This window comes from Tenrec ecaudatus, chromosome 8, assembly GCF_050624435.1.
Source record: "Tenrec ecaudatus isolate mTenEca1 chromosome 8, mTenEca1.hap1, whole genome shotgun sequence".
In the NCBI taxonomy this organism is placed as follows: Eukaryota; Metazoa; Chordata; class Mammalia; order Afrosoricida; family Tenrecidae; genus Tenrec; species Tenrec ecaudatus.
The window spans coordinates 83,437,778-83,509,866 of NC_134537.1; the positions used below are offsets into that span (position 1 = coordinate 83,437,778).

The 72,089-nt window shown below is 44.7% G+C and overlaps 1 protein-coding gene across 3 annotated transcripts; it reads left to right on the forward strand.

The window, feature by feature from the left end:
* Positions 1 to 629: 629 nt before the first annotated feature.
* Positions 630 to 42,679, forward strand: CCDC25 (coiled-coil domain containing 25). 3 transcript variants are annotated; one of them, XM_075556474.1, is made up of 9 exons: positions 630 to 757; positions 11,003 to 11,050; positions 15,762 to 15,801; positions 21,982 to 22,033; positions 28,908 to 28,983; positions 34,494 to 34,597; positions 34,826 to 35,028; positions 38,814 to 38,859; positions 42,515 to 42,679. In XM_075556474.1, exons 1-9 carry the CDS (start codon positions 730 to 732, stop codon positions 42,542 to 42,544), a joined length of 627 nt encoding a protein of 208 aa, XP_075412589.1. In that variant the 5' UTR covers positions 630 to 729; the 3' UTR covers positions 42,545 to 42,679. The 3 variants fall into 3 exon arrangements, with proteins under 3 accessions (XP_075412589.1, XP_075412590.1, XP_075412591.1); XM_075556476.1 differs by having other exon boundaries at positions 647 to 757; positions 11,007 to 11,050; XM_075556475.1 differs by lacking the exon at positions 11,003 to 11,050 and having other exon boundaries at positions 636 to 757.
* Positions 42,680 to 72,089: the final 29,410 nt, after the last annotated feature.

A 72,089-nucleotide genomic window follows, 5' to 3' on the forward strand; every position in this document is an offset into this window, starting at 1 on the left:
ACTTAGTGTCCGTCCATATATTGTGCTGGACACAGTGAATGAATGGCTGTGAAGGAGGCGTTTCTGCTCTTAGGAGCAGAGAATTATCTGGTTAGCGAGAAAACAAAAAGGGGGAGAGGGGTTCACTGTTATCCAGCCAATGCTGACTCATAGGGACCCTACAGCGCAGGCTAGACTGCCCCTGTGAGTTTTCGGAACTCTAATTCATTACCCAAATAGAAAGTCCTGTCTATCGCCCGCGGGGCAAGAGGAAGAAAATAAATAAAGCTGGCAACCGTTAGAACCTCACCGGCTCCTGGGTTGCTTTGTTAGGTGACCCCAAATCGATTCCCACTCACAGGTTATGTGCAACAGGACACACGGCAGCATCGTCACAATGGCCGGTACGTTTGAACCCATTCTGGGGGTCCCTGGGCACAGATTATTTAAGTAAAGTCTGCCATTTTTCCCTTTCGACTTCTAAGAAGAGAAAGTTTTCCAAGCACCATTTGTCCTAGATGCACCTTACTCACTCCCTAGTCTATTTGTGACATCGCGACACCAATCCGCCCGCCCCGCCAGGAGGAAAAGTGGCGCCGACGGGCCGGCCTTATGACGTCAGCCCGCGGCCACCGGAAGTGGAAGGAGCAGTTCCGGAGGGCGGGCCGTCGCCGGGCGGGAGGCTGGTATCCGGAGCTACCCCGGCCAACGCTGCCACTCTGCGCGAGTCGCCGCGTCGCCAGCGGGACCATGGTGTTCTACTTCACCAGCTGCAGCGGTGAGTGGCGCTGGCACTTGCTGGGTTCCCCGGCGCGCCGGGGCTCCGAAACCCTCCCTCCCGGCCTCTGCGGAGCCTGGATCCCGCCCCGAGGCGCTGGGGCTTTCCCACCCTCCGCGCCCCCGGCCGTGTCCGTCTCTGGGGGCCATCCTCGGCCCCCAGGGTCACCTTCGCGACGGTTCTGGGGGCGTGGATGGGGGGTCCTCGCTCCTCCTCTCTGCATCGGGAGCTGTTCTCGTCCCCGGGTTTCCCAAAGACCCGTCGCTCCCTGGAACCGGGCATTTTGGGGCTTTTGCATGCCCAAGTTAGTTAATTTACAGTCGCTCTTCTGGGTGCCATCTGGTAAGTGTTCAGTTGGAGACGAGAGATGCCTTCCAATAACTGCTTCACCCAGCTGAGAAAGGGCTTTGGGGTTTGGGATATAACAAAGTATTAAAAAGACCCAGGAATGGCCACAAAAAGACCCAGGAATGCTCCAGACCTTAAAAAAGCGGTATGGGTATGTGCTAGTACTTTTGATTTATCTTAGGCTGAGGAAGATGGAATGCTCTTGTTAACAAACACACACACACACACGCTGAGGAAGATTGAATGCTTTTATATATATATGTATATATATGTATATATTTTTTCTCTCTCTCTCTCTCTCTCTCTCTCTCCCCCTTTCCCCCTCTCCCTCTCTCTCTCCCTTTTCTCCTCTCCCCCGAAATGCTGTTTCTCATCTTGGTCATTGCTCAGGTGCATCCTGTTCTTAATAGCTCAGTTCCCAGTTAACTATGTACTACATGATAGGCCTTGCTTTCCGCCCAAGATGCCTTTCCTACGTTAATACCACCCTGGGATTGTTTAAGTTTACCTCAGGGATCCCCTTAACATCCCAGGTATATGTTGATTTATTTATTTTAACAGTTTTATTAGACCTTCGTCCACATGGCATACAATTCAATAATTCCAACATCTCAAGAAGAGTTGTACAACTTCACCGAGTATACGTGTAGCACCGCATTTATCACATGATAGTAAATGAGTATAAACCCCTTGAGAGCCAGGATTTTCCATCCTGTTTCTCTGTCATAGTGCTTGGTGCATTTTAACCACCCCGACCAAACTAAACGAAACTCACTGCTGTAAAGTTGACGCAGATGCATAGTGATCTATCTATATAGGGTTTCTGAGCTTGTAAACCATCACAGGATAACCAACCTCATCTTTCTCCCAAGGAGCAGTAGCTGACGAATGCTTACCCAACAGCACCACCAGGGCAGCTGGTTTATATTAAAGCAGTTCGTGCTGTGGAAAAGCCAAAACTTACCTTTCATTTGTCTAACAAACATTTATTGAATATAATGAATGTCTAATCGTCTTGAGAACACAACCATTTGTGTCGCTCCTTTGCTCGTGGAACCATCCAGGAACACAGATTTTCACGTAAGCCGTACAGTGGGATGGTGAATAGAGGAATGTCACAGAGGTACTCCATCTGGTTTTGGCTGGCTGTTTATTCCTGCTAAACCAAACCAAACTCAACTGCCATTGAATAGACTTTAACTCAGAGACCCTGTAAGACAGAGTAGAATAGCCTCTTTAGGTTTCCAAGGTTTTCTATTTTCTCGGGAGCAGGAAGCCTCGTCTTTCTCCTGAGGAGCTGTTACTGGGTTCAGACTGCTGACCAACACGAAAAGCATCACGCCAAAGATGTCGTAAATTCTTTGAAGTCCTAGTTCCACACACGAAGTACACACAACGAAGTTGCCGTTGAGTCCATTTGTACTTATGGCTACCTCTTAATTAGAACTGTGTGCCCGAGGGCTTTGTACATAGATCTTCAGGCTTTTCTTCTTGGGCACCTGTGAATGGATTTGAACTGCTAGTGTTTTGTTAAGTAGGTGAGTACACAACCATTTATACCAGCCGGGGACTCTCATACCCACACAGATTTCCTGTTAAGAACGAGTGTCGTTCAGCACTTACGGATCCTGTTTTTCTCATTGATTTTCACTGCTTCCTACTGGGAAACCATTTGTCCTTAAATCTAATAAAACTAGTGTGTACAAATCTTTTAAATTGCCAAATGAAAATGATTACTCTTTCAGAAAAATAATAATAAAAACGAACATGTTCAAAGTCACCAGTCTTTGAAACCCACAGGGGAAATTCTGCTCTGTCCTGTAGTGTTGCTGTGAGTGAGGATTGATTTGATGGCAGTGGGGGTTTTTCTTTCTTTTTTTTTGTATATTAGCATTACAGTAACTTGAATATACAGAATTTTCAGGGAATTATTTCATGTGGATAGCCCAGGTTTTTAGTTAATTGGCTGCATGCTGCATAAAAATGGTTTTGAAAAATAGCAAAAATCCCTAGGAAGTTTGTTGCCTTTTGTTTTAAAATAAGAAGCCACTAACAAAAACATCTAGCGCCCCAGTGGCAGAGTGGGTTCCGCTTTGGGCTGCTAAGCTCAGGGTCAGCAGTTGGATCCCACGAGCTTTTCCAAGGGGAGAGATGAAGCTTTGTGCACCTGTAAAGAGTGACAGCCTCGCATACCCACAGCGGCAGCTCTACCCTGCTCCGGAGGGGGTTGCTGTGAGTTAGAATTGACTAGATAGCAGTGAATTGGTTTAACTCTAAAATCTAATTTATCTTCATGCTTTGATGTTGCCTTACAATAGACTAATACAGTATTTTTCAACCTGTGGGTCTCCGTCTCCAGGCAGTCTGCCCGCATGCGGATACACTCACATACGAGCACCCGGCGTGAAGACTGCTACACCATGCTTCACGACAATACTTCACTTATTTGTCATTACAAATAAAGATTTCACAATATATAATTGCATATTGTTTTGTGATGAATCACTATGCTTTCATTTTATTCAATTTGTAACAATGAAAATATATCCTAGGTAAATAAGGGGTCATCTAGCTCAGAAGCAACAAAATCCCACATGGAAGAAGCACAACAGCCTGTGCAATCACGAGGTGTCGAAGGGATCAGGTATCAGGCATCATCAGTCAAAAAAAAAATCATCTCATTGTGAATGAGCGGGAGTACGGAGTGGAAACCCATAGCCCATCTGTAGGCAACTGGGCATCCCCTTAAAAAAGGATCATGGGTCCCCCCCCAACTACCATGATCCGAATTCTGCCTTGCAAGTCTGGATAGAGCAGAGGTTGTACACTGGTGCAGATAGGAGCTGGAGGCACAGGGAATCCAGGGTAGATGATACCTTCAGGACCAGGGGTGTGAGGGGTGATACTGGGAGAGTATAGGGTGAGTGGTTTGGAAAGGGGGAACTGATTTCAAGGATCTACATGTGACCTCTTCCCTGGGGGACAGACAACAGAGAAGGGGGTGAAGGGAGACGCCGGATAGGGCAAGATATGACAAAATAATAATCTATAAATTATCAAGGGCTCATGAGAGGGGGTATCGGGGAGGGAGGGGGAAAAAAAAGAGGACCTGATGCAAACGGCTTAGGTGAGAGCAAATGCTTTGAAAATGATGAGGGCAAAGAATGTATGGATGTGCTTTATACAATTGATGTATGTATATGTATGGATTGTGATAAGAGTTGTATGAGCCCCTAATAAAATGTTTAAAAAAGAAAAGGATCACGGGGAGGAGAGAAGCCAATTAATGTACAGTGTAGCAACAATGAAACATACAACTTTCCTCTAGTTCCTAAATGCTTCCTCCCCACCCACTATCATGAACCCAGTTCTACCTTACAAATCTGGTTAGACCAAATGTACACTGGTATAGATAGGAATTGGAAACGGAATCCAGGATGGATGGTCTCTTCAGGACAGTGGTGAGAGTGGCGATACAGGGAGAGTGGAGGGAGGGTGAGGTGGAAACGGGGAACTGATTACAAGGATCTACATATAACCTCCCTGGGGAATGGACAATAGAAAGTGGGTGATGGGAGATGTTGGACAGTGTAAAATATGACAAAATAATTTATAAATTATGAGGGAGGGGGAAGTAAGGAGGGAGGGGAGAAAATGAGCTGATGCTAGGGGCTTAAGTGGAGAGCAAATGTTTTGAGAATGATGAGGACAATGAATGTACAAATGTGCTTTACACGATTGATGTATGTATGGATTATGATAAGAGTTGTATGAGCCCCTAATAAATGATTTTAAAAAAAGAAAATACATCCTGCTTATCAGATATTTACATGACGATTCATTACCGTTGCAAAATGACAGTGATGAAGTAGCAATGAAAATAATTTTATGGTTGGGGGATACAACATGAGGAACTGTGTGAAAAGGTCTCAGCATTAGGAAGGTGAGAACCACTGTTTTCAAAGAACATTAGCTGTACTGTGTTTCCTGGATCAGGTTTAATTCCATCTATGTCACAAAATTTCTACATTTAGTTTGTTACATGACATGTACTATTACTAATTTACTCTGCTAATTAGGGATTTTTCATAGCATCTCTGCAATTGGATTGATGTTTCATATACTTGAGTTAGGATTTTATCAAAATTATCAGTACCTAGTCAACTGTTATTTCATGAGAATATCAAATGTACCAGAGTAATTCAGTTTACTTTTTCTTCATTCCTTTTTTTGTTTTGACATTTCAGACTTCCAAATGTTCCCCCAAATAGTGAAAGGTTAAGAGAGAGAGAGAGAGAGAGAGAGTGTGTGTGTGTGTGTGTGTGTGTGTGTGTGTGTGTGTGTGTGTGTGTGTAGAAAATAGCAAATTAGAATGTCATTGAACAATGACTACCCATATAATTCAGTGACATTGATGATATTTTTTGTCGTGTGTCAACATTTTTATTATTTCCATTCTGCTTGTTCTGTTTTCATCAAGCTCTCCTTGTCCTCCCTTACCCACCCTCTCAGGTTTGGTCAAGGATGCTGTTACTTATTTTATACTCTGTCTTTGGGCTGGGAGGTGGCCACATCGAGTGTTTGGAGTTCCAAGTTTAAAGCGCATCCCAGGGCCATGGTCTGGAAGTGCTTGTTAGAGTAGTAAGTTTGACCTTTATCAAGGATGAATTTTGTTTGCATATTTATTCTGGGACTTTGTAATGTGTCACTGGTCAGAATGGTCAGTATGGTAGCTCTGCGGGTCTCATGGTAGGTGAGGCTATGGTTTGTGTAGACCATTAACTCACTCATTGCCATCAAGTCGATTTTGACTCCTAGTGATCCGATAGGGCAGAGTAGAACTTCCCCTGTGGGTTTCCAAAACTGTGTAGGAGTAAAAAGCCTCATCTTCCTTTATGGAGTGACTGCTGGTTTCAAACTGCTGACCCTCTGGTTAGCAGCCCAGTGCATACATAACCTACTAATTGCACTACGGCTCCCTTTTCAGAAAAATTGGGGAAGTAAGAGCGTTATCAAACATACTACTCCTAAAGATTTCCCTCCCCTTCCCAATCTAAGGTTCTCTTTTCACTCTTTTGATAGAGTGTTTTAATGAGCGTGTTTAATTTGGGGGAGGCCTGGTTGCTCACATGTTCATAGTTGTGGGTGGTAATCTGTTAGTGAAGACAATTAGGGCCACGGTTTTGTCTGGTACCTTCCAGGAACTTCTAGCTTTATCTTTACCACTTGGATCCATTTGAGTTAGTTGTGTGTTCAGTGTTAGGGTTTTCATTTTTCTGCAGACCAAAGTCCAGTTTGGCCAGCACTCTTAGTTAAACTGCTGCTTCTCCATGGACTGGACTTTGATCCTTGTTGAATATCAGTAGCCCTTGCATGGGTGGATTTATTGCTGTGTTCTCAGTTCCACTCCCCTGGTCTAGGTGTCTGCCATTAGACTAGTACTAGGCTGCTTAACTACTGTGGCTGCGTATTATGTTTTTAGACCAAATAGCGTGCAGCCTCCTACGTTGCTCTCCAATACTGCTCTGGATACGTGTCGTCTCTTTCCTTTTCATATGCCCTTAGTGGTATGTGTTTTCCCATTTTGGTAAAGGATGGCGTTGGATTGGGATTGTAGTTTCCTTGGGTAGTATTGACATTCTCACAATGATAAGCCTTCCAGTCCATACGCATGGAATGGTTTTTCATTCATGCAAGTCACTTCTAGTTTCTTGAAGTAGTGTTGTATAGTTTTCATTGTGTAGTTCTTTTACAACCTTGACTAGGTGTATTCCTAGACATTTTATCTTTTTTGGAGCCTGTTGTAAATAGCATACCAACTCTTTGTCGCCTATCTCGCTGTCCTACATTTTACGATTACCGTAATGGTAAAACATCTATTTGACTGTTTTGTGCATTAATGTTTTAAGTTAGTAATGATTTAAGTCCCATGCCAAGGTCTGAGACTAAAATAATGTTGACTGTGAAGGTGTAGGTTATGTATCAACTTGGTTGGACAGTAATTCTTGGTGGTTTGGCAGTTATATAATGGTGTCATTTGGCAGTTATGTAATGCTATAATCACCCTCCATTTTGCTTAATGCTGATTTTTGTATAATGTTCTGGTCTTTGGAACTTAACAAGTCAATTATGAGGAGCAGGTGTATATTTCCTGGTTTTCTCCTCTATGTTAGTGTAGTGGGACCGAACTGAGTTTTGTGTTGATTTTGTATCCTGCCATTTGGCTGACTCCTGTTAGATCCATTAGCTTTCTTGTGGAATCTCTGTGGATAGAGATTTACTTCTTTTCAATTTTAATGCCCTTGCCATTACTGCCTTGGCTAGGATTCCCTGTACAAAAAATGGTGATAGTAAAAGACTTTTTGTATATACTTCTAGATTCTCTAAAAACTAACATTTCATCACATATGCCTATCTCTTTCTCCTCCCCTTCTCTCTCTCCTTCATGTTTACACACTCTATCACAGGCTTTTTTCCTGAACTATTTGTTAGGAAAGTTGTAGTGTATCAAGATATACATCATGCGAAATTCCAGAAAGCAAGGGAATTCTCTTACTAAAATATGTTTAGAAATTAACAAAATTGGGAAATTCATGTTAAAATTAGGAAATTAATATATCAACAGGCTATGCTCCGATTTAATCAGTGTCCTAATAAGTATATAAAGCAGAAGAAAATTATGAACCATATATTTCATTCCAGGCATCATTACTCTTGAGCCTCCTTTCATACTGAACAGTGGCAACATTGTGTCTCATAATATTATTACAGTTTTTGAAGAATTATATTGTAGGACACCTTCATTTTGGGCTTCTCGACATGATGGTCTCACCTCATTTTATAGGCCAGCGATCAACGCTCTTTTCTCATTCTCGGTTGTAATTTTAGGTAAGCTTTTCCTTTATAGTGACTTTATTTTTTCTTCAATTCTTAATAGTGGTTTTGCTCTGATGGTAGTTCTGAGCAATTACCCAAGATAACGATTGCTAACAGGTGTTACATCCTATATCCTGCCAGTCGTATAAAGACAATGAACCTGTGTCTAAAACAGGTACATAGTACTGGTATTCCTTCAAGGGAGCTTCGAAAAGTTTGTGGAAAAATGGAATTTAAAATAATGAAAAATTTCCATGAACTCTTTGAAGCCCCCTAGGATAGTTTAGTCATTTTTAACTTTTATTATTTTTAATCATTTTATTAGGGACTCGTATAATTCTTACCACAACCCATACATCCATCTATTGTGTCAGGCACATTTGTATATTTGTTTCCATCATCATTCTCAAAACATTTTCTTTCTACTTGAGCCTTTGGTATCAGCTCCTCAATTTTCCCCTCCCTTCCCTGCCTCCCTCCCTCACGAACCCTTGATAATTTAATTTTTAAAAATTCATGTCTTACACTGTCCAACATCTCCCTTCACCCACTTTTCTGTTTTCTGTCCCCCAGGGAGGAGGGTTATATGTAGATCCTTGTGATCGGTCCCCCTTTTTACCCCACCTTTCCCCCTACCCTCCTGGTATCTCTCTACTCATTGGTTCTGAGGGGTTTATCTGTCCTGGATGCCCTGTGTTTCCAGCTCTGATCTGTACCAGTGTACATACTCTGGTTTAGCCGGATTTGTAAGGTAGAATTGGGATCATGATAAGCGGGAGTGGGGAGGGGTGAGGAAGCATTAAAGAACTAGAGGAAAGTTGTATGTTTCATCAGTGCTACACTGCACCCTGACTGGATCATCTCCCTGCGACCACTCTGTAAGGGGATGTCTAATTGCCTATAGATGGGCTTTGGGTCCCCACTCTGCAGTCTCCCTTATTCACAATGATATGATTTTTTTGTTCTTTGATGCCTGATACCTTTAACACCTTTTGATCACACAGGCTGGTATGCTTCTTCCGTGTAGGCTTTGTTGCTTCTCAGCTAGATGGTCACTTGTTTATCTTCAAGCCTTCAAGACCCCAGACACTATCTTTTGATAGCTGGGCACTATCAGCTTTCTTCACCACATTTGCTTATGCACCCATTTGTCTTCGGCAATCATGTCGGGAAGGTGAGCATCATGGAATGCCCGTTTAATAGAACAAAGTGTTCTTGTATGGAGGGAGTACTTGAGTGGAGGCCCAATGTCCATCTGCTACATAAATAAGTCATTTATTTTTTATAGGTTGATCCTACTGAACACAGATAAACAAAAATACTACTTTGCTACTCATTGTTTTCAGTGTGCATTGTTTTGTTTTTAATGGGTCTTGTTTATGGGTGGGTGGTGTAGAACTGCCCACATGGTTTCAAAGGGAAGCGGAGAGCGGAGCAGCTGGGGGGATTTTGAACCATTGGTCTTTCCTGTAGAAATTGAGTGCCCCTGTGCCTCTAGGTGTCCCTGTGAGCAAGCTTAAGTTTCTGCTGTTAGTAAGTATTTCTGCCAGCTAGTCAGTAGAGATAGTCATGTTGTTTCCAAATAACAAATGATTGTAGTCACTGTAACTGGGGTCACTGAAAGAAATGGGTACACTTCATGTCTAAGAGAGGCACCTGGGCTCTCAGTCCTGAAAGAGTTCCTCTCTTAAGAATGATGAGCTTTGGGTGTGAACAGCTGGCTTCCTGGCTGCCAGCACTCCACTTCGTGTGAGTCATGTGCTCAGGAGCCACTGCCGACAGGCTGCCCTGCCCAGCAACTGTGAACCCAATTTAGGCCAGACGATCTTGAAAACCCAGCAACCAGCTATAGTTTCCACTGGAAACAGCCTTTGTGTGATTCCTGGTTGAAGATACTCAAGTGAAAATATACCACCTCAGTAAAGCAAATAGCATTCCTGAGACAGGAAGGCAAGAACTACAGCCGGAAGAAATAATGATTTGTGTAGTATGGTGGTTCCTAACCTTGACTTCACATTTCAGTCACTTAGAGAACTTTTGAAAAGCACCAGTGCTCACCCCATCCTTTCAGAGATGTGGATTTAGTTGGTCCAAGATGAAGCTGAGACACAGGTGAGTTAATTTATAATCACAGAGGGTGGCAGTACAGTGGCTAACGTTCCTGACTGCAAACTGAGAGGTCAGTGGTTTGAGCTTCCCAACAATTCCGTGATCTGCTCCCATAAATAGTGTGACCTGTGGGCCAGGTCTGCTCTGCCCTACAGGGCAGCTAGGGGTCAGAATCAGCTAGAATGCACGCCAGCACCAGCACCACGTATAGTTCTCTGCAAGGTGTAGGAAGCCCATTGTATAGGCTAGCTGACCTAGGATATGACTGATACAGACTAAATTAAGCAAGCTAACATTTGGTTAAGTATAGGAACCTGTTTTTAAGTGCTGAGGGTGTGCAGGTGTTTTGTTTTTTCTCTTCCGTCTCTTGAGAAAGGCAAAAGTATAGGGCTGGAAATTGTGTTCAACGGTGTAAGTGGTTGGGGAGTCGTGGTGGCACAGTGGTTATGCGTTGTGCTTCTAACCTCAGGATCAGCAGTGTGGAACTACCAGCCACTCCAAGAGAAAAAAACGAGACTTTCTATTACCATTAGGAGTTACAGTCCCTGCATTCCGCAGAGGCAGTTCTACCGTGTCCTAAGGCTGCTATGAGTCTGAAACGACTCGGTTGCAGTGGGTGATGTGAGTAGCCATCTATGTGTCAGCTGACTGTTTGTATAGGGGCCAGATAGGCACCTTGTAAACCTTGTTAGCCCCATACAGCCTCCCTAACTCGCACTTCTCCCCACCAGCAACTTTTAAAGGTGTCAAAGCAGTTGAGTGGATGTTCAGGTACAAGGAGCAGGTTGGATTTGGCCCAAGGGCCATAATTGCTAACACTTGATCTAAGCATTTAGCACTTGTTTTTTTCTTATGAAATTGCTTTGTTGGTGACAATTAATTTATCTAATTATGTTTTTATTTTTGTTTTAGCCAGCTCATCTGCTTACACTATTTACATGGGAAAGGATAAATATGAAAGTAAGTTTTCAAAACCATTTGTTTTTGAAATTTCCAGCAGATAAATGTTAATTGTGTTTTCCACCATGGTCTGATGGATACGAGTGTTCAGTAAAATACTTTGGTAAATCCGCCTTTGAGAAATAGGTCACAGCTCGTGGGAACCCTATGTTACTGTTTTGATGTTTGTCGTTAGGTAACATAGAGCCCGTGTTGACCCATAGCGACCCCATTGGCTTGGCCAAAACTTTGCCTTCTGTAGAATCCAGTTAATACCAGATAGTGTTTGAGTTCACTCAGCCATCTGATTAGAAATTTTACAAAGAGGTGATATCTTTTGATTTAAGATGATATAAGTCAAAGATTAACCTGTGTTCATTTAGATTTAAAAAATCCTTTCTGGTTTGGTCTTTGAAAAACCATTTTGATGCATTTTTGCCACGTTTAAGTCTAGTGGAAACCTTTTGTTTTTTAAATGGCTGGAGGTATCTCTTTCTGAGTCATGAAATGTTACAGTTCAATCTTTTTCAAACTTTTGAGACTACAGTTCTCAGTGTGATGTACATTTTCAGATAAGTAAAGTTTACAAAATACTGTGTGTTGTGCCCTGACTTCCTAGTGTGTTTTAATTTTGACTCACTAATGACTTACACTCGGTGCGGTCCAGTGATTTTGATTTGTGGTCAGTGTAGGACAGAGTCGCACTGCCCTGGGGCTTTCGAACGGCCTGTCTGTCTGTTAACAGCCCAGCTTAGCCCACTGCACCCCCACGTCCTCTCCCTAGTGGAAGGGGAGTCGAAACCTGCAGCTCTCTGGTCAGTCTCAGCTCCTAGTGGGTGACCCCTATGTGTCAGAGTAGAACTGCACTCCACAGGGCTTTCAGTGACAATTCGCTTCCAGAAATAGATTACCAGTCCCCCCTCCCCCCCCAAATTAACAAACAAACGCAGCATTAAGCGATAGCCATTTTGCCTACTTAAGTGAGAGGAGTGGAGAGAGACGGGCTCCCTGCTCTGTAAAGAGCTCCTCTTGGGGGCTTGCCGAGCCCGCTCTACCATGTCCCATAGGCTCGCCGTGAGTCGGCATCCACTCGATGGCAATGAGCGAGACAGTGACAAGATCTGAGAGCAAAGTGCAGCTTAGCCTTTTGATGATCTGGGGAGTGGCGAGATTACAGCCCCAATTCCCAGACTGCAACGTCGCGGCGTGTAGCAAAGAACTGCCGCCGGTGAGCTAGGAGACAGTGACCAAATCGTTCTTCTTCAAGTTTGGAAACGCAGCTGCTCTGCTCACGGGACTTGGGCAATGTTTTGGGGAAGGCCTGAGTTGAGGATCAGTCCATCACCACAGTAACCTGTCTCAGGACATCATGTGGACTTTTCTACCGCGCCATTCCCGGACCTTGGAGGTATGCAAGGTCTCCCTGTACTTTCCTCCGCTTCCCTGCGACGCCCTCAGAACAGGGTTGTCACCGTTTTCCGACTTCAGCTTCCACCACCCAGGCTGACCCACACGACAGTTCTCACCTGAAGCCATGGCCTGCCTACAAGGTCGGCTATCACTCCCCAGTTCATAACACTCCCTATCAAAGGCCCTCCCCACCGGAAGCGAAGCACACAGACCCTGTGAGGTATTCAGGGAGGAAGTTTCATTTGTGATTTTACAGTGTGCACTATGCACACACAAAAGTAAGCTTGGCAGCGCCAGGTCCTAGTACCAGCATGTGCTACCGAAGCCGAAGGGGGTGCGGAGGGTAAGTGTGACTGGAGCAGGAGTTGGGAAGACTGGAGTGCATAAGGAGGGGCCTAGGTCATCAGTTCTCAACCTGTGGGTCGCGACCCCTGTAGGAGTTGAACAATAACAGTAGCAAAATCAGTTGCTAAGTAGCAATGAAAATAATTTTATGGTTGGGGGTCACCACAACATAAAGGGTTTTGATATGAGGAAGGTTGAGAATCACTGGCCTAGATTGTAGGCTCCTTTAAATGTCTTGTAGGAATTTATAGAGAGAGATTTCTAGAACCCCAAGGAATCGAATTTGGCTGTCATTAAATTATACAAATTCAGAAATACAAGTAAAGCTAAAATGCTTCTTGCTTTGGGCATTCGACATGTACCATTTAGTGGCATGGATGACATTCTTTTAACTACGCCACCTTTCTCCCCTCCTCTGTGTCATTCTCTGCCAGGCCGCCCCTTTACAGCAGCCTCTTCCCCAGCACCCTCGCTCGTGACGCTGTTTCTAGGAGCCCGATGACACTGACTCAGGAGTAGATCCAACAGCCTCTGGGTCTGTTCTTTTTATTGGCCTGCAGGTGCCATCAGGGAGGCCCGACTGAAGAAAAGAGATTTCTGTTTCCCTCCACTTTTCCGGATGATCCTTGAGCTGTTGGCTCTGTTGTTTCTTTTTTTGTTTTATCTATCTATTTATTTTATTAATCATTTTATTAGGGGCTCATACAACTCGGATCACAGTCCATACATACATCAATTTGTAAAGCACATCTGTACTCGTATTTCTTTTTGGTAGTGGGACTACTGGCTTTGTTGTTTCTATTGAAGCTGGTGGGAAGCTCTTCCAAAACTCATGGTGTCTGTAATTGCTGAGAGTACCCTTATCCAGGAATTCACATCTTTTTACTTAGCTAGACCATCAATAACACATTCAAGTTATGTAGATTGTATATTCTCGGGTACATTTAAAATCATTTATTTGCCTTAATCTTTTAAAATTAGTATTTAAGTGATACATTGGATAACATTTTTCTCTCAGACACAATTAGTTTTTATTAATATAGCTGTTAGAACTATATGCTCGTGTTACTATTCTGAAGTGATGTACAAGGATAAGTCAAAAAGAATTGCTGCAAAAATCTTAGAAACTTATTAAACAAAAATAGCAAGATGTCAAGCTGTTGCTTCCTGACATTACCGTCAAAAACAATGCAACAAACAAACCCAGCAGCAACCAACCTCACTACCAGAGTAGATTCTGAGTCACGCAACCGTAGAGGACAGATGGAATTGCACCTTGAGGTTTCTGAGGCTGCATGTCTCTATGGGAGCAGATGCCCTCATCTTCCTTGCAGGCAGCATCTGGTAGGCACCCAGCTGCTGAGCTTGTGCTGAGCTTGAGCCTGGCACATAACCCACTGCGGCCCCAGGGCTCCTGGCAGTCTCCATCCAGGTCTCTACACTTCTGAAGCCAGTTTTCCACCTCTAATCCTTTCTTGGGGAATTCTGTGTTCTTCAGTTTACGCCATGTCCACGTGGCAGCTTGGGCATCCCTGAGAGACTCAAATTGTGTACTGGAGTATCCGCTGACTTCTCTGCCTTGAGTTAACCTAGCCTGGCAGATGCCCTGTTTCGATTGGACTATGCTCTCATTGGACTGGGGATCATATTGGTAAATCCATGACTCATCCATGGTTATCATTTGTTCCAATCCTGTCTATTGATTTAATCTTGTTTAAAAGGCTGGAGGAAAGATCAGCTCCCTGAGCCAGCTGGTCTTCACGCAGGACTGGCTAAGGCCACTATGTTCACTTAAAATTGAAAATGCCAATCCATGTGAGAGGCCACCTTCAGTGACTGTCACATCAGTAGTAATCCCACAGTTGTCTTCTGCCAGTTCCTGAACTTCAGCTGTACTTTCTTCACTTGTTGCGGTTGACGGTTTTCCTTCGATTATCTTTGAGGGCTTCCCCGAGTCCCTTAAAACACTTTATTTAAAAATGGTTCTGTGTGAGACAGCATTCCTGTAAATGTTGGAAAAACATCACTGATCGGGGCAAGATGTCTACTTGAGTTTCATTAAAATTTTATTTTAACCTAGACTTAAATCACTTTGATCCATGGTACAAAAAGTAACTTTTATTGGAAGGTACTCTAACTAGGCTAAGAAAAGGGTATTACTGAGAGACCGTCTCTGCAGCCACCCCCTGGTCACAGAAACATGTTACTTTAAACGCACTTCGTTTGGGAGAAATCCTGTGTTGTGAGAATATGCCTGCAGGAATAAGGACAGCTTTATTTTTTAACGTTATTAACGTATTTATAATTGTAAACAACCCAAGCGTCAGCAGTAGAGACATTCACTGCATTATGGAATTAAGTAGTCATTATTTCCAAAGAGCTTGAAAATATTTGTTTTTAAGTATATAATTAAAAGTGCCAAATACTATGAGAATGTTATTATTAAAAATATCAGTTCCCTACCCTCTCAGAGAAAACTACTTTGACCTCTTTTAGCTGTTGGCATATGAATTTTTTCCCAAAGGTGACAGAATTTTTGTTGATTATAATTTTATTTTTTAAAATATTTGTCATTTGTTTTGTTCCATAATGGTCTATAATTTTATAATCTAGGATTTCATTAAAAAATTTTTAGTGTAAAGTGCAAGTCATGTTTTTAAAGTTTTAGGAAAACCCTTTTAATTTTTAACATGTAAGTATTCTTAGAATCCTTTTTTTTCCTTCAGTTTTTCATGTAATTTTTCAGATTCTCTGGGTATGTTTGCTTGAAATAGCTTTGAAGTTTAGATTTAGATTAGAAATATTAAGCATGTATTGACCAGTTGTAAAATTTTTCATTTTTCCTGAATTCTCAAGCACTTACACCCTCGTTAGCATACTCCTTTCTCTGGTGAACAGAGCTGGGAACAAGCTGGGAATATCGTTTCATTTGATATTTTTGCTTACTTTTTCTTTGTTGTCTTTGTTCTCACTGTAGATGAAGATCTGATAAAGTATGGCTGGCCAGAAGATATTTGGTAAGTCAGCATTTTATTTCTGCTTTTTCTGGATGCTCATTTCCTTTCTGAGACTTATCCTATAATCAAGACTGAAAGTGAGGTTTGGTTTTGTTCATTTTGTTTGAGTGTTCAGCAGTTAACAGTAGACTGCCGGCACAAACCCAAGAACCAAGCTCATGCTATCCAGTGGATGCTGACTTATGGCAAACCTATGGGATGGGGTAGAACTGCCCCTGTGAGTTTCTGAAACTGTAATTCTGTACAGGAGAAGAAATCCCTCTTTTTCCCATTGAGCAGCTGGTGGCTTTGAACTGCTGCTGAACTTGCAGTTTGCAGCCCAACACATAACCCACTATGCCAAAAGACCTGATGTGATTGTAATAGTGAACATTATTGAGCACTTAACTTTATGCCAAATACTATTAATGTTTGCCTGTATTCCCTTCTTAATCTCTACATCTGCTGAAATGGGTACTGGCACTGCGCTTGTTTTCAGATGAGGAAATTAAGCCCAAGAGAAATAGAGGAGGTACTCTTGGCTGTCAGGGCACCCTGACCAGCTGGAGTGCTAGACGATAGCTTCTCTCTTTGCCAGGCTGCCACCCGCTTGACTGAAGGCCCCTGTGCTGCATCTCTTCCAAATGGGGCCCAGACCCTCTCCGTAACGCTGCACTGGCTGCTGCTTTCCAGAAGAGTTTGGAGAACCCCAATACTCAACATGTAGCAGTATTTCTAGCAATATATTACCACAGAAAATAATAAGTGCCACTTGATGGGCCTGAAGGGAGCTCCTTGTTCCAGCCCATTCTGTTTAAAGGGACGAGTTCATTCACGCCATTGGAAATGCTCTCCTATCTATACTTCAGTAACCAAGAGGCTTCAGAAACCTGGAGAATTTTAAAGGCTTTAAACACAATCTGCCCCCATTCCAGCCCAATGGTCTATCTTCTGAAGTCAAATATATCATCAAGGTAGATGCTGTAGTTGTCCCCACCCCAAATGGTCAGTTGGCAGTGCTGAGAGTTTTTGTATAGGGAGGCCCCACCCTCCCTGGGCCCGAGATGGTTTAGCTCCATGAGGACAGTGATCCAGTTGCTTGCTTTACCTGGAAAAGCCAGAACCTGTATAAGGCAGAAGCCTGTCAGAGAAGGAAAACGACAATTTTCCCACTATGTAAGGAACATGGAAAAAATAGTGACTGCGTCCTGCCAAAGATAGAAAGCTTGCAAGACCCAGAAAGACAAGGTAGTCCCACCAAGTTCTGTCTAGGTTTCGCCGTCTATTTGCTCTATCTATCTATCTATCTATCTATCTTTCTATCTATCTAATCAGTGGTTCTCAACCTTCCTAATGCCACGACCTTTCATACAATTCCTCATGTTGTGGTGACCCCCAACCATAAAATGATTTTTATTGCTACTTCATAACTGTAATTTTGCTACTGTATCAATCGGGCGACCCCTGTGAAAGGGTTGTTCTACCCCCAAAGGGGTCGTGACCCACAGGTTGTGTGTGTGTGTGTGTGAGAGAGAGAGTCCCTGGGTAGTACAAACAGTTAAGCACTCGAATACTAACTGGAGTTTGAACCCATCCTGAGGTACCTCAGAAGAAAGGCCTGGAGATCTGTTTCCAAAAGGTCAAATCTTGAAAACCCCATTAAACAGTTCTCCTGTGTAACATGGGGTTGCTGTGAGTCAGAATTGACTGTTGATAACTGGTTTGCTTTACGGTTTTATATTCTCAGAAGGCCTGGCCCATAGCTATTCAGTAAATGTTTGTAATCTTACTAATGGACTAGGTTTCTCTTTGCATTGAATTGGTCCTCACTGGGCATTTCCCCACAGTAACAGCATCCTGCTTAGCTCCACTTTCAGAAGTGGGAGCCCCTAGTTGAAGTGTTTTCAGTTAAAGCTAGAAATCCAAAGTGCTCCCAGAATGGTATTTATTAAATCAGTGTCTGCCTATTCCTAGGTAGGCATGTGACTTTCTAAAATAAAGCAAAGGACCCTTGATCGCATAGTGGTCATGCACTTGGCTGCTAATCAAAGGTTGGCAGTTTGAACCCACCAGCCGTTCCAAAGTACAAAGATGTTGCAGTCTGCCTCCATTGCTGGGACATCATACTTGGGAAAGTAGCGTTCACAGGACAGTTCTGCTCTGGGCTGTCATTATGAGTCAGAACTGATTTGATGGCCTTGGGCTTTTTAAATATACAGCCTTGAGATCAACGGATATTGTCAAAAGTGGTTAGATTTTACTTTCAGATATAATTCTAGATCTTTGTTGTTACGAGAAAATTCTTCAAAAAATTATGTTAAAATAGTTTTATTGGCATATACTTCGTGTCATACAATGTATTCTTTCCTTCATACTAAGAAGACTTGTGTGATTATTACCCCAGTCCATTCCATCTAGATATGCTTTAAGCTAGAGAGGAACCACATGGCAGTTAAGGATGGGCTCAGATCATTAAGACCAGTTCCCTGCCACAGACTGTCAATCCTGAATCAGGTGTTGACTCACATGGTAGGCAGACTTCCAGTCTGGTGCACACTGATTCAGACTGAGGAACTTGACCTCTGAAATTTCAGAGGTCATGCAATTAAGTTGAGAACTTTCCCTAGAAAATCACCTGAGGCTCCTTTAAGCCAGGTATTTTCCTAGGACCAAATGAGACTGAAACTAAAAGCAAAACAAAACAAAAAAGTACAACTCACCATCGTCCAGTGAATTCTGGCTCCTAGGGACATAGTGACTCGTGTGGGTCAGTGTACAACTGCCCCTGTTGGTTTCTGAGATGTAGCTCGGTGGGAGCGGCAAGCCTCGTCTTTCCTCGGAACCAACCGGTGATTTTGAACTGCACTTAGCAACCCAACATGTAACCCACTGTGCCACCAGGGGCCCTATCCTTAAATGGAGGCACACACAAGTAGCGTGCCTTCACTACCTGAAAGCTGCCGTTGAGGAGTATTTCTACAGACCCATTTTAAGGCGGGTAATGACCCAGTTTCTTGGGACTGCATCTCTGCAGCCTCAGATAATTGATGCTCATTTGAAGCCCCTTGTGTTCCTGCTTGAGTTTTGATATTCTTGTTACTTATGTTTGTATTCATTAAAGATCTGTTTAAGTAATTGGATATTTGTGTGGCTGTGTACAGTTTTTTTGGTATCTATATTTGTTGTGTGTATGTATTTGTACACAGACAACAATAATAACTTTAGAGACTATGAGGGGGCTTCAAAACGCGCATGGAAAAATGGAATTTTAAGCTAATGGAATTTTTCAGTGCGCCTCGGAAGCTCCTTGCTACACTCAGGCAAACATTCGCAAAGCCACTGGCGGTTTCCACGTGTGCAGCTCAGTGCTACTGATTGCTGTCTCCCCGTTGTGCAGCCATCTGCACCCTCATTTCCTGCATTGTTCTCCCTCCTTGACAAACCCACTGACCCCTGAGGTTCTGGTTTCATCTTTTGAATTGCTTTTATCCATTTCATACCATGCAGAGAGTTCTTCAAAAGAGCATACTGTTCAAGGCAAGCCTTTTTGACTAATTAAACTATTGTCTGCTCTTAAGATAACTTGAGACTAGTTTTGCCTTAAGGTCTAGAGATTTTCTCAGGGTTGTAGTTTGCAGGGTTCCTCCAAGCTTTATGATTCCAGGAAGTCTGGAATCCAGAGACGCTGGTGCTTTTGAACTGCTGACCAACCCAGTGGGTAACCCCCTATGCCACTGGGCTCCTCAAATGGTACATTAGTGACCCTTAAGACAAATCCGAGTATAATCCAGCTACCATGGGTCTGTAGCAAAGAATTTTTGTAAATAGAGACCTAACTTAAATAAATCAAAAATTGGACTTGAACTTGATTACTACTGCGGTATTAAGATCTTGAAAGAGTAATGATATACATAATTTGCAGATTCCCCTCAAAACAGTGATGTTTTCTGGGTGGCAAATGCCATGGGGAATATGAAAATCAGCAGATGTTTTTCATACCAAACCACACTCACTGCCATTGAATCAGTTCTGACACAGAGCAGCTCTGCAGGTCAGGGTCGACGCGTCCCTGTGAATTTGCAAGTCTGTTGACAGGAATAGAAAGCCTCATCTCCTGAGGAGCTGCTACTGGTTTTGAACTGACATTGTGGGTAGCAGCCCAGCATGGAGCCACGATGCCACCAGGCTTTCTAAAATTTTTCATAGGGGAACACAAATCACTAAATGGAACCACATGGAGGCAAAGAAATTAAGATGTTACATCATTATTTATTTGTTTGCTTTTTGGCAGTCATTAATGATTAGGACTGGAATCCTAAAGCTTTAGACTTTTAAAAAATGCCTAATATTTTACTATAGCAAAAGTGGCATAATATCTCATGCTGCTGCCCCATCAGTCAGATGCTGATATCATGGCTGAGAACTAAGGCACTGACTCGATGGCAGCTGATAGCAACCCCTCTAAACGGTCCTGGAAACTGTCGTCGTCACCCTTACAGAGGTCACCCTGTCCACGTCTTGTACAATACAAATAGTGACCTCAGTAGAGTGCTAAGACTGAAAATCTTCACAGGAAGAGATCAGTGCGTCTCTCACATGGAGCCGCTGGTAGGCCTCACCTGGTTGCTTTGTGCGTGGCGGCTTGCACCCTAGCCCACAGTGCCATCAACGGCTCTCAGAAGCTTGTGGGAGGCTGTGGTTGAAAGAGAGTGGGATGTTGCACAAACTTTTGAAGCCCCCTCCTGTAAGTAAATGAACATTTATAAATGATCTTTTTCAGTCCTAAGAAATACAATACTAAGAAAATGGATGTAGTGGTGTGTCTAAAATATTTACTGAAAATTCTTTCAGGATTTAGGTTTTTTATTTTTTAAGGATTTAGGAAAGGGGGATAAGACAGAATCATAAAGTTACAGCTATTTGATAACTTCATCTGTTGCCTGATCCTAAAAACTGAGGAAGTCGATCTTACTTGGTGGATTATTATATAGATGGAAATCTTAAAATTCTGAACTGTGTGTTAAGATATAAGGTTTAATTAAAATGGTTTGTCGGGCCGTGTCAAAGGGCACAGCCCACATTCTCCCAGGGGGCCGTTGGCTAGGTGAATTGTTGATCTGACCCATTTTACCATGCGGCCTGTTTGACTTGGCTTAACCCTTCTAACTCGACCAGTTATTCTAATGCTTGATTTTCTGTTGGCGTGGTTTTGCCTCACTTAACAGTGGTTCTCAACCTGTGGGTTGCCACCCCTGGTGGGGTGGAAGGACTCTTTTACAGGGGTTGCCTAAGGCCATTGGAAAATACATCTTTCCAATGGTCTTAGGAACGGAGACACTGCTGCTCCTCTATTGGTCTCCAGGCGGGTCCGCCCACATGCAGACACGCCCACCTCCGAGTACCTGGCGTGAAGACCGTTACCCATGCGACACCATGCTTCAAGACAAAATTTCATTTACTTGTCATTAGAAATAAATATTTCACAATATATAATGACATTGTTTTGTGATTAATCACTATGCTTTAATTACGTTCAAATTGTAACCATGAAAATACATCCTCTATATCAGATATTTACATGACAGTTCATAACAGTAGCAAAATGACAGTTATGAAGTAGCAACGAAAATAATTTTATGGTTGGAGGTCATCACACCATGAGGAACTGTATTGAAGCGTCATGGCATTAGGAAGGTTGAGAACCACTGACTTGGAACGTACCAAGTCCTAGACTGAACCCCTTACGTTTCCTCTGACCTCGCGCCTCTTGAGAGTTGATGTATTTGTCGGTGGTACTGGATGTCTCCCTGCCTTGCAACTTTAGAGTCTCCACTTTCATTCCTTCTCTGAAACGGTGTTCCTTTGGAAAGTCCTGTATTCACTCAGGAACCAATGAAATCCCAGCTCTTCCATGAAGCCTTTGCTTCCTGACAGTGCTTTATCCCTGGGAAACTCTCCCTTTGACCGCATTTAACAGTTACTGTCTTTACCCCTCATTTTGGCACTTAACCACAAACTGCTACATGCGACAGGTGCTTACACAAATTGATGGCCAACGTGATGTTTTATACTCCCCATGCTTAATACGTAACGCGGTAGGCATGGGAAGCAGTGCTTGGGATTGGATTGCTTTAAATGCCCATGGCCTAAGGGAATGGTTATCCTGTGCTTCCTGCTAAAAGTAGTTTTCATTCTTTGTAGGTTTCATGTGGACAAACTCTCTTCGGCTCACGTCTATCTTCGATTACAGAAGGTAACTGGATCTAAACATAGTTCATAACATTTTCCTTTAATGCAGAGCATCCTATCATATTTTCACCGTATTCTGCAGTTAAATGACTTGAAGTGATATTTACAAAAGTCTAAAAATGTAAGCAAATGAAGAGATGTCCTATTCCGATTTAAAAACTCACTAATGGAAATTGAGTGATTCGATGAACTGAAACCTGACACACATTTCCCAAGGTAGAATGCCTTGTCCTGCCCAGAGGTGTATTGGCAGCGGCCTCTGGTTCTCCCTTTCCCTTCAGTGCACACTGCTCAGCGCTCCCTCCCCACTGGAGATGGTGTCGTGACCCCATTTGACTGACTCCTGGATTCTCCTGCCTCCCACAGCCCAGGTAGATGGTCCTGGGCTTCAGAGATTTTTTTTTTTTGGTAGATTTAAAATGTATTTTTAAAACCATTTTAATAATAATGGAGGAAATATTTAATTAATTTATTTATTTTTAAATCATTAAAAAAATAACATCAAATGTGTAAAGCACACTTGTACATTCGTTGCCCTCATCATTCTCCAAACTTGCTTTCTGCTTGGATTCCTGGGATCAGCTCCTCATTTTTCCTCACCCCTTCCCCGCTCCTCCCTCCCTCATGAACCCTTAATAATTTATAAATCATTATTTTATCTTATCTTACACTGCCCGGAGTCTCCCTTCACCCACTTTTCTGTTGCCCATCCCCCCCCGGAGGAGGTTATATGGAGATCCTTATGATCGGTTCCCCCTTTCTACCACCTTTTCCCTCCCGGTATCGCCACTCTCACCACTGGCCCTGAAGGGTTCATCTGTCCTAGATTCCCTGTGTTTCCAGTTCCTATCTGTACCGCTGTGCATCCTCTGGTCTAACCAGGTTTGCAAGGTAGAATTGGGATCATGATAGTGGGGGGGGGGAGAAAGCGTTTAAGAACTAGAGGAAGGTTGTGAGTTTCATTGTTGCTACACTGCACCCTGAGTGACTCATCTCCTCCCCACTACACCTCTGCAAGGGATGTCTAGTTGTCTACAGATGGGCATTGGGTCCCCATCATGCGCTTCCCACATTCACGATGATGTGATTTCCCGCCCCCCCCCCCCCCCCGCCCACCTTTGGTGCTTGTGAAACCTGGTCCCTTTGGCCCTTCATGATCACAGATGTTAGTGTGCTGCTTCCATGTGGGCTTTGTTGCTTCTGGGATTGATGGCTGCTTGTTTACTTTCAAGCCTTTAAGACTCCAGATGCTATATCTCTCGATAGCCGGGCACCATCAGCCTTCTTTACCACACTTATTTATGCACACATTCATCTTCAGCGTTTATGTGGGGAAGGTGATCACACAATGATGGTTTTTGTTCCTTGGTGTCTGCTACCTGATCCCTTCAACATCTCGTGATCACATACGCTTGTGTGCTTCTTCTCAGTGGACTTTGTTGCTTCCGAGCTAGATGGCCGCTTGTTTGCCTTCATTGGGCCTCCCCGCGCATTCCTTTAATACAAGAATACCTTGCTCAGCTAGACGGTCATTCCATGATACCCACCTTTCCGACATCATCGCTGAAAACAAATGTGTGCATAAGCAAACATGGTGAAGAAAGCTGATGATGTCCGGCTATCAAAAGATAACAGCGTCTGGGGTCTTAAAGCCTTTTTTTTTAAGCCATACCCATAACTATAGACACCCTACAGTTCAATTATATAAAATACATACACATATGAGTAAAGATAAATTAGAAAAATCCTGGTATGATATTGAAAAAACTCCCCAAACTGAACTCATTGCCATCAAGTCGATTCTGACTCATGGCGAGTCTGGAGGACAGAGTAGAACTGCCCCTGTGGGTTTCTGAGACTGTCACTCTACAGGAGTGGAACACCTCATCTTTCTCCTGTCGGGGTGGCTGGAAGTTCCATATTTCTGACCTTCTGGTTAACAGCCCATCATGTCACCCACGACTTCACCAGTTTAGGGGATATATATATATATGTATACATATCTTTTTTTTTAAGCATGAATGTTGCTGTACTGTTGCGTATATGTGTGTTATTTTTTACAAATAAAGTTTACTATTTTGGCATAAATTTACATTTATGGAAAAGTTGAAGAGTCTTCTTATGCCCCCTCAGCCAGGCTGTTTCCCCTATTACAACCTTACAGTACTGTGGAACGTTTGTCAAACTAGACCGACGTTGGTACATTACTACAAACTGCAGATCTTACTTGGATTTCCTGGATCTCACCCGGGGTATCACATTATACTTGGTCGTTGTGCCTCCTGAGACTCCTCTGACCTGGGACACTTCCTTGGTCTTTGTTTTCCATGACACTAATCAATTTTAGGGAGTGCGGGCCAGGTGTTGTGTGGAATGCCTGTGAATTAGAGTGGGTCTGATGTTTTCGTTCTCACAGAGGGGAGGGCCGCCCTCGCCATAGCTGGCTGCGTGCATCAGTGGGCCCTCACTGGTGGTGGTAATCTTGATTGCCTGGCCAGCGTAGTGTTTGCCCAGTTCCTCCACGGTCAAGCTGCTTTTTCTTTTCCATATTCTGCTGATTGGAAGAGGGAGGCGGGAGAGGGTGTCAGTCTAAAAGCCTTGGAAGTCTTTTGTAAGGAAGCTTTATCTTTTCTCCCCTCTGTATTCATTTAAAAACCTTGGACTTTGACTCCAATCACTCCTAAGATCCATCAGTGTGGAAGAAAGCTGAGACTCCTACTGCTGTAAAGATTTGCAGCGTTGGAGAATCAATGGGGTGTTCTGCTCTGCCCTATACCATTGCTGTAAGTTGGAATCTACTCAATTGTAGTGAGTCTGTTTTGGTTTAAGGAGAATAAATACCCAGCATAAAACACACCTAGCACGTACATGCCCTTCCGTTTCATTGTTAGGCTTGTATGGAAATCTGTGTGGCTGGAGAGTTCATTAGCAAAGAAGCAACAGAATGCTTGAGTTCTTGTGACAATTAGATAGTCAACAACGGTTGCAGCAGTACATTGACTAGGAGGTGCCAGAAACTCTCAAGTCAATTAAAAACAGGATGTGAAACAACAAAGCCCACATGAAAGAAGCACACCAGTCTATCCCGACATGATCACTGAAGACAAAGCGGGTGCACAAGCAAATGTGGTGAAGAAAGCTGATGGTGCCCGGCTATCCAAAGATGTAGTCTGGGGTCCTATAGGTTGGAAGATAAACAAGTGAACAGCTAACTGAGAAACAACAAAGCCCACCAGCATGTAAGATCACGAGATGTCAAACGGTCAGGTATCTGACATCAAAGATCAAAAAACATCGTAGCATTATGAATGAGGGGGAGTGTGGACTGGGGACCTGGGGCCCATCTGTGGCAAATTGGACATCCCCTTGCAGAAGGGCCGTGGGGAGGAGACAAGCCAATCAGGGTGCACTGTAGTAATGATGAAATTACAACATACAACTTTCCTCTAGTTCTTAAATGCTTCCTCACCGCCACTACCTTACAAATCTGGCTGGACCGGAGGATGTACACTGGTACAGATAGGAACTGGAAACACAGGGAATCCAGGATAGATGAACCCCTCAGAACCAGTGGTGAGAGTAGGGATACCGGGAGGGTAGAGGGAAGGCAAGGGCAAAAGGGGGAACAGATCACAAGGATCTACATATAACTTCCTCCCTGGGGACAGACAGCAGAGAAGTGGGTGAAGGGCAACATCGGACGGTGTAAGATAGGACAAGATAATAATCATTTATAAATTATCAAGGGTTCATGGGAGGGGGGCAGCGAGGAGGGAGGGGAATGAGCTGATACCAAGGCTCAAGTAGAAAGCAAATGTTTTGAGAATGATGAGGGAAACAAATGTACAAAATTGCTTGACACAATGGGTGTATGTATGGATTGTGATAAGAGTTGTATGAACCCCCAGTAAAATGATTAAAAAAAACAAAACAGGATGTGGAACAGGAGGATCTCATTGCTGACATCCACTACACATCCACTACATCTTGGCAGAAACCAAAGGCTTAGGTTGTGGATCATAACAAACCATAGATTGTATTGAGAAGAATGAGAAGTCCAGAATACGCCATTGTGCTCATGCAAAACCTGTACATGGGCCTAGAGGCAGTTCTTTGAGCAGAAGAAGAGACTATTGTGTGCTTTAAAATGGGAACAGTGTGCGACGGAGTTGTATCCTTTCCCTGTACTCACTCTGCAGAATCAGGAAGGTTGGACCATGTGAGAAGGCTGTGCCATCAGGATTGGTGGCAGACTTATACTGTGCTCAACGGAAAAGCCTGGCTCTTGTATTCATGTCTTTGGGTTGCGAAACACTTGATTGAAGGCGTTGGTGAGTGTTGGTTGCCATTCTTCTGTGTGGGGCGGAGTTGAGCAGAGGAACTCCCAGTACCATCGAGAAAGAAGAGTCACTCGAAGAGCTCTTTCAAGGGAGTCAGGGACACCCCAAGTTATGCCATGCTGAAACCAGAGGTTGACACAAGGAGACCGGGACAGACCTGAGGAGCAGTACTGAGAATGAAACTGAGGCAGAGCAGACTGACTTCCTGGCCCACGGAGGCAGAAGCCAAGAGGCAGTATGACCGAGAGGCTGTGGAGCGGAGGGAGACTTGGCTGCTGGCTGAAGAGGTGCTGCTGTGGACCAAAGACTACCCTTAATGTCTTAGGATCCCGCTTGGGCTAACCTGTTAACTTCCCTAGTAAACCCTCGTTGTCATATGTGCCGTATGTGAGTTCTCTGTGGCCTTGCAGTAAATTATGGAGCTCAGCAAAGAAGTAGAGGGCGGTGGGAGGCACAGTGTGTGTCAGAATAAAGCAAGATGGAGCGTGGAGGCATGGAGTCCTGTGCCTTGTGGCATTTGACTTTGGGCTGGTGTGGAAATGGAGTCTCCTCCCTTGTCTAGCTAGGACTCCATGCGAATTTCTCAGTTACTAAACACATGCACGGTGCAGACGGTACAACCTTCTCGGTGAAAGCCTGAGGCCTTGAGGTGCTTGCTAGACGAAGAACAAGGACCCATGCACTATTCTGTGTGGATTACTGCTCACTGTAAGAAGACCAGAGTCCTCAGTGGGACCAATAAATGGCATCATGACAGACGGAAAAGCCTTTCAGTTTGCTTGGATCCACAATCTGCTCATGGAAGCAGGAGTCAAGAAATCAAACGGTGTATTGCATTGGTCAGATTTGCCACATAAGACCTCTTTGAAGAGTTGACGAGCAAGGATGTCACTTTGAGGTGTAAGGAGTGCGTGGCCCAGGCCATTTTTCAGTTGCCTGGTGTGTTTGAAAGCTGGACATTGAATAAAGTGTCAACAAGTTTCTACTTATTTCAGAAGTGTGTGATGTTCGTATTAGATAGCCCAGTGTCATGGATGAAATTAACAATGGTGATGTTTATATTATCAAGGAGATGTTAAATCTAGAGTTCTCTAAATGATAAGGGAGCTGTAGAGATAGGATGAAATAATGTCTTCAGAGTAGTGAAGTGGTGGCAGACTTGTATTGTGTCAAAATTTTATGTATTTGAGAAAGTCCCACTTCTTTGGAGTGAGTGGGTCAGATTTTGCATTTGAGAGATTTCTACCTAAAACTTTAAAACTAAAATTAGAAATGCAAGAGAATAAACTTAGTTCATCTCAAACATTTAGTTAGGTGGCCTATTTCATTCCCAGGTAGAAGTGTTAGTTCTTTCCAGTCCTAGCTGCATTGATTTCCACTTGCTGTCGCCTTGAGGGCAAGGTGGGGGGTGGGCATTGTTCTTTTGGAAAGTCTGTTTATTTTTTTCGTATAGCATTAAATCATGGCCATTAAAGATTATGTAGGAAGCTTTCAAAGTTTTTTAAAAGGAATGACAAGTTGCCTGACCAGGGAGTTTTATTTCTGCAGAAACAGCCTGCTGGAATGCCCTTCACTTTGTCCTTTAATATCTTTCTCTACAATGTACAATAAAACGTCCGCTCAGATGGCAGTTAGCCATTATAACGTGGCCATGGTTCTCCTTGGTAGGAGTGGGGGGGATCCTAACAAGGGTTCTTTTGTAGAACAGATCCCTTGAAGAGATTGGGGACTTGCAGACTCGAGGGCAGGGGTTCCCAACCTCCCTAATGGAGTGACCCTTTCACACAGTTCATGTGGTGACCTCCAACCATAGAATTATTTTTGTTGCTACTTCATAACTGTAATTTTGCTACTGTTATGAATCAGGCGACCTCTGTGAAAGAGTTGTTCGACCGCCCCCCCCCCAAGGGGTCATGACCCCCAGGTTGAGAACCGCTGCTCTGGGGCATTTCCGTGAGAGACATGGAGGCCATCATGGAGAAGGGCTTGATATCTGACTCAAGAATGTTTCCTCTGATAAAAACAGATGACCTTCCAGATGCTTAAAACCCAGAACTACATGCTGTTTCTTTGAAAGAAATGCGGGGACCTCAACTAAGCCAACTACCATCTGTCAAAAATAGGACTTGCAGCTGTCAAAATAGTTTCTGAAACGAGAGTGCAGAAGGACAGCAACCAAACTACTCAGACACAATCACTCCTAATGCGAGGGGTCATGACAAGGCGTGTGGAAGTTGTGCTGTCCGCTTTTCCACAAACTCTGAAGCCCCCTCGCGTTTGGGCATTTTTCTTTTACATGCTGCTTTCTTTCCCACTGTTAAATTTCTAGTATTGTCTCTATTACTACCTCTTAGGTTAAATAAACATGCCCATCATAGGTAACAGTAAGCCTCCTTTATTTTCCAGTGGGCTGTGCATCAGTTGAAAGTGCCCTTGCTTTTAATAAGACAGTGCCTATTGAGATAGCAGGAGTTCTGCGGGCGCTCTGATGGCCGTCCATAACAAGGTGGGGGCCGTGTGTTTTATCATTGTGTCCAGGGCGAGAGCATAGAAGACATTCCAAAGGAAGTGCTGACGGACTGCGCGCACCTTGTGAAGGCCAATAGTATCCAAGGTCAGTTTTCCTACAGTGCTTTCAGAGTTCCCCTTGGTTTCTTCTGAGTCTTGAACTGATTCTGTTAGGAATGACATGTAGCTTGTCTTTCCTGTGTTTTGTCCTTTGCGACAGCAGTTTGGGTACTTATTAAATTACTAAAAGCTAGCCTCCATCCCCGGTTTTCACAGCTCTATCTAAGGTTCAGCTTGTTACTCTGATTTCCTTACCTTGAAAGGAGGTTGTCTAGATAGTTTCCCTCCCCTCCCCCCTGCAAATGTTTATACGAAGACTTTTGGAAAGTAGGTTATATTCATAGATAAGCAAAAACATTTGTTTTCGTGGCTTTTAAAAAATCTGGTTGATGTCTTTGTTTCCATAAATCCATAATTTGTTTCCATCTTTAGATTATAGTACTCAAGTCTCTAAGCCATTCATTATCCTCCGCCTCCTATCTTTTCTTCCTGTACATATTTTTCTCTCTTTAAGTTGAGGTGGATGGTATCAGGTCAGTTGATCTTAACTATCCTTTTACTTCCACTTTTGATCCAAGTCAGGGGTTTATCAACTGAGAGCATTTGAAGCCCCTGCAGCTCAGGTGATCTCCGAGGATTGGTAATTCAGTAAAAACAATTCCAAGAGTTTCTCAGGTGTAAAGAGGGTTGAAAGCAATTGGCCATAGTGTTTTAGGATTGGGCCTGCTTGGTGCTAATTTATTTCTACTGTGCCAGACTGACGCGGTCAGTACCGAGTCGAGGCGGAGGGTGGCTCGGGTTGAGAGAGGGGTTAAGAGGGAGGTTTTCAGCTATGAGGGAATACACTAAGATTTTAGGTATAGGATACACATAGATGGAGTAGAAGTAAGTTTGGTTTGATGTGAAGTTGAAGGATAATCCAGAGGCTTGGAAAGAAAAACTGTTTCGGTGGAAGTTAAAGATGAGCAGACAGGTAACCACCGATAATAGGTACCAGGTGTTGGTGATCACAAGGAAGGAGCTGGGCATTGCTTTTTTATTTTTGGACCATTACTTCAAGCAGTGGTTCTCAGCCTTCTTAATGCCGTGACCCTTTCATACAGTTCCTCATGTGGTGGTGACCCCCATCCATAATAGTATTGTCATTGCTACTTCATAATTAAGTTTGCTACTGTTATGAATCATAATGTAAATATCTGATATGCACGAAGTATTAGGTGACCCCTGTGAAAGGGTCGTTCGAACCCCAGGGTCACGACCCACAGGTTGAAAACCGCTGACTTAGACGGTCTTTCTTAGATCTTATGTGGAGAGCTTTAATATGAGGCCAACGAAGGACTTCTTATCTTGCACAACCACCGACTTTATTTGAGGGAGATTCCGTTTTTATGAGTAGAACAGACTTTTCGAATAGTTTCAGTTATCATCTGTCTTAGTTAGCTAGTGCTACCGTAACGGAAATACCACGAGGGGATGGTTTTAACAACAGACCAATCATTTTCTAATAAAAGGCTTGAACTCACCATCATTGAGTTGATGGTGACTCATAGTGACCCTACAGGACAGGGTAGGGCTGCCCCCGTGGGTTTCCGAGACGGTCACTCTTTCTGGGAGTAGGAAGCCGCTGGTGGTTTTGAGCTGCCCTTGTGGTGAGCGGCCCAGTTTGTAAAGACTGCACCTCCAGGGCCAGGGCGCCACCAATAAAAGGCTGGGCGGTCTTCTGAATTCAGAGTGCCTACTCTCTCTCTCCCTCCCCGCCTCCCTCCTCCCTCTTCCCTCCATCCATCACTTCTCGTCTCCTCAACTTCTGCCTTCTTACCCTGTCTCCCCCTCCGCTCAGTTGTTTAACATCTTTAGGTCTACTCCAGATGCACCCCATTCCGTTCCTACCACATGAACAGAACAGACTTGGAGGTTAGGGTTTACACCACAGCCCATAACAGCCTGGGCTGTTGAGTAGGTCCCTACCCTGCCCACTTCTGCACCGTGCTCACGGTCATGGCTATACTTGAGCTTAGGGTGGCCGCTGCTGGGCCAGCTCCTCTCATCGAGGATCTTTTCTTGCTGACCCGCTACTGCCTCTGGGGACTGGCCCAGCCTGATAACATGTCCAGAGTAGATGAGTCGACGCCTGCACATCCTCACTTCTAAGGGGCATCCTGGCTGTACTTCTGCCAACACAGAGTTGTTTGTTTTTCTGCCAGCCCAGGGAATATTCAGTAATCTTTGCTGATAGCATAATTCAAAGCATTAGTTCCTCAATCATCCTGATTTATTAGCTTTCACATGCATAGGAAGGGATTAGAAATAAAATCTTAGCTGTTGAACAAAAAGTAGCTAAAAGCCATTTTTTTCCACTTTTCTGTCTTGTAATCTCTTTCACATGTCCTTGCCACCTCTCCATGCTCCCAAATACACGTGACGTTGTTAAAAAAGACTTCTGTGGAGAAGACCCCAAACAAACAACCATTTCGGTGCGAATACAGGGGGTCAGAATGGAGACCCAAAGCCCATCTGTAGACAATTAGACATCCCCTCATAGAAGAGTCACAAGGAAGGGATTAGCCAGTCAGGGTGCAGTATAGCACCGACGAAACATAAGACTATTCCTCTACTTCTTTAATGCTTCTCCCCCCCACTGTCATGACCTTAGTTATACCTTACAAATCCGGCTAGACCAGCGCATGTACAGGGGTACAGAGAAGAGTTCTTGACACACGGAATCCAGGACAGATAAACCTCTCAAGACCAATAATGAGAGTAGCGATACCAGGAGGGTAGAGGGTTGGGAGAGAAAGGAGGAACTGATCACAATAGTCTACTTACACCCCCCTACCTCAGGGGAGAAACAACAGAAACATGGGTTTCAACAGAAATGAAGGGAAACAGCAGATGGTGTAAAATATGAAAATAAAAAGTTATCAAGGGTTCACAAGAGTGGGAGGGGGAAGGAGGGAGGGGAAAAAAGAGGAGCTGATACCCAGGGCTGAGTAGAAAGAACATGTTTTGGAAATGATGATGCCAACATATGTACAAATGTGCTTGATACAATTGATGTATGTGTTGTTATAAGAGCTGTAAGAGTCCTCAATAAAATTATCAAAACAAAACTAATTTTTAAAATTTCTGTGGACTTTCTATTTTTAGGCCAGCTTTTCTTTTTATCCTCTTAATAGTTGAGTCAATCCAGACAAAACAAAAAGAGCGTGAAAGGGCCATGACGTTGAATTACTTGATTCTCTCCTCTGACTTTCCATAGTGATAGCTCACCTAGAAAAATAAGGGTTTTGCTTGCAGGTGTTAAGTGCTGAGAAGTAAAGAAAAGTCGACTCCAGCTATGAGATCTGCAAAGATCAGGCCATTTCTGTCTGTGTAGTTAACAGATTGCCAGCTCTTGTTGACCATCTTTATTACTCAGAACCAAGAAAGTTCAAGTTAACGGTGTTTATCCTCATAGTATCTGGTCCACCTGTTTTACATTTACCCTAAAATCTGTCAGATTACATTTTCTAAAAACACAATGCCTATGCATTTTAGGTCCCAGCTTCATAAGCTGACACTGAGGCATCTCTGTGACCTGATAGACTACTCTCCGCCTATTTAACAGTCTAGCTAAAGCAAACAGTTTTGGTTTGCCTGCCTTGCTTCGTTGCTTCTATTGTTTCCTCTGCTCTCGGTTTTGTCCTCCTCCTCCTCACTCACCACATGTCCAGCTGGAGGGCGAAGCACCGTGGTCTACCTAGTCGGTGTAGTAGTGCCAGCTGACACTGGCTAAGTACCAATTACATACCTGGCAGCATGCTAAAAACTTCCAGGTGACTTCATCTGTCAACTGTTCAACGGTATTCACTTCTCTCATTTCATAGGTGAGGGAACTGGCCAAGGTTTCAGAAGCGTTGTGCAATCGACCTTGGGCGTGAAGGCAGACAACCTGAGCCAGACTCTACTCTTCAGTCATGTTTACTAAGCTGTTTTATCGACTTCTCATGAAACCAATTTAATCATTGAGATAAAATGGTTATCACCAACTTTTCCACTATACATGGTGATTTGCTATCAGATTGGAAAATGCCTTAGAGAGCTTAGCCCGGCAACTAAACGGTGGTCCTTGGAGCTGTCTGCAAGGCTGCTGGGGGTGGAGGGAGCAGGGAACTGGTGAAAAAGGACGAGGAGGAGCAATGGACAGGGTACCTGGCACCCCTTCAGCCACAGCATCTCACCTTAATTTGCTTCCGTATTTTCCTTGATAGATGGGTTCTGCTGCTAACAGAAATAATAAAAAAAAAACCGTACCAAATTGTCAGTGTCCTCGTGCTTCAGATGAGAGTTAGAGACCCGTGGGAACTTTTCCGAAGTGACACAGCTGCTTTGTACTCAGGCCAGGGTCGAGGCGAGGCTCTTGAACCCCAAGCCATGACTTTGCTTTCTCTTGTTGCTTGACCTTTATTGCCTCATTGACTCCTTTGAGAATGAGAAACTGAGGAAAGCCTGTTAGGTCGTATTCACTCTTTAAAAATGTACAAAGTAATAACACATTTTGCATTCCATTTTCGGGCTCTCTTAGATGTCTGCGATCCTAACCCATGCACTTTGCTTTCCATCATAATACAGACAGTCCCGGGATGACGAACAAATTCTGTTCCTAAATCTGTCTTTAAGTCGGATCTTTCCAAAAGTCAGAATAGTTAGATATGGTTCATATCTAATGTCTGTTAGATGTTTGTGATAGTATATAGTGTCTAGTGTGCCTTTCTGTGCATAAACATGCTAAAGAAACCCTTCAGATATACAAATGCCATCGTTAACACAATGCAGTATTAATACAAATGCTGAACTAGGGTTCCAAAAGCAGTGTTTGTAGCTCCTGGTAGTTATTCCAAGCCCCTGCATGTGCCTTGGGCTTTGAACATCACAGCAGGAGTTTGTACGGGACATTCGTAACGCAGCACTCCCGGGCTTTGGTCAGTTTGTTCAGTGTGTCCGCTTTACCATTTGCCTTTCTGGATTGGCGGTTTCTTTTTCTTTCCATTTTTTATTGTGAATTGAGTGCAGGTTTACAGGGCAGGTCATTAGTTTTGCATTCAGCAGTCCCTACACATTTTGTTCCAACCCACTGCTTGCCCCACTCCTCTTAATGTAGTGTCTACTTACCACACCCGCCCCTGTTGGTTTTGTTTCTGTTCCTGCTCCTTTCCTTGGGTGAATGTTATCCTTGGATCTGCAATGGTTGGTCACTGTAAAGTGTGCGTGTGCTTTGGTGTTATTTCTGGGTATTGTTGGGTTGGAAAGTGGAGTGAGGGTGACTAAGGACCCTGGTCTTGGGGTTCCATCACCCTCTGTCCACCTGTAAGCCTGGACTCTGTTATCATCTTGAGTTTAGTTTCACATTTTTTCTCTCTGTGGGTTGCTTTTGGCAGTGTTTGGTGGTTTGAAACAACGTAATTCGGCTTGTTCATGCTAACCCTTCTCCTTTGTTGGATTAGTTTGCCAGAGGCTAAGGGAAGTCCTGGCTCAGTCTCACCATGCCTGCTTGTTGAAGACAGTCTCTCTTGGCAGGCTGCAAGATGAACAACGTGAATGTGGTCTATACACCGTGGTCTAACCTGAAGAAAACAGCGGACATGGATGTGGGACAGATAGGCTTTCACAGGCAAAAGGAGGTGAGTGTTTGCACCACTGAAGGACACGGTCTCCGGACACTGGGCGTCATGCCATCTTTTTTCTCCCTGACGCCACTGCTGTTGAGGGCTGAGCATGATGTCTGTTTTTAAAGGGAAGTGAAGTGGGTTCCTGGCTGCTGACCTTCTCTCCTATCCTGGGGGGGGGGGGGAGGCGGGGGGAAGCACATCATAAAGATGCAGTATTTCTCTCCTCTCTTTCCCTCCAAGGTAAAAATTGTGACAGTGGAGAAGAAAGTGAATGAAATTCTGAACCGATTAGAAAAGACCAAACTGGAAAGGTTCCCAGACCTAGCTGCCGAGAAAGAGTGCAGAGACCGAGAAGAAAGGAATGAAAAAAAGGCCCAGATTCAGGAAATGAAAAGGAAAGAAAAGGAAGAAATGAAGAAGAAGAGAGAAATGGATGAACTGCGGTAGGTTGTAGCTGTGGTGTTGTTCTCGAGACTTTTAAGTGCTGCTTAATCTTAATGCTTGACAAAGAAGACTGGTTCAGAGAGAGACATAGAATAAGCTCAAAGCCTTAGAAGAATTAGAAGAAGGTATTTTATATTGTGTTCATTAAATAGATTTTAATTGCCCTTATTAGGATTTGAGAGTGTAAAATTAAAGAAATAATTTTAAAAGTAAATATTTACAACTAATCTCATAAAGTAGCCATAATTTATAACTAATTTTAATAGTTATAATTCATAGTTAATTTCTGAAGATACGTAAGCATAAATATAATAAATTAGCATAGGCTGTCTTTGGAGTTTGGTGTAGCAGTTTCTCAGGAAAGGAAAAGCTGCTGTACGTGTTTGATGTGGACCACGTGCTGACATGAATGACGCTAGAGGTGTCGCAGTTAAGTGCTCAGCGGCTAACTAGAAAACTGGCACTTTGAAGCCGCCCAGGATTCTGGAGAAAACCCTGATCTGTTCAGGTACAGCTCACAGTCAAGAAGTGAATTGTGGAGCAATTGTGTTCCGTCGCTTGGGGTTGCTATGAATCAGAATCGCCTTGATAGCACCCAACATCCTCATCATCCTGGTCACTGCCGTTATCCACATCATCTTGGCTCTCAAGGCCAAAGCTTCCCACTTACACAGTGTCATCCAGTTGATTGTGACTCATTGACCTTCTCGACCAGAACAGGCCCATTCCATAGGGTCTCTGCTCTCACAAGGGCAGACAGCCGCCTCTTTGCCCTTACAGGCCAATGTTAATAACCCTTAAAGCGGCTTTAAAATCCTTTCTCTAAATTTTGACAGGCTAGAGTGAGCAATATAATAAGGGCTGCCCCAAAGCACGGCATTTTCAAACCACGAGGAGTATTGAGAATAAAGTCTGCACATGGGAATCTTGTGCATAAGGCCTTGAGACTACGAGTGTACAAATGCGCTTGACACAATGGATGGATGTGTGCATTGTGATAAAGAGCCCCTGATAAAATGACTTTTTAAAGGCTATGAGAATACTGGCAATATTTATTATTATTATTATTTAATTGCTGCTGTAACAAACTGCCAAGCACTTTTGGCTTGTGGAATAACACACATTGATTATTTCATAGTTCTTCAGTTTAGAAGTTTGACACCTCTCACTGGGCTGAAAGAGTTTTCAGCCAGGCTGTGTTCTTTTCTGGAGCCACACAGAGAGAATCCATTTCCTGGCCTTTTCCAGTGTCTAGAAGCTGCCTGCGTTCCTTATGTCCTGACCCCTTCTTTGATCTTCGAAGCCAGCACCTGACCATCCCTGTATCTGACCATTCCTCTATAGTCATATCCCTTTTCTGCCTTTAAGGACTAAGATGGTTAAGTCCCACCCTGATAGAGTCCCCATTTCAGGATCTGTAACATAATCATTGGCATTTACAAAGTCCTTTCCCATATGGTAACGTATTCACCTGTGTGGGCAATTAGGTCACGGTCATCTTTGCTAGTATCATCATTCTGCCTACTAAACTGATGCCAAATATGAGGGGGCTTCTAAAGGTTTGTGGGGGGAAATATTTCCATTCTACTTTTCCATGAACTTTTTAAAGCCACCTTGTATGTAGTAACACTGGACTCTAAAGCCCTAGGTTTTTTTGCTAAAACGAGAAATTAATTCTGTAACTTCTGGTCAGAGTTCTTCGATCTTACCCCCTACCCTCCACCCCCATGATTTTCCGTAAACATAATTTGTGAACATATACCTTTGGGAATGATCTCGTATCCAGAACAAACTATCTTGCCAAGTCTTGACCCTACTGCTTCAGACTTCCTTATATATCTTAAGAAAGATTGGTGGGTAGAAGGCTAGATGTCTGAATTCAGGACACTGACTGCGGGAAGTCCCCCTCGGTCAGCTCCAGGATAAGGCCCTTGTTGCCTGGGTGGCATCTGCCTACCCGCATCAGTGCTTGCTTCCTTTACCTGATTGGCTCTTTTGTATCTCAGAAGTGATTGGCTTAAGAAATGCCCTATTTGGATAGGGATATAGTCCCCATTAGGAAATAAAGCTTTTCTTTATGTTAACGAGTCTGTCACTTCTGAGATGTGAAAGCATAACTTAATTCATACCTCTCTGTAGATGTCCTTGTTCTCTAACAATCACAGTTCTCTCATCAAAGGATTTAACAATTTTAAAGGTCCCATCAATTTGGGTATCTTATCACTACATTTCAAAATAAAGCACATTGTCTTTTCAATTTAACATTTCCTTTTTTATTTTTTCAAACTGCTCGATACAGAAAGCTTGACGTCTTGGCTGTAGCACCCATGCACTCATGCTCTTAGATTGGTCATGTGGCAGCAGGCTGGGGATGTAAAGAGGATGAGGTTAGGGGTCAGGCCAGAGTTTAAAACCTGGCTTTTCCACGTGTTAGCTGTAAGATACCGAACACTAAACTTCTCCTGATTCCTTCTCTGTTAAGACGAGGAGAATGTTCGATGCCTTTTAAAACTGGTGTGGAAATTGCAGTGACTTATAAAGGATTTAGCATGGTGCCCTAGGACATAAAGGATAATCAGTGAATGACTTAATTTTGTTATTCTTAGCTGATCTGCTTGTCTTTTAAATTTATTATTGTAGCAACGAGATGACAAATAAATAAAATAGTCCCCCGATATGCTAGACTCTTCAGATCTGCTTAGCTGAACAGCAGTTTAGTTTTGAAAAACACAGTTTTATAATTAGAGATTCAGGCTCACACAGTCCTTGAAAACCGACCAAGTCCAATGTGAATGACTTGAAAATTATTTTGTATCGCTGTTATTCTCTACTAACATAGCCAAATGTATTTTTAAGAGACCTTTCACGCTAGTAATTGTTTAATAAATATGTATTATTCATGGTTGTTTAATAAATATGTGCTGCTTTCAGTATACCTTTTCTCTGCTGTGTAGAGAATGTGTAGTGGGTTCTTGTTGATCAGACTGTGTTAACTCACGGAAGTAGGCTCGCATACCCAGGTCCACAGTCAAACCTCTTATCCTCTATGCATTTTACACTCCCCCGGAGTTGGCTTCCTCTTGGAAATGTTGGAAATATCCTCTCTGTTCCCTGGGTCTGCAATGCCCTCCTCACTCTTCCTGCCCATTTTAGAGTCTCCGTTTGAGTTCTGTCTCCTTATGTGAAAAGGTGTCCCAACAGTTACCGGCCTACCCTGATGACTACCCTCCTTTGACTTTGTATAGCATTTACTCGCAGTTCTGAAAAGTTCAGCAATTAAGATTTCTGATCTTGGTTATAGATTAATATCTTCTTCCCAAAAGTAGAAATAATCCCACCTTGACCTTTTCAACGTTATGTGAAGGTGACATGAAGTAGCGTCTCAGAAAGTATTTTGTAAGCGGAGCGGAAAACCAAACTCTGTACCATCGAGTTGATTCTGACTCATAGAGACCCTATAAGACAGGCCGGCCTGCTCCTGTGGGGTGTTGAGACAGTAATGCTTCGTAGGAGTAGAAAGCCCCTATCTTTCTTCTGGGCGGTGGCTGGTGCTTTGAACTGCTGACTCTTCGGTTAGCAGCCTGCCACCAGATACTGTGTATATTTTACTTGCTTATAGATTAAAAAAATAATATGTCATCTCCTTGAGGATATAGATCATATCTAATAGCTTTTGTGTCTTGTTTTTTCCCTGAAGATCGTGTGCAATACTAGATACATGGTAAGTGTCCGTGAAGTGCGCATTGACTGGATACCCTGATCTTAAGTGTGCTTTTTCTTCTAGGAGCTACTCATCACTAATGAAAGCTGAGAATATGTCTTCAAATCAGGTATATTCACTCAAGTTGTTTGCTGTCATATTGTACCTTAAAATATGTGTCTAAGGGTTTGTGATCATTGAGCCAGGGACCATTGTGGATGGGCATTGGCGTGGTTTGCCATCAGAGAGTCCTGCAGAGGTGGACCAGACATGGCCGCTGCTTCTCCGTGGGCCGTTCTCACACCAAGTGTTCTTCTACACTCTCTTCTCCTCCTGCACCCTAGAGTGATGTGATAGTGCTTGCCGTACAAGACTCTTCTGAAGCCACGCATTTGTGTGACGGGGCACCCTGCTGGCAGAGAGGAAGAACGCAGTGACCACCTGAAGAGTTCAGATACCATCACTAACCCTGAGGCCTCACACTGTGTCCGACGGGGCACAACCAGTTCTTTTGGTACCTGTCCCTCTGGATGTAGGGTGAAGAGAAATGGGCGATGGCACAGGACCGCTAGTGATCATTGGGATTGTGGCAAGAAATAGAGCCCACCAGGGTTCTCCTGAATCAGCTTTTCTTTACCAAAACTTAGTTGAAATCTCTGGGGATGGTGCCATTTAACCATTACTGAATATTCATTGCAGGAAGTAGAAACTGAGTGGATCTATCTGGGCTGTTTCATGTATTAGGATATGGTTGACAGGTATAGATGCTTAGGTTTGTGTGTTCACTGTGGTACCACTAATTCCAAGTGGCTATTTATAATTTCATTAAAAATTCTGTTTATCAGCCACACATGACTCATGGACATCATATTGAGCAATACATATATGGAGCATTTTCATCATTGCAGAAAGCACTGTTAACAGTACTGCTTAGATATGTGGAAATAACAGAATTTAAGATCTTTTAATGGTCATCCATTTAAACTCCATATTTAACCCACTGGAAGTGTTAATAGGAGTTTTAGGTCTTAATTATATATCCTTATGAAAATGAGTAAGCATATCCTTGTTCTCTATGCAGAGCTAAACTTAAGAGATTCCTTGATGAATCAGAGAACCTCCTTTATAGTTTATTCCTAAAAATTGCAGAGTAGCATCCGTAATTAAATAGAGCCTTGATTGTGACGTTTACAGACTCGCCCCTGAGTTCAAATGTAAGTGAACATTTACCAGTTGGCTATAACTTGTAAGCTTACTTCACCTCTCTGAAGGAGGATCCATCGTACGTACTGTTCATGGGATAGTTCTAAGTCGGGCCTTCCTCGGCACTGTTACTGTGTGGAGAGGCGGGAAGGACCAGCCGTTGCCGTTGAGTCAGTTCTCTCCCATAGACCTTAGGGGACAGAGAAGAACCGCCCACAGGATGTCTGAGGCAATCCCTACCAAAGCAGCAACTGGTGGCGTAGAACCGCTGACCCTGCTGTTAGCGCCCGAGCACTTAACCACTGTGCCACCAGGGCTCCGGTGGATGGATGAAAGTAGTCATTACTATCAGGGTCCATAGTCTCTATAGAAACCATCGTCTCATAAAATATCCAAAGTTATTCTTTTTGGGAAGCATTGTGCTTAGGTTTCTTGAAACTATTAAAATAATTGAACAGTTAAAATTATCACAGTCCACATTTATTTTCTGTTGTGGATATTGTTGCTTAATAAAGCTTTCTATTACTTTTTAGCATTACCCTTCAGAAATCTGCACCCATGTTACATTTTCAGTCCCCTCACCTGGAATGTAAATGTTCCGATATGTGCGCAGCCATGCACGCACACTGCCTGGTGATGGGTGTTAAAAGCTCCGGGATTAGCGAGTGGCGGTGTTGAGCAGACCCTCCCTTCGTGACCCTCCTTCCTGTGCGCCCGATTCCCCCAGACCCGTTGTTCTCAGATGGTTTTATACCCTCTCCCAGCGGGAGGTCTGGTAGAGACTCTAAGGCAGTGGTTCTCAAACCTGTGAGTCACGACTCCTTTGGGTGTCAGACGATGCTTTCACAGGGCTCGCTTGGTCGCCCGATTCATAACAGTAGCAAAATGACAGTTATGAAGTAGCAACAAAAGTAACTTATGGTTGGGGTTCACCACAACACGAGGAACTGCATTAGGAAGGTTGGAAACTGCTGCTTTAAGGGCTAGTATCTCATTAAAAAAAAAAGTCATTTCAGATCTCTTTTGTAACCTTCTTGTTAGATACAAACCCTTTCTGATCAAACTTGGCCATATGTTCAGTGGGGTTTTTCAGTTCAAGAGAGGATTGATCTTTAGTTAATTTATACAAGTTCATTGGGGACAGTATTAGTCTTTCATTATGGCATTATTTTTATTTCGGGGTTCCCAGTCTCCCACTTAAGATAATTCTCAGCAATTCCTAATCCCTTGTAAAGGAGCCATCAGGAACCATTACTTTAAACAGCCCTTATTTGCTTACCATTTTATATGTATAAATGAAACCTATTTGTTATACTGAAAAGCATACTGACAATCGTGCAAACAATAAAGTCTTTGGGGTCCCAGGTGTGTTTTTCAGGTTACCCCAAGCCACAGTAGAGCCCTTTGCAGATTTTGCAGCCTTTCCAGGGAATGGTGGACCTTCATTGTCACTAACCTAGATAACTTGCTAAGTTCTGTAGCCTCGTGGTGGAGATTTAAACATACATTAGTCTGCTGACCCTTTCCAGCATAGGGAGGACCTACGGTACTCAGAGTCAACGTGCCTGGCTGTCATGTACACACAAGTCTGCTCTCGGTGTGAGTCTCTGAAGCTTTCTCACTGTCGCCTCAGTTGGTTGTGCCAGTTGAAAGGAGAACCCACTCCCTGAGAGGGAAATTGAGGGTGAAAGCAGCCTGCCCAGAAACCATTGCTTCCCACTGGACTCTCACCCTTCCCTCTATGTTTGCACGATGGCGGATAAGGAACTAGACGTACACACTGTGAGCGTTCCCACTCTCCCTTTCTCTCTTGTGGTATTTGATGGGAGACAGTGGAAGGCAAGCACGGTCGTGCTGTGACTTTAAAGCACATGTACCAGAACCTCTCCCGTCAGGTGATGCTGACTTTCAGAGCCGTTTGCTTAGGGCGTGCCCTCTCCCAGAAAAGAGCCTGGCGCTCCACAGTTGTGTGCACCTGGTCAAGCACCCACGGTTGTCCTTTTTCCTCGCTGTGCTGTCACATAAGCTCTGTTGTTTGTTTTGGTCAGAAACGTGGCAGTGTCGCTGACTTGTTAACTAATCTGTATTTAATTCCCTAATTACTTTCTTACATCAGAGACAAAAGACTAACTGCAGCGTGTCGCGCAGAGTAATGGCATTGGGCGAGCCTCGTAGCTTGAGAAGCAGGGTGCCAAGAACCATTGCGCCGCGGCAGCATTGTGGGCTGGCTGGCTGGCGTAGTGCGGCATGTTTATTGAAGGATCAGTTGCATTTTCTTAACTTGTTTCAATCTCTCACAAAGCCAGCTGGGCCATGCTTCATAATTTGGACCTCATTTGTCACTTGTTGCTGTGTAATCAAGTTCTGTGATAACACACCATAAAGTATGTCATAGTTGCCAGTCCCGCCATCCTGAGCAACTCACACTTTAAGACGGCGAATAAGCGATGTGTGGGTTTTATTATTGCACTTTTTTACGCTCTGAATTCAGAAATTAGGGGAGGACAAATGGTAAGTCTTTTTTAAAATGGAGTTATTTGTTTTCAAGGCTTTTATGTTTTTGCTTTTCTTGTTTCCTGCAGGACGGCAATGATTCAGATGAATTCATGTGAATGGAGCAGAGGACCTTGGAAAGATGTGAATTTAGGGAGTTACAGCCATCCTGACATCTGCTGTGCGCTGAATTCCAAAAGGCAAACAACCAAACTTCTGCTTGCATTCTACACAAATATTGATTTGGGAGATTTTTTAAAAATTCTCTTTTTCACAGACAGAAAAGGAGCAGATATATATATATATATATATAAAATACAGTTGAACTTCAAAAGGACATAAAACTTTAGGAAAGTAAAAATATTTTTTCCAGAGCATGTATATCCGGAAAGTTGGCTGCCCTTGTGTTTTTTGTTTTGTTTTGTTTTTAAGTTAGACTTAGAAAGAACTAACTCTGAAAAATATGTCTCTTATTTGGTCTCCCCTTGAACAATGACTCTTAACAAATTTTTTATATCGTTCCCTCTGTTGAGAAGATTGTGTTGGTGGGTGATATATGTGAATGTTCTCTCACCCCTGATTAGGAAAAATAAAAAAGCATCGAGGCCTCTGGGCCCGAACGATGCTGGTGGCATCTTCTGAAGGTCACTGGCTTCAGTGCTCCTGTTTCATTGTGCTGTCTCACTCTGCCTGCCAGCACAGTGCTCCTCAGACTCGCAGCTCCTCCGAGCTTCCTTTGAGCGAGCGCCTGCCTCTTAAAGCAGCTCAGAGGGAGTTGCTGTGATCAGTGTTGAGCCTGGAGGAGGTGAATCATCTGGAGGTGTAGATGACCTGAACTGTGTCTTGGGATGTGGCGCAAATAAAAGCTTACCTTATAATCAGCTATTTACCCCCCAAAGAATCGGATTTCACCAGACTGCCCAATAATCTATTTACCGTGAAATAACGTTTGAGTTGCAACCTGAGAGGCCAGCTTTCTTCATTGCAGATTTAGTGATTTAAGATATAACATGACTACTGATGTCGCCTGCTTCCCACTGCGATGCTCAATAGCAGGTGCCTTTTTGTGGTGGCCTGAAGGGAAACCTGCACTGACCGCAAAGAGCAAGCGAAGGCCCACAGTGGGAGGGATAGGAATTCACAGCCCTGCAGAGCCCACCCAGAGTTCCACGGCAACACCGGTATTCTGAACTGGATTCTCATGCGGCCCGAAGGAGAAAAACTCTCCTCCTATGAGAAATGCTCTGTCTGGCAGCACTTTGGAACTGTGAATAAGCCCGGAGACTGGTCTTTGAGTAGAGCTTAAGTTGTTGGATTGAACTGGAAATTTCCTTTGAGACATTGCTCTGTGGTCAGCTTTTGAGGAGGTACAGAAGACAACTCCAGAGATTAGTGAGTGAGTGTGTGCGTGTGTGCGCATACATGTATAATATTTGGGTTGGTGTTCTGCACTAAAAATAAAGTATCACTTTTTACTTTGAAGAACATCATCATGTGAATTCTTAGCATTTGCTTGTTCAAACCCTCCTTAGCTGGTGTCGAGTATGATCTGGCTGTAAACCCAGGTGTCAGAGGATCACTGCTGGGTTCTGCAGGGGTATCACTCTCTGCCTTGTGGAGAATTGCATCCAGACCAGTTGGCCACTGGGTGACAGTGAACGACTTCTCCCTTGATTGAGGGAAAATAAGTAGCAGTGTTTCTTCCTTAAGACTGCCTTCCTGCAGCAATGTCCTAAGAACTGGTGAGGCTCTGCTCTATGCATTTAAAAGTGGGGAGATTTGCCTCCAGCCTTCCCTGTGCCTCTCTTCTGCTGCAGGACTCCTCTGTACCCCACCCAAAGAAACCTCACGGTCATGGAGTTGATGCAAACTCATAGTGATCCCCAGTGGGTTTCCAAGACTAACTGGTAATGGGAGTTGAAAACCCAGTCTTATCTGATTTCGAACTGCCAGCCATGCAGATCCTAGCCCAACGTGTAACCACTTCACGACCAGTACCCCACATGACAGATATTGTGGATACACACACACACACACACACACACACACACCTGGAAAAATGTTATTCTTACTGTAGTGTGGGAGACCTAAGATCCATATCTTAAACCCTTAATAACTCAGCTTATGCTGGTTAAAAATGCCAATGCCACCTCTCATATCTTAATTCCTAGTTCGCTAAACCTTGCATTTCTCCCATGCTAATTTCCCCTCACCTCTGCTATGGTTTCTCCTCTTTGTGTCTGTTTTTTGTCTTTGTGTCTTAAAATCAGACACCTTTTCTTTTGAGGATAGAGATGCTGTGCCAAGTCACCTCCTTTCTTTCTGTTGGCATGTTTCCTGAACTTCCCGTAGAAAAATTCTGTTGTTGGTGCTCGTGTGTAAGCTGTGCCCTGGCACTAACCCTTCGCTACCTCTGCTGACTCCTCCCCGCTTTGGATGCCTTTCCCACTGGCCTCCACTTCCACCACCCATCCCCGTCATGCCCCGCACACCCGGCTCGCATGCTGAGTGGCTGAGAGTTCGTGTTTCTCACGCACCGGCTAGGTCTTTTGGCCTCACCATCGTTGGGCCAGAACCAGAAAGGATCAGGAGTGCCATGCCCTTGCATCCGCCAGGCCATTCCACTGGGGTCCGGGATTTGGGCATAAGCAGCAGCAGGTGAGCGGTTTGGTTGAGCCCCTTGTTCTTTAGGTGAGTTCATCGTTTTGTACCCTGCAATCACATTTTGTAAAACAGACTTTCCTGTGAACTAGGTGAAGGTGTACAGAACAGAAGATCACTTTCACATTCAATGAGCATACATACTGTTTCATCTCATAACATCTCGGTCTCACTTCCTCTCTGTTTCCTGTTTCCACTCCTCTCCTAACCTGAACTTTGTCCTTGGGTAAAAACTGCCCTTTTGATCTCAAGTGGTGGGTCCTTCTAAGGTGCACATACCTCACTCTTAGCACCTACATTGTGGTGAGCCCTTGGAGCTGCTCAGTGCTGGCTGTTTCCTTTCCCCTCTAGGCAAAGCAGGATTGGAGAGGGAGCAAGCGAGCAGCTCAGGCCCCGGGTTAAGTAAGACCAAGGCTCGTGCTTCAGCTGTGTCTGTCAGGAGACCGGAAGCTGCATGTCAAAGCAGGAACGGCCTTTGGGGAGAATCCAGCTGAGTGGCAGTATGTCTGCTGGAACAACTGCCCCGTGTTTTCTGAGTCTTGATACTGCAGTCTTCTGGTGCTGCCAGGTAACTGCTGCTCACAGAAACGTTGGCAGTTCGATTGCACAGTCACTGTAGGAGAAAGAAGAGCCTATCCACTCTCGTAAAGACTTCCGGCATGAGAAGCCCTATAGGTGGCTGAGAGTTGAAATCGTCGTCAGTCATGTCTGTGTGTTTTCCCTTTGTTCTATTTATTAATTGTTTTATTAGCGGCTCATACAACTCTTATCACAATCCATACATCAATTGTGTAAAGTGCATTTGTACATTCATTGCCATCATTCTCAAAACATTTGCTCTCCACTTAAGCCCCTGGCATCAGCTCCTCATTTCCCCCTCACTCCCCGTTCCCCCTCCCTCATGAGCCCTTGATAATTTATAAATTATTATTTTGTCATATCTTACCCTTTCCGACGTCTCCCTTTACCCCCTTTTCTGTTGTCTGTCCCCCAGGGAGGAGATCACATGTAGATCCTTGTAATCAGTTCCCTCTTTCCAATCCACTGTCCCATTACCCTCCCAGTATCGCCACTCACCACTGGTCCTGAAGGGATCATCCGCCCTGAATTCCCTGTTTCCAGTTCCTATCTGCACCAGTGTACAACTCTGGTCTAGCCAGACTTGTAAGATAAAATTGGGATCATGATAGGGGGGGAAGCATTTGGGAACGAGCGGAAAGTTGTATTTTTCATTGTTAATACATTGCATCTTGACTGGCTTGTCTCCTCCCCTAGACCCCTCTGCAAGGGGATGTCCAGTGGCCCACAATTGGGTCTCCACTCTGCACTTCCCCCCTCGTTCACTTTGGTAAGATGTTTCTGTTCTGATGATCCCTTCGACGCCTCGTGATCGCACAGGCTGGTGTGCAGCAGAGTGCATAATAAATTCCCTAGGGAAAATGATCATAGTTCGAGGATGGGTGACCTTTTGATTTTTAAGAAGGTCATTAAGCCACCAAGCTATAGTCAAAAGTGTAAGCGAGAACCTGGAAGAAACCCCAGACTCCGTTTGAGTGGCATCTCCACCCAACCCCAGTGAATATGACAGCTCAGAAACCAGGACAGCTGTGTTGTTGCTCACATTCAAGTTCAACTACACAAGCTCTTGCTCTGCCAGGACACACTGGCGTTAAATAATTTCAATAGCAAGAGGTCGACTGCAATTCCACCATATCCCAGGAGACTGCTGTACAAAATATGAACGCTTACAGTTTGAATAGAACGTGTGGTTGGGGGCAGGGCTTTCCCTTTAGTTTTTTCTTCAAAGCTCAGTCTTCCAGATGTGATGTGTGCTTAAGGGGAAAGACCCTGCACCACTTGCTGATGCTCTTTATAAATGGTTCTTTGTGGGGCAGGAAGAGAGGAGCAAGTCAGTGGAGAGAGGGGGGAAACCTGAGGATTCCAGGAAGAGGGTTGAAGAGCCTCCGCTCAAAGGGCCATGGTGTTGAGCTCCAGAGTTGGAATTTCCAACTTCCTCCTTAACCCCTAATTCTTAAGAGACCCACCTGAGATTTTGACCAGGATGACACTGCACCTGCGGAGGCTTGCTGACTGGTCCCACCGAGAGCTGTTTTCTTTTGCTGGTTTTTACCTCCCTTAAAGGGAGAAAGAACACATGATCAGATGACTTAGTGTTTTCAGAGTGGGGGCCAGGAAAGGGAGCCACACAAACAAGCTAGTTTCCAACAGTGCTCACATGCTTGCTTACATGCTTTGAGTTATGTATCAAAAACCCAAACCTGCCAAGTCCATGACAGCTCCTAGCGCCCCTGGGTTTCTGAGACTGAGAATAGAAAGCCTCAGCTTTCTCCCAGGTTCTGTACCAGGGGCCTCAAGAACACCCCTGTTTTCGGCTGGGTTGACTATAAACAAATCTGGAGGCACTCATATACGCTTTAACTCAAGAATATGTCAAGCAAGCAGCCCAGTCCAGATCAAATCCATTAAGTTGGATACTTGTCCATAAGTCCTTCAGACTCACACACACTTGCAGTGAAGCAGAATGCAGAATCATCAGGCTGGTGGGTACAAAGTCTTGTGGATCCAATGGCTGTGGTAGCATCGCAGGGCCCTGGTAGCAATCAGGGTCTACCAGCGGGAAGGTGGTGGCAGAGGGAAGGGGAGGTTCTCAGGGCCCTCCAGATGAGACGGCCACGCCCATAAGGAGGCACCATAAGGCTAAATTATCTTTTGAGTTGATCCAGTTATATCTTCGAGTTGACATGAAATGATGTAACTACCCTAGTCCCCTTTAATTCCACTTTCCCACAAACTTTGAAGCCCCCTCATATCTCTCCGGTCACTGGCCACAGTGGCATCCTTTTGACTGCCTTATAACGAGTTGGTCTCTGGGGGCTTCTGCTTTTGCATGAATTAGTCTACATAGGGAACGTAGATTGACATCAGAATTTTCACACAGGAAAAACACGGAAACCCACATGTGTATATTAGGAGCACTTCTCTGCTTTGAAAATACCTTTACCCATTAACAGAGCTCATGGGGAAATTCCATGAACTTTTAATTCCATGAGCTTTTGGAAGTCCCCTTGTCATGCCTCTGTTTTGCGATCTCACACTGGTTGCCTCTGTTTGCCTTTCTCGTGGTTTGAATGGATTGAGGGAACAGCTAACTCTCCACCTGGGTGGCTGTGACTGTATGTCTGCTCCCCAGCAGATGGAACCAGACAACAGGCTGTGCCTGGCATCTCGCTGACACCCTCTGGTGTGTTACCAGCAAAGAAGCGTGTGCCTGCTCTGGAAGTAACATGTAGCTTTTACTGGCTCCCCAGCTCAGTGAGTGGGTGTTGATCATATCTAAGTGGGGGGGGGTGGATACTCCAAGTATTGTTATTTATGACCGCATCAATCCCATCCTTTAGCCACTGCAGTGAAAATGGAAGCCCTGTACTGATGTTCCCTACCTTGATTGGAGGCCTGGCCACCTGGGTCCTGACTGGTAGTCTGGTTTCTGCCTCCGTGGTTGGCCTTACACAGAGACAACTAGCAGTTGCTTATTATTTCAGAAGAGAACTGGATTCTTCCCAGTGTTAAAGGGGGAATATGTCAGTCTTGAGCCTTTGGGGATCCAGGCAGGGTCCACAGGTTAGGATGCCTGGAGGCCTGGGGCCCGCCACATCCACCAGCCCTGCCTGCCAGGGGACTACAGCGGAGAAACCCGTCACATCATCTTACACACGCCCAAACTTTGAACTTGGTACTCCATCGCTAAGGGACTCCACACCAACGAGGCTGCCTAACATTCTCAAATGAGATTTCCTGTAGAAGAGTCTTTGGGCAGGCATGGAAGGTCTGGGCTAGACAAAACTTAAATCTGGTCATGGAAAAAATGCTTGCTGTGGGTGCCACTGTTAGGAAATGTTTTCTGTTTTCAACAAGAAGGAAGGGCACGTGTTCCTCATCCCCACTTCTAAGTCCCCTCCACCCTGCAGCTTTTACCACGATGGGGAGTGTCTTGTTGCCATGTGTAATGCCAGTTATTAATCTAGACTTCATAGCAGGAAAAAATGGGTGACCAGAACTTACTAAAGAAAAAAAAACCAAACCTCACTGCCAGCAAGTCGATACTGACTCAGGGAGTCTATGGGGCAGGGCAGAACTGCCCCAGTGCGTTTCCCAGACTAACTCTTGATGGTAATAGAAAGCCTCCTCTTTCTCCTGAGGAGCCTCTAGCAGTTTCAAACTGCTGACCTTGCCGTTAGCAGCCCAGCATGTAACCACTAGGACCAGAACAAAATGCATGAACTATCTTGTCTTTCTTCCACATGCCTCCCATCTCCCTCGCTTTTGTTCCAAACATGACACCCCTTGAGAACATCAGGGATTGGTGTTGGCGGCCAGGGAGTCAGCCCCGCCTCCTGGGAGCTCGGGCACAAGGGGCTTGGACCCATAGGGGTTTCATTTGATTTCCAGAAGTCACCAGGCCTGTCTTAGCCTGTCCTAGTCCGAACACTCCACTGGAATCTGTTCAGCAGCATAGCAACTGTCAAGCCTCCCCTGGTAGATGGGCGATGACTCTCCATGAGGTGAATTGTCCAGGAATTGAACCCCTTCCTCCCACACGAAAGGCAAGAATTCTACCCCAGAGCCAGCATTCGAACCTGGGTGCATGGAGCCCATTTCAACTCTTGGCAATGCCAGGGGCATCAGAGTAGAACTGTGCTCCACAGGGATTTCAGGGGCTGCTTTGATGTGTCTTCCTCCGGTAGGCCAATAATTCTAATGTTGTTCCGCTTCATAGCATCAGACATAGCTCTTAGGTTTTCTTCGGCTTCTCTGATGCTCTTATTAGATTTTTGTTCACGTTTATTAAAGTCTGCTTGGCTGTTCTCCAAGTCACTGATGCGGTTCTCTGATTCCTCCAATCGATTCTCAAGGACCATGATTCTGCTACCGATTTTTCGTTATCTGCTCCTTAAGCTCCTGTATTTCCCTTTGGTATATGTCTTTTATCTCCTCTATCATTTCATCCTTTTTCTGTATTGTTTCCCTCATCTCCTGCATGGCTCCAAGCAGCATTCTGAGAGCTTCTTTGTATGGCATCTCAATGTCTGCTTCTTCTATGTATGTTGCTATGTTCAGGACATCTTCTGCCTTTGTCTTTTGTTTCTCTTGTTTTTTTTGTTGAGGTCGTTGGGTTGATGGCTGCGTTGAGTTGTTTTTGAGGGACCAGGTGCCATTTTCTAGTCTCTCTCTGGAAGACTTACAGGAATGCTTCTTAGATCTGCCTACAGCTGATTTTGCTACGGGATTAACCTACAGGTGATTTTGCTACGGGATTAACCTACCACTTTATCTTCCTGTGGCTTCCCTATCAGGGGAGTGCCCCAGATGGCAGGTCGACTGCCTGCCCCAGTGATGCAGAGGCTGGGCTGAAGTTCCCGCTATTGGTTTAAATATTGATAAGTGTTGCCTAGCTGCCTTATGTCCCCAGGTACACAGGCAGGAACTCCCTGGTGGTACACAGGCAGGAACTCCCTGGTGAGGAGTCTGAGGAGTATCCCCTGGAGAGCAAGCAGGCCTTACCCTAGCCTTGGGCTATCTATGCAGGGTGGAGCTCACCTAGCTGGGTGTGACCCAGGCGCAAATGCCCTAGGGCAATGGGAGTGCCCCGTAAGTCCGCAATGGAGTGTGAGAGAGCAGGGCAGGAACAAGGGGGGTGAGAAAAATCAAAAAGTGAGACTAGACTGTGCAGGGGTACAGGGAAGCGAGGGAAGCAAAAGAAACTATGTAGCTGAGTCCCACTTCCTGCCTGTGGATCTGCAAGGACATACTCCCTGCCCCAAGCCCCAGCGGTAGTCCGCAGCTGAGCCCCAAGAAGGGTCGCAAGAAAACTGCTGAGCAGCCCCCAGAGAAGTGGGGGGACAGAGAGCAGAGATGTTAAAAGACGCTGCAGTGTAGCTGAAGCTTGATCCCTGCCTATGGAGCTGTGGGGGTTTGGGTTTAGTCCCTGCTCAGACCACACGGCGTGGCTGCAGCTGTGCCTTGAAAAAGCCCCTGCGCAGCCCTCCAAGGCTGTGTGGAAATATAGAGCAGAGAAGCAAACAGAAGCAACAATGTAGCTGAACCCCGATCCTTGCCAGTGGAGCCCCAAGCGTCCTGTCCCTGCCCTGAGGCAGGTAGGGGAAAACTGTGGCTGTGCTGAGACCAAGTCCTGCTACTGGCTCCAAATGGTCCCGGCTTGGGCAGATCGGGCAGCTGGACTAGGGTCGAGCCCCAGCCGGCTTCCACTGAGGTAAGCCAAAAGCCCCCAGCCCCTCAAAACCCCGTGGATCTGTGCCTACTTATCTTTATGATGCACCTCCTGCGATCCAGTGGTGTTGAATTTCACTCTGCGCAACTCTCCTGGGCTGGATTCTGCGGAGTCCCTCTGGTGTGTGTCACTCCGTCGCCATCTTCCTGGAAGTCCAGGGGCTGCTTTGAAAGAAGGTCACCACACCTTTCTTCCTAGGTGCCTCTCAGTGGGCTTGAACCTGTGACCTTGAATTGGCAACCTAGCATGTTAATCCTTGGCACCACCCAGGGGCTCTCAACTGATTATGAAGAAGTTAAATAAAACCTGTAAACCTTTCCTCATCTAAGCATGCTGGTTCCCCCCCCTCAAGCCCTCTACTCCAGAATCTCCTGCAAAGTCAGAATCAGGAAGAACACTTTTTAGTTAGCTGATTTACATTTACCTAATTCAGAAAGGTGCTCAAAGGTACCGGACAAACGGTGTTCTCGGTTCCCTGAGTTGGTCTCAGCCAGTGTTCCCCTGTGTGGCAGGGCTGGGCTCTGGGGTGCTGCCCGCTTTGTGGCTCAGCTCAGAGAGCAGAGGCTTTCTCTTCCCCCGGGAGCACACTGCATCAGAGAACGCGCCCTGGGGCTTCCCAGACACCACCGCTGGCAGCTGGGGCTTGGGGGAGATAGTTCAGAAATAGGCACCAGGGTTACGAGACCCAGGGTGTTCCCACCCACAGCCTCTTCGGGGATGCAGAGTTACAGGACGCTCCTGCAAGTTCAGGGGGAAGTCAGACTGCTCACTTTCATCTTTTCTTGGGGTTGGGGAAGGAGTTGGAGTAGGGGTGTGGGTGGGGGCGTGGGTGGGCAGTTAGGGGGTACGAACAGGACTGGCCTCAGGCAACTCAACATACCAGTGCCCCTGCTCTCTCCCCACTCCTGCCCTAGCCCCACCCTCTTCCTTAGTTGCCCCAGGGCCTCTCTGTAGGCCCTCTGAAAGGAGACAAAGAAAGCTCTAAGGTGGGCGAGGATTGACTCTCAGTGATGTGGAGCAGGAGCATACCCACTCAGCAGACACGGAGTCCAAGAGGGTGGATTTGAGGCTATAGCGCGGCTACTTTTCTATGTGACTTGAGACGAGCCCTGTGTCCTCTCTGGGCCCCTGTGGGCCCATTTGGAAAGGTCAGGGGGTGATAGGACAGGTGGGTGGGTATGTGCACCCATTACAATGCATGGGGAGCACAGAGCTCTTCTAAACAGGCAGCCACCCCTCAGCTCCTGCCAATCCTGCCAAGTGGTGACAAGGTGAAAATGAAGATCTATAAGATATAGAAGAGAAACCAGTCTAACTGGTTCATTGAAAGGGCTGAACTTGATGGGCAGGAAACGGGAAATGGATTCTGCCAGCCACTGCTTTCAACAGTTCCCCAATTTCTCTTTCCCACCCTTTGATATTATCTTGGACAAACAGCTTAGACTCCGTGGCTTTCTGATCACATTCCAATGGAAGAACAATTCCATTTAAAAACCCGGACTTCCTTCTGGTATGTAAAAATGCTGGTCTGGTTAAAATAAAAACTTCAGTCTCCTATATAATTCAAAACTTCAACCTGCCCTCTGGTTCAGGTCTGACTCTTTGCTCTACCTCCCTAATGCCATGACTCTTTAATACAGTTCCTCATGTTGTGATGACCCCCCCAAACCATAAAATTATTGTCATTGCTACTTCATAACTGTAATTTTGCTACTGTTATGAATTGCCATGTAAATATCTGATAGGCAGGATGTATTTCCATTGTTCCAAATTGAACATAATTAAATCATAGTGATTAATCCCCCAAACAATATGTAATTCTATATTGTGAAATATTTATTTCTAGTGACAAAGAAATGAAATTTTTGTCTTGAAGCACGGTGTAGCATGGGTGACAGTCTATGTGGGAGGACCCGCCTGGAGACGGATAGAGGAGCGGTGGCTCGGTTCCTAAGACCATCAGAAAGATGTGTTTTCTGGTGGTCTTAGGCGACCCCTGTGAAAGGGTTGTTTGCCCCCCTAAAGGGGTCTCGACCCACAGGTTGAGAACTGCTCTACCGTCTTCCAACTCGCCTCCCACTCTCTCCCTCTTCCCCAGTGCCTGATGACTCACAGAAGCCAGCAAAGGTGAACTGGAGGCGTTTTAGCTGCCTGACCCTGCAGGAGAAGGGCAAGGGAAGGGGTTGGAGGAAAATGAGGTGCTCTTCTGTGACAGGGACTATTGTAATCTGCTTATTGGTGCCCTCTGTACATGGGGTGGGAGGCCTGGTGGCATCAGGCTTGCTTGTTGGGCTGTGATCCCCATGGTCAGCAGGGCAAAGCCACTAGCAGCTCCAGGAGAGACTGACCGGGCACGCCCCTGCGAACAGTTACAGTCGCGGACACCCGTAACGGCTTGCTATGAGTCAGCATTGACTCAATGACCTTGAGTTTTTGCTTTCAAATTCAATGGTGTGGAGCCCTGGTGGGGTAGTGGTTACCCTTTGGGCTGCCATCCGAAAAGTCATTAGTTCAAAACCACCAGCTTCTCCTTAGGAGACAGACAGAGCTTTCTATTCCAAAACAGTCTCAGAAACCCACGGGGACAGCTCTCTGTCTTAGAGGCTCACCATGAGCCTCGGCCTGGGTTTAATGGCAGCGAGAGAGGGTGCAGAGCTGCTGACATTGGTCTGAGATCTGCAAGGTCAGCAATTTGAAACCAGCAGCCGCTGCTAGGGAGAAAAAAATGGAGCTTTCTAGTCCAGTAAACAGTAACGGTCTCAGAAATCCACAGGAGCAGTCCCATGCTGCCCTGTAGGGTCACTGTGAGTCGGCTTCTCCTCGATGGCTGGGAGTTTGGTTTTCGCTTTAAGAATCATTAAGTACCATTGGACTCATGAAAACCCTTCCACCCCTCCCCACCGTCCTTCCGTCTCTCCGTCCGCACCCCAGGAATTCTGGCTGGCAGAGACCTGGAAACATACTCTCCCCAGCGACAGCAGATGGCAGCAGAGAGTAAGCATAAGCCTGGGCGCCGCTCCCTGGCTGGTGGCTAAGGGCTGCCCTGGTCTGGGTAGCGTTGTGCTCTAGTTGGATGGGAGGCAGAGCGTGGCCCTGGCTTCCCCTCCTGCAGCAAGAATCTTGCGGTGCACTAGGGAAACGATGGTTCTGCAGGGTTTCAACGCTCTTTGCCCCTGAAAGCTTAAAAACGTGAGCAGGAAGGTCCTGAACCTGAGCCAATATCACATATTGGTTTTAAAGTAAAATTACTATCGAAACGTCATGCTTCAACTTGACATCTCCTTTGTTTCAGAGTAACGTCTGTCTTACTTTTGCAGGCAAGAAGGATAGGCTTCCCTGCACCGGCATCGCAGTAGGTGGAGGACAGAGGAGACAGGGCCCAGAGGCCACGGGAGCCTGGCACGCTTCTCTGGGCCCTTTGTACTGTTCCTTAGCAGAAGCTCTCCAGCCTCCGCCCCGATGCCTTTAGAGGCAGGCAGCACGGTGCTTTCTGAAGCTACCTGAGCGACAGCCATGTTACCGAGTCACACAGTGGGGCCTCCTTCTGTCTTGGAACCACACCGTGGCAGCAGAATTGCTTTTCTCTGTGAACAGCCTTGGAAGCTTTGAAGATAGCTGTCCAGCACCACCAGGGACTGCCCCAAACCTCTGACTTCCCAGGGTACATTCACGGTGACACCGGGTGGGGGACAGGGGGGCAGCAAGCGTGTGAGGACAAAGGGGCACCTCAAGTCACCTGGGTCAGACCTCCCCAGCTCCACTTGGCCCAACTCTCTCAGAAGTTCAGAGATAGGAACAGGAGGGCTAGGAGATGGGTGTCCCCACCCACAGCCTCCCAGGGTTCCCGCCATGACCCCAGCTGCCGCAGAGAACAAACCTGGATCACTGGCCTCTGATTTCCCTCACCATAAAGTCCTCTATGTTTCTCACACATCGCTTTGATTAGACTATTCTGGACCTTCGTGGTGCGGGACCTTTAGGAGCCCTGGTGGGGCAGTGGTTCCGTGCTCAGCTAATACCCGAACGCGGTTCGAACGCACCAGGTGCTCTGTAAGAGGAATGTGTGCAGCCCTCTGGGGCGGTCACTTCTCCTCTGTCTACTCTTCCAGGATTCCTGGAAGGCAGAATCGATTCGTTGCTAATAGAGATGTTCTTGTTTGGTAGGATTTTAGATGTACTCTTTTGACATTATTTTTCTTACGTGCTAAAAAGTAAGTGTAACAAACACACAGCAAAGTGTATGGGCTCATGTCTATTTTAAAGAATTATCTCAATATGAGCACCTGACTTCTAGCTCTCAGGCCAAGAAATAGGGCAGAATCGGCGCCCTCACCCCCACCCCCTAAAAAGCCCTGCAGCACAGTGGGGAAGCACTCGGCCGCTCACCGACATGTTGGTTGTCCTTACTCACCCAACGTCTTCAGAGGCGAAAAGACCGGCCCATCTGCTCTGGTGAAGATGGGACAGCTGTTTGAGTTGGCACCAACACCACCACCCTCGGGTGCCTTTCCCCAATCGCAGCCCTTCCTCACCCCAACACGCCTGACTTTCTTCGTCACCGCCCCCTGACTTTCCTTCCTTGCATGCGTGTCCCTCGGCTTGGTCGTGCGGTGTGAGGTTTTATGAAAATGGAGTCTTACCGGAATGCCTCTGCTGTGGCAGTTCCTTCTCTCGCTCTGCAGGGTTTTTCCTGTTAAAAGACATAATGTTAGTGACTGCCTATTGTGTTGTCTCTGGGCTTAATTATTTCCCTCTGTGTATAACCCCTTCTCCTATGTGATACTTATTGTCTTCCCATTGTAAACATCCCCTCTATATCATCATGAACACAAAATATGGAAACAGGGAATGGGCTAGTGCCTGCAGGAAACATCCACTGATTGAGATGAATCTACTGGTCGGCCGCAGTAGGGCACCCTCCACCAGTTACTCGTCTTCTGAAGTTAACTTCTATTCAGACTATACTGATCTACTTACTCACTTGATTGCTACAAACGAAAACCTGCTGAGATAAATCCAGGCAAAACGTATGTATGGCATTTTCCTGATCTACCTGTCCAACCGCTTTGCCCCAAACAGGAAATGAGGCTTGGAAACGGGTTTGCTCCAGTAACTGCTGTTTTTTTTTTCCGAAATGGCACAAAATAGCCCTTTGGGTAGCAGCTCTGCGGCTTTGCCGCCGCACACTGGTGTGAAGCCCAGGAAGGCTGGCAATTCACACCGCGCCTTTGGAAAGTCAGAATTATACTTTCCAAGCACTTGATGATTTCCCTGGCGCAGTCTCCATCTGAGCCAGGACAATGAGATTTGAAGAGATACAGAGCCATTTAATGCACACGCAAGACAAGAAAGGCTTTCTTTTTTAAGTATGTCAGCAATGTAACATGTGATCCTAGTTTTGTTATGTGGTTATATCTTAAAAATCTGCTTGTAGATCGATGATTGAGTTATGCAACTCACTTAAACTTAAAAGTTTTACACACACACACACACACACACACACACACACCATTTACCACTCCCTCCTTCCCACAGTTTCTGTTAACCACTAAATTCCTCTGGTCTTTATATATTTGCCATTTGTATTTAGATATTCATTTAAGTGGGATCACACCCATTTGTTCTTTTGTGTTCGGTGTATTTCACTTAGCATAAGGTTCATCCATGCGGGGGAATGTGTTAGAGTATTTATATGCATGAGAGGGTTTCCACTAGTTCACGGAGGGACTGGAAATTCAGGATCATGATCTCAGAGGACACCAAGGTCAGTTGGCAGAGACAGTAAAATATATTAAAAGTCACGGAAAAATTCCATTATACAAAAGGACAATGTTCTGCATCCTGCTTTGGTGACTAGTATTTGGGTTAAGAACTTCTGAGCTGCCGACAGACATGCACCTGTTCCTCTTTCCATGCTGGAGGAGAGACAAGTAAAGCAAATCAAAGGTGCATGGAGACAATTGATGCAGTGGACTACATGAGTGGACCACACAAGTATCAGTCTCCAGGACACCGAGACTAGGAGAACTGATGGTGCCTGACGACCACAACCCCTCATTCCCAGAAGGCCCCTCATAGAGTGGGGGAAATGGGAAATGCAGTTTAAAATCCTAAAAGAAACCAGAATTACTGGCCAGACACAGATTGGTGTAACCCCCAAGATTACTGTCCTTAGTCACTCTCAGATCACCTCCAGGCTTCAAATTTCAGGCAAACAATGGACATGTGATATGGTGGAACAATAGCACTCAGAAGGTACACTTGCCCAAGAACAGTGATTCTCAACCTTTGTAATGCCGCGACCCTTTAACACAGTTCCTCATGTGACACCTAAACAAAATTATTTTCATCGCTACTTCATAACTGTCATTTGGCTACTGTTATGAATCGTCAAGTATCTGATAGGCAGGATGTATCTTAATTGTTACAAATGGAACATAATTAAAGCACAGTGATTACTCACAAAACAATATGTAATTATAATTCATGAAGTGTCGTTTTACCTCCAATACTGCTGCTTTCAACATAGCAGCTGCTTTCTACACAGTAGCCGCTCTCTACACATGTTTGACTGGTCCACATCAGTACATTATGGCGCCAACCCTGTCACATACACCTGTGTTTGTAAGGGGTGTACGTGATGGGGTTGGCACGATGATGTCATCACACCAGGTACTTGTATGTGGGCGTATCTTCATGTGGGCGGGCCCTCCAGGAGACAGACAGAGGTGTGGTGTCTTGGTTCTTAAGACCATCGGAAATATGTGTTTTCCGATGGGTTAGAGGACCCCTGTGAAAGGGTCATTCGACCCCCAAAGGGGATGCAACCAATGGGTTGAGAACTGCCCTAGAATAATCAGCCATTTGGGATCAAAGGGGTAGCATTCACTCAAGGACATCATTCAGAAGAGTTAGGATGGAAGGAGGAAACTGGAAACACTGAGGAATAAGCAATGTTACCGGGTGGGGCTGTAGCCAATGAAATGGAACAAAATGGGCATGCCCTGTGGACACCGATGATCCACTCTGGAAACCTGTGCTATTGGGTAGCTACGAGTCAGAATCAATTCCATGGAAGGGAGTTTAAAAAAAAATCTCTAGTCACTATCTAGCTTTTTTCTTTCTAGTCTAGCTCAGTTTTGAAGGTCCACCAGCACCTGCCCACCATGGGTGGCCCTGCAGGTACTTGAAATACTGGTGGGATAGCTGTTAGCGTCACAGCCCATTGACAGGTGTGTGTGTGTGTGTGTGTGTGTGCCTACCATGTGTTGTTTTGAAGGGAGCCATTTATATTCGGGGCAGGAAAGAGGATGCAAGTCTTAATGATTGCCTTTGGGCAAGTGGCCGATGAAGTAATTTGCAAGAACTGGCCTAGGGTTAAGAATCTGCGGCAGGGGAAAGTCCTCGCTGGGCCCTGTGAGGGTGAGATAGCCTCTGGACTGATGGGAATCTGGCTGTTACAAGAAATGAGTCAGAGGATTGCCAGAAGGAAGTGGCAGGCCCACAAGAGCTTTGTAGTTGGTCCATTTAGCATGGAATGATATCTTCCCCCTCCCTGTCCCCCCCCCCCCCGCAGCTCTCTCTGAACCAAGGGACAGAAGGGAGAGGTGACAGAGAGGCCAGCCTAGGACGGGCTGCACTGATGATGGGGTGAACTCGCACGAGCTTAGGGCAACCTGCAAGGGCAGCATCAAAGGGGCCGATGGGCTCCAGGCGGCGTGGGAAGGGGTCAGGCATCTAAAGAAAGAGGTTGTGAGCGGGGCAAAGGAGACATGTTTAAGAAAATATTGAAGGAATGGGGCCTCATGAGAGGCGAGTAGCTTTGGGTAGGAAAGGAGGGTGGTTGGGGGGAGCAGAGCGAGACGGCAGGAGGGTTGCTCACATGCATGCCAGCGTTACTGAGGAGCTGGCAGCAGGAACATTGTGGGCCTGGCGCCCTCGTGAAGAGGGACTCGCTAGAGGAGTGACAGCAGCCATGGGTGGACGTGAAGGAGCACTGCAGGGTGGGGGGACTGGGCTCGTTGGTGGTCCAGAGGCAGCAGGGAGGGCAAAGCACTTTCCTCCAGGGCCAAAGAATTTGATGCAAACAGGAAACAGCAAGGGAGACCCTGCAGGTCAGGGGTAGCCATGCCTGCCTTGGGACAAGGTTTGAGGGGACAAAGAGACCGTGAGCGAGTGGCAATGTGCAGGGACAAAAGTCTGGGCATGTCAGGGCTTTGGGACAGCTGCTCCGGAGTCACACTTTGAAGGGATGGGGCTGAGCCTGGTGCAAAACATCAAACTTTAGTCCATGGAAGTTCCCCTGGGCTTTTCTGAGACTGGGACCCTTGGCGGGAGCAGAAAGCCTACTCTTTCTCCCCCAGAGTGGCTGGCAGTTTCAAATGGCTAAATTTATACTTGGTAGCCCAACTCACAACCCCCTAGGCTACCAGGCCTCCTTCCTGGAGAGCGGTAGGATTTAGCAAAGTTGCAAGCCAGTCCAGGATGACATGTCACACTCCCTGTCCTTTCTTGTCTCCTTCAACTGGACTAGATCCCCAGGGTCTCCTGGAGTGTGATGTCTGTGACATTTGAAAAACATTTGGGCCAGACCAGGCTTTGCAGGAGGTCCCGCAGGTTGGTGCCACCCTTACCTTGTGACTAGATCACACATGTTGGCGCAGAAATCTCTCGGAAGTGCTATTTCCTGGGTCTCACATGATGTTGGTTTGCGACTTCCTGGCTGTGTGAGTTTCGATCAGCTTAAGTAAGCTGCTGAGAGTCAGGTTTCACCACTGGAAATGTACTGTACCTCTTTTTAATAAATAGTAAATATATTTATTATATTTCATTTTCTTCATACCCAAAAAGATACTGGGTCTGATGATACTTAGAGACTCTGTAATTATTCTACATCTCATCCCACTTGCACCTCCTGGTTTAGCACCCGGGGGTGCTTCTTGCCTGCATTACTGTATCACCACGAAGGCTGCCTAGTGGCGGTTTCTCTAATTCTCTGGTGCCTTCTGCATTCACTAGCTAGCATTTTATTATAAGGAAGAGCTTATCTTGCAGTTTATTTATTTTACTTTTATAAGTGTGGATCTTTTTACATTTGGGTCAATGGGATAAATCTATTATTTTTTTTTAATAAATGAATTTTCATTGTGAACTGGGTGTGTGGGGGCACAGGGGAAGGTTCCATTCCAATCGTGAATTCTGCAATCAAGCATTCCTGTTCTTGGTTTTGATGCCCCATTCCCCCCCCCACCGCCCCCCGGACCTGAGCAGCAGGAGCCTCATGAAGGCTTGTTCTTTGTCCTTCTGACTTTGTCTCCGGCATGGCTGGAGCACTGCCTTAGTTCCAGGAGGAAACACATAAAGGTGTCAGCATTCCCTGCCCCCACAGTGGACTCAGTCATTTCTCCTGGCAGCAGGGGGGACATTTAGTTGTCAGGATCTCAGGATGAGATGTGTCCATTTCTACTGCTCTTGGATCTTCTCCATGGACACATCTATATTTATTTTTATCTATATTTATTTATAGGAGCCTTGGTGCCATGGTGGTTATGAATTAGGCTGCTAACCGCAAGGTCAGCAGTTCAAAACCACCAGCTGATCCTTGGGAAGAAGACAGGGCTTTTTACAGTCCTGGAAACTTGCAGGGGGCAGGCAGTCTTACCCTGTCTGTCGACGAGTCTCACGATGTCTCACGATGAGTCAGAATGGGCTCGATGGCAGTGAACGTTTGCAGTTATGTCTGTCTGTCAAACCATGAGTCCAGACCTTTACCTCCCATTTCAGTCCACACTCTGGTTCATGCTAGATATTTGTGCTTCCTTTCCCGGCCCATGAGAACCTTGACTTTGCCCTCCCGATTTATGTCTGCAGGTGTTTATGTCCATCCCCTGCCTGCAGCAGCCTCCCACTGGGCTTCCTGCCCCGCTCCCTTTGCTGACATTCTTGTGTGACTCGCGATTACTGGCCACTCTGGGCTGCCTTTACCGTCCCACTTGGGGCTGTCCAATCACTGCCGGAGTGTATTAGGAAAGTGAGCGGAGCAGACGGGAGACAGTCATTCTATGCCCCTCCTCTTACACAGAAAAGGCGGCACAATCGGTTTGTTCTTGACTACTAGCCTAAACGTCAACAGTGCGGACCCACCCGGTACCACGAAAGACAGGTCTGGTGATCTACCTTCATAAAAGATGACAGCAAGAAACCCTGTGAAGCAGTTCTACTCTGGAACACAGGTTCCCATGAGGTGGAATTAACTTGACGCCAATGGGTGTTTTTGTGATTTCCTTCTTATATAAAAAGGTATCGTAGAGCAGTCATAGAAGCAGGCTACCTGCTACAACGAACAGCTCCCAAATCTTTTTTTAAAAAGGTGTGTGTGGGGGATGAACAACAGAAACATGGGTGAAAGGAGACAGTGAACAGTCTAAGATATGAAAATAATAATGATTTGTAATTTATAAAGGGTTCACGAGGGTGGGAGGTGGGGAGGGGAAAAAGAGGTGCTGATACCAGGGGCTCAAGTAGAAAGATAAATATTTTGAAAATGATGATGGAAACATATATCCCAATGTGCTTGATACAATTGATGTATGGATTGTTATAAAAGCTGTAAGAGTCCCCAATAAAAACAAACAAAGATTTATGTCTTGCTCCTAAGAGTCACTATTGACTAGCAGAGCACACAGACTTTCAGAAAGGCAGTTCCTTTGGATTCACAGCCCACCATTCCCTACCACCTTGGGGCCCTCTGTTGAGCCCTAGACCCCCAGGCATCAGCTGTCAGAGAGACTGGGGGGTGGCATGTTGCATAGGGAGTACAACTGGCCAACATTCTTACTTACACCCTCTCGCAGAGAACTCACTCCTGTAGCCATCCCTACTCCAGGGAGGAATTGTTTCACACCCAGGAGGAACCAGGAAGCCACTTGGAGAATAATCAACCCATTGTTAAACACACATCGACACTGACTGTTCTGTCCTTTGATTTTTCTCATAAGCCCTAGATCACTTTCCTATTAATGCATAATTACCGTATATACTCGTGTATAAGCTGAGTTTGTCAGCACAAAAAATGTGCTGAAAAACTGGGGTTCGGCTCATACATGGGTCAGTGGTAGCCCAGAGAGGTGTAACATCTCGCGGATGATTGCCATTCCTCCACTGTTCATTCAAAGCCCCGCTGACACTGCAGGACTTTGAATGTTTGGTTACTCACATCTAACCAATCAGAGCCGTCCTATGACGTGTATCTTTGAATAAGCCTTTTAAAGACCATGTGTGAAGGATGTGGCATGAATGGATGTCATCTGGTCAAGCCCAACTAACAAAAGGAAGAAATCTCATGAAGCCTGACATAGAGTTAATAGCAAAGTGGGTTCGAGATGCATGGGAAGACATTCCAGAAGACATGGTGTGACCTGCCTTCCAGAAATGTAGTATTAGCAATGCTGTGGATGGCAGTGAAGACTGCGCTTTGTATGAAAATGACAGCATTGATAGTGATGACGGTGATCTCAGTGAGGACAGTGTCTATGATGACCTCATACCAGCTGAAGTTCTGCGTTGGGACACGGATGATGATGAGGAATCCAGTTTTGAAGGATTTTAACTCTTTAATTTTAGCTTGGTTGCTGATTGAGCTCAGGAAATAGTACTCTTAAGGTATCATTGTTGATACCTTATTATTTTTGTTGAACCTATTTTCCACTTACTGTGCTGGTTTACTAATGTTAAATGACTTGTCCTTTTATTTATGTTTTTTATTTACAATAAATATTTAAATACATTACCCCACTGATGTTTCAATATTTAGTAATTTTATTTTCACTTGTTTTGATTATTGAAACTCACCAGTAGCTTCTGCATTTTCCACCCTAGGCTTATACTCGAGTCAATTAGTTTTTCTGGTTTCCCAGGTAAATAATTAGGTACCGTGGCTTATACTCGGGTTGACTTATATTCGAGTATATATGGTAACTTCCTCACACTTTTTTAAAAAAAGCATCTGCATATTCTTCCATTCTCTAGATGTACTAGAATGTATTTAACCAATTCTACATAGAAACCTGGATTGATTCCAAGCAATGAGGATGCTGAAATAAACGATTTTGTGTATTTAAAACTCACTGCCATTGATTCAATGCTGACTCATAGCAACCCGATAGGCAAAGTAGAAGTGGCCCAGTAGGTTTCTGAGATTGTAACTGTAGGAAGCCTTGATTTCTCCTTCTGAACTGGCTGGTGGCTTTGAACTGCTGACTTTGTGCAGCCACTACACCACCAGCGTGCCATTTTGTATACAAATGCAGATACCTCTGTGGAATAAATTCCCAGGAGAGAGATTACAAGGTTCAGAGGAGGATGACATAGTTGTGATGAATTTGCCAAGTTGTCATTCTTTGAGCCCTTTTTCATGCTACAAATAAAGTTGATCATCTTTTTAAAGCTGCTTATATTTAATTTTCTGCTTCTGTTCATGTCCTTCTAGGTTTCTATGAGTGCTTTACTAGGGATATTAGCATTCAGAGAGTTGCTTTGAATTGAGATGAACTCAGTGGAAGTGGGTTTGGTTTGTTGGTTATGAATTGCAAATGATTTTTCCAGTTTGATATTTGCCTATGGACTTTGCTTAGAGTATGATTCCATGCAGAAATTTAAAAAACATCTTTTTATTGTGCGTTGGGTGAAGGACCGTAGAACAGAGCAGTTTTCCATTTAAGGATTCAGACGCATTTGGTCCACCCCATTGACTGCACCCCCCACACTGTTGCATCAGTGCTCCCACTTCCTCCAGGTGTTTTCTGTTTCCATTCTCTGAGAGGCAAGGATGCTCCTTAGTGGTAAGGATGGCGAGGCTTTGTCTTATATACTTTGGATATATTGTCAGAAGAGACCGGTCCCTGGAGGAGAAGGACATCATGTTAAGCAGGGTGGAGGGTCAGCAAAGGGGAGGAAGGTCTTCAGGAGATGGACTGACGCAGTGGTTGCAGCAATGGGCTCAGCATGGGTGGCGCAGGACCCGGCAGTGTTTCCTTCTCTTGTGTACAAGGTCACTATGGGTCGGAGCAGACTGGATGGCCAACAACATGGTTCTATGCAGAAAAAATTTTTGAAAACTTATTTGGAATTGGGTGAGGTTTACAGAGCAAAGAATTTTTCCATTTCACAGTTTCATGCCATTTTGGTTCACTTATTGATTGTACTCCTCACACCTGTGACATTAGTTACCCTCCTTCCTCCCACTCTTTCCTGTTTCCATTCTTCCTTCCTAACCATTCTGAACTCTGCCCTTGCACAAATGCTGCCTCTCTCTTTTTCTTTTCTATTTTCTTTTTCTTTCTTTTAAACCATGTTATTGGGGGCTCTTACTGCTCTTATCACATTCCACACTTCAATTTTCCTTTTGATCTCAAATGGCTCCTTATTCTAAGGTGTGCCTACCTCCCTGGCTTTGTTCGTGGAATAGACCTATTGATTGCTTGTCTGAGGGCAAGTTCATTTCCAGATCTGAAGGGTGACTAAGAGTAATAAGGCTTGGGCTTCCTTCCACCAGTCTCGATCCAAACAGAAAATCTGGCCTTTTTTCCCCTAAGAATTTTAGTTTTGTTTTGCATTTTTCTCCCACTCTCTCCAGAACCTTCGACTGAGAGGCCTTTCAGAGCAGTTGGTAGTGGACATCAAGCCCCAGCTAGTTCTTTGAGTCTCAGGGTTGGGGAGACTGATATTTGTGTGTTTGCACGGTCCATTAGTCCGTTGGATTGATTGTCTCCATGCCTCTTTGGTTTGCTTTACTCTGCTTTGCCTCTGACAGGGAGAGGCCCACAGTTGACCTGGCTGGATGATTGCTCCCAATCCTTTACAACCCAGTAGCTACTCACCCAAGTCAGAGAGAGGACATTGCCTTTGTGGAATACGTCATCAAATTTAAAGGCTTTATGTAGTTGAAGTCATCAGTCTTTTCTTTTATGACTTCTGTGTTTTGAGTCTTTGTTAGAAATATTTCCCATTGTGAGGGAGTTTTGTGTTATAGAACACTCTTTGGCAGAGAATGGATCAGAGCCTCAGAGAAGGGATAGGGGAGAGGCAGGGACACGAGCACGATGTCACCATTCCTTAGGTGAATGGTAGAGAAAAGAACCTATTCATAGATTAGGAGGTAAATTAGCAGGAACCAGTGATGGTGGGTACAGGGAGTTGTTCCCTCACTCATTCACTGCCATCAAGTCAATGCTGACTCATAGAGGAACCCTGTGGGTGTCTGAGGCTGGAGCTGTTTATAGGAGTAGAAAGCCCAGTCTTTCCCCCATGGAGCTGCTGGTGGTTTGGAACTGCCAACCAATGTGAATTGCAACCCAAGTGTAACCACTGCACCACTGTCATCAAATCCATTCTGACTCAGAGTGACCCTATGGACAAGAGAACGAAACACTCTCTGGTCCTATAACATCCTCACAGTGGTTATGTTTGAGCCCATTGTTAAAGTCATCTCCCTGAGCATCTTTCTCTACTGGACCAAGCACAATATCCATCTCCAAGGACATGTCCAATGTATGTGAGATACAGTGCCAAGATTCTTGTTTCCAAAGAGCATTCTGGTTGTATTTCTTGAAGTCCATTGTATATTCAGTATGCGTTGCCAACACTATAATTCAAAGCCACCAATTTTGATTCATGATCCAACTTTCACATGCATGGAAAGCAGTTCAAAACACCATGGCTTGGGTCCGGCACACCTTGGTCTTCAAAGGGCTATTATTGCTCTGGAACATTTTAAAGCAGTCTTGTGCAGCAGTGTTGTCTTTCCATGAGTGTTGATTGGGGAACCAAAGAAAATGAAATCCTTGACTTCAATCTTTTTCATGTATCATGATTTGTCCATTGGTCCAATTGTGGGAATTTTCGTTTTTCTTGTCCTGAGTTGTACCCCACTGAAGATTGTAGTCTTTGATCTTCATCAGTAAGTGCTTCAAATCCTCTTTGCTTTCAGCAATCAAGGTTGTGTCATCTTCATGTCACAGCTGTTAGTGAGTCTTCCTTCAATACCGATGCTATATTCGTCTGCAAGGTTCTCAAATGTGTGATGAGTCTACAGACTGAATGGTGGAAGAATACATTCCTGATGCACATCTTTTAAAAATTATAAACCACACCATATTCCCATGTTCTATTCCAGTGACTTCCTCTTGGTCCATGTACAGGTTCCATGCATGAGAACAATAACGTGTTCTGGACTTCCCATTTTTTCTTGGTGCTGCCCATAGTTTGTTATGATCTATGCAGTCAAATGTCAACTCATAGTCAATAAAACACAAGTAAGCATCTTTCTGGTATTCTTTTTTTAAAAAAATATTATTAATTGGGAATTAGCTAAAATCCATCTGACAGAAGCAATATACCACTTATTTCAAATCTTCCTCTGAATCTGGTTTGTGTTAGGGACAGAACAGAGACTTCTGCCCTGCCTGCTAAGGCAATGAACAAAGGACTCTGTGAGAACAGGCTTGGAAAACACCTTAACCTTGAAGCCAGGCCCTGGTGAATGTGCTGCCACAGGACGGTCCTCAGAATTCTGAAACAAGCTGACCCAGAGCTGTGGGCAAGATAAATTGGTAAGAAATGATGAGACCCAAGGACAAACGGAAAAAAACAATTAGAAAGTTGCTTGACCATCTGCAGAGTGGCAACCCCTTTCCCTTTAAACATGCTCCTTAAAAACTAAAAGTGTTTCCCTAGACAACATCCCTTCCCAACTCCATTAGGGGTACCTGCTTCGCTTTCAGAGCAAAGCATATCTCATTTATGCCTATGGTGTCCTTATCACCTCCAGAGAAGGACCTGCTTTATTGAAGTGATTCTATGCTTTAATAAAACTGCAGCTTAATGCTTTGCGGCAGCACCTGCTGCTGGTGTGTGTGTGTGTGTGTGTGTGTGTGTGTGTGTTGCTTATCTCTGGACCCTTAGACACCACATGGATCTGGAGTTTGTGAGATATCCACGGTTGATAACCCAATGCTGAACTTCACAGTTTATATTTCTGGCAACCATGAACTGCTGCAACCATTTCGAGATTATCTTCAGCAAAATTTTACTTGCATGTTAGATTGTTTGATAATTTCTATATTCTGTGGGGTCTCCTTTCTTTGGAATGGGCATAAATATGGATCTCTTTCAATCAGTTGGCATAAACTAGTGAGTGTTTCCAGCATCATATCAGCTTATTGAAATATTTCAATTTATGCTCTATCAGTTTCTAGACCTTTGTTTTTCACCCATACCTTCAGTACAGCGTGAACTTCCCCTTTCAACACCAGTCATTCTTGACCTTAGGGTACCTTTTGAAATAGTTCAATGCCGCCCAATTCTTCGAGGCACAGTGGCTCTGCATTCTCTCCAGCTTCTTTTGATGCCATTTGCATCATTCAATCTTTTGTCCATCGATCCTTAAATATTTCAACTTATTTCTGTTTGAGATAAGCTGAGTGTGGTAGTCACAGAATCTGTTGTCAATTTGAGTATTAAGAGGGAAGGGGTGGAGTTTAGTCTGTCAATCAGGCTGCAGCTTGATGACCAACTTTGGAGCAGCTAAGACGATAAATAGCTGTCGGGATGCTGGAGACACTCCCAGAGAGACATTCTTGTTGCTAACTCACATGGAGACAGGCTGATGGCCGGCAGAGCCTCAGAGCTGAAGGAACTGCGTAGAGACCCTGCCAGCACTGAGATTCCTCTACCACCACGGGATCCACAAGACTTTCCACCCACTGGCCTGTGATCTTCCTTCATTCATTGACATTGCATGTGTTGCTTGAAACTCAAGAGGAATTTATAGACTGTTACTGGACATATAGGCTAATATTAGGTTTATGGACTTGGACTGGACTGGGCTGGGATGCTTTCTAAATGTACCACTGTTCTGATATAGAAAGCTCTTTCTTCTACACATATGAGTGTCACCCTGGGTTTGTTTCTCTAGTCTACCTGGACTAACTGACCCAGTGTATTATTCCTGTTTGACTTTCTAATTCCAGGTCTTTGTACATTTCATTATCATGCTTTCTGTTGTCAGTTCAACCTGCCTTTTGAAAACCTCTGTTCAGCTTTTGACACCACCATTTCCTCTATTTACTTTTGCCACACCATGTTTAAGAGCAAGTTTTAGAGTCTTTTCTGACTTCTATTCGGTCTTTTCTTTCTTTCTTTCCTGTCTTGACTTCTTCTTTCTTTGTTTATTCTGTTTATAACTCCTCTGGTCTTGTCCTATTAATGTTCAATGCATCGAATCTCTTAAGCAGAATATACTCAAGGTCATATTTTGGCTCTCCTGGACTTGTTTAAATTTTGTTCAGCTTGAAGGAGGAGGTGAGAATAGTTGTGGTTTCTGGTCAGATTCTGTTGCTAAGAATGTGATAAGGCACCTAATTGTTTCTGTTCTGATCTTGGGAGTGTGTGGGAATACAGCAGAATGGAATGGAATTTATGGGAAACTGTGTAACTTACCATTCATCTTCATCTTGTGTGGCTACGTTTAAATTTTATACAGTGAAAAGAACAAGTTGCATCATAAAGTCAACAAGGCCACCTTGTTCCCAAAGACAGTGTATCTTGTTATCAAAGACAACAAAGAGCTCCAAGGAATCAGGAAGTTGAAGAAGACATTAAGGAGACAGAAAACAAAATAAATGGCTGTTAAATGTATAAAAAGATGACCAATCTACAGACAACAAAGAAATACACATTTAAATTGCCCAAAGGTATCATTTCCCATCTATCTAAAAAATAATCTAGATGTTTGAGAGCTTACAAGGATTGCGATAATTCCAAAAGAGGGATAGAATCTGCACACAAACCAAACCAACAACCCCACCAAGGATTATTTAGAGGGTTCAACAACCCTGTCATTGTACCTGCTCAAGCGTTTTGGAGACTTCTCTCAGGAGGACTGGTGGAACAATTACGAACCTCAGAGATTTCACTCAGTGCCTGAACAAAAGTCTTTGTTCTCATGTTAATCATATCATCTTCAAAGTGGTCAAAAGATGAGACACTACAAAGGAAAACCTGATCTTTCTGTTTGTTCCTTTTAAAAAAGCCTCTATGATTTCTTTTTCACCTTGTCTCTCTATGTCAATTCCATTTCCCCAAACTAGAAAATTCATTAGCAAATATTTCTTGAACAGTGACCTCGTGCCACGCACCATTTCAGACACTTTAGACAATGGACAAAGTCCCATGATCTCGTGGAGCTTATAATTTGACTCTTCTCTTCTCCTCTCTTATTCCCCTGATAAATTCCGCTTTCTCGTAGTTTCTGCTTCTTTCAATTTCAGCTTCTCCTGGCTCCGCATCAGTCTGCTAGCACTTCCATGGAGTTTACATAGAATGCTGTCTTGACTAGCCTTGGGCACACACCTTTCACTAGTTTTGTGAGGGTGTCTTTGGGGGAGACACTTAGAGGTGGAGACACTGAGTCAAAGGGTAAGTCTATGCGTAACTCACAATATATGGCCAACTTCCTCTCAAAAGAGTCTGTGTTTTGGTGGTTTTTGCCCAATGCCCCTTCCTGTCATTGGATCCTTGACCATGATCCTCCAGGGATGTTACACCATTCACCCTGACTTAGCCTCCTTCCAATGTTGCTAGCCCATTCACCTCTCTCTCTCTGGTCAATCATCCCTAAAAATCAAAGGCAAAAAGGAAATTGTGAAGCTTTGTGAATTCTTGAATTGGTGGCTCAACCACGTGGAGAGTATTTGTCACTGTTATGTGCCATCAAGTTGACACAGGCTCAGATGGACTTGATGGGCAACTGAAAGAAGGAAAAACTGTCTAGTCCTCACCAGCCTTGCGATTGTTGTCAAGTTTGAGCCCGTAATTACAGTTACGGTGTCGCTCTTTCTCCTGGAGGGTCTTCCTCTTTTTTCGATGTCCCTCTACCATGTATGTAGTTACTTTAAGTGACTTCAAAATACTGTACATATCCTTAGTGGGATATGCTATCTGGATATAAAAAAAAACTCCAAAAGGTCTTCAGCTATTTCCACCAAACATATTGCTAGGAACACTGTTTTTGTATTCTAGATTATATTTAGACTATTTTACATCTCTTGTTCTACCACATTCTCCTACATGAACAGATAGTAAGGTAAGGCACCTCCACCCACACATCATTTTGTCATACTGGGGTGGCTTGTGTGTTGCTGTGATGTGGGAAGATACATCACCAGTATGTCAAATACCAGGAGGGTCGTTCATTCTGGAATGGTTTCTGCCAAACTTCCAAACTAAGACAGACTAGGAAGAAGGAACTGCAAACCTAATTCTAATATAAATTGGTGACAAAATTATTATGAACATCGGTGGACCTTTATCTGATAAAAGATGAGACATTTTTGGAAGATGAGCCCTCAGGTTGCAAGGCACTCAAAATATAGCTGCGAAATAGCTGCTTCCTCAAGGCAGAAGCCTTGTTACAGATGTGGATGCAGTGAAGCTTTTAGGACCTGCACTTGCTGGGATGGTTTGACTCAACAATGCGAAAAAGCACCTGCAAACATCTACTAAGAATCAGAACATGGAATGTATGATCAATCTGAGAAAATCGGGAGTTATAAAAAATGAAATGGAATGCTCAAAGACAGATATCCCAGGCATTAGTGAGCTGCAATGAACTGGTACTGGCCATTTTAAATTAGACAAACATGATCTAGAATGACAAATTGAAGATGAATGATATTATATTCACTGTCAAAAAGAACATTGTAGTAGCTACATAATTTCATGCCAACTTGATATATAGAAGTGTAGGGGTGGAGTCTAGCCTCTCAATCTGGTCACAGCTTGACAGTACCTCCTTGTGGGTGTGGTCTCATAAGGGGGAACCTCCCCTTTCTCTCTCTCTATCTCTCTCTCTCTCTCTCTCTCTCTCTCTCTCTCTCTCTCTCTCTCTCTCTGCTTTCACCTTCATGCTGGTGAGCTACACTGAGACCTGCAATCCCTGAGATGCTGCCACTGCCATTGGATCCACAAGACTTTGCACCTACCAGGCTGTGATCTACCTGCATTCTACATAGCTGCATGTGGCTGCATGAGACTGAAGAGGAACTCATGGACTAGTATCAGACTTGGACTTGATCTGGACTGAGCTGGGATGTTAGCTTGATATATAGTTACTTCTTTGTATAAAGTTGTCTCTTGTGAGTGTCTCTGGATTTGTTCTTTAGTCAACCTGACCTAATACAAACATTTCAAGATCTACCCTGAAGTACAACTCAGTCAGCAATTAGATGATATTTTTATATAATATTAATAATCTACAAAGAAAACCAGTTAATCTATTATTTGTTTTTATACACCAATCACTATTGCCACAGATGAAGGAAACAATGATTTTTTTTTTACCAGCTTCGACGGAAATGGAATGAACATACAATCAAGATGCATTAATAACCATTGGTGATTGGAATGTTAAAATTGGAAAAACAGAAGGAGGGTCTGTAGTTGGAAAAAATGGCTGTGGTGAAGGCATGAACCTGATAACATGATAGAATTTGGCAACACCAGTGACATAGTCATTGCTGAGGTAGTTACATAATCTGTTGTCACTTTGAGTCTATTAAGAGTGAAGAGGTGGAGTTTAGCGTGTCCATCAGGTCGCAGCTTGATGACCTCATTAGGAGGCACAGTGGAAATACATA

Bases quoted from the DNA above. Each gene is read 5' to 3' on its own strand.
- CCDC25 (XM_075556474.1), top strand. From the start codon at position 730: ATGGTGTTCTACTTCACCAGCTGCAGCG. The intron at 28,984-34,493 runs GTCAGTTTTCCT...CTCTCTTGGCAG, and splicing joins GAAGGCCAATAGTATCCAAG to GCTGCAAGATGAACAACGTG. The intron at 38,860-42,514 runs GTATATTCACTC...TGTTTCCTGCAG, and splicing joins AGAATATGTCTTCAAATCAG to GACGGCAATGATTCAGATGA.